General features: G+C 42.9%; 2 protein-coding genes across 4 annotated transcripts; both read left to right on the plus strand.

Annotated features, from left to right (window-relative positions):
• The first annotated feature begins 5,066 nt into the window (after positions 1–5,066).
• Positions 5,067–38,398, plus strand: URGCP (upregulator of cell proliferation). Of its 3 annotated transcripts, none has more exons than XM_052659145.1 (5): positions 5,067–5,125; positions 24,075–24,145; positions 31,787–31,837; positions 32,070–32,108; positions 35,198–38,398. In XM_052659145.1, exons 1-5 carry the CDS (start codon positions 5,112–5,114, stop codon positions 37,789–37,791), a joined length of 2,769 nt encoding a protein of 922 aa, XP_052515105.1. In that variant the 5' UTR covers positions 5,067–5,111; the 3' UTR covers positions 37,792–38,398. The 3 variants fall into 3 exon arrangements, with proteins under 3 accessions (XP_052515105.1, XP_052515176.1, XP_052515250.1); XM_052659216.1 differs by having other exon boundaries at positions 5,086–5,166; XM_052659290.1 differs by lacking the exon at positions 5,067–5,125 and adding an exon at positions 5,514–5,568.
• Positions 38,399–45,627: 7,229 nt separating this feature from the next.
• On the plus strand, positions 45,628–55,892 carry MRPS24 (mitochondrial ribosomal protein S24). Its single transcript, XM_052659371.1, has 4 exons — positions 45,628–45,695; positions 45,775–45,843; positions 45,960–46,071; positions 55,456–55,892. The coding sequence occupies exons 1-4, from the start codon at positions 45,657–45,659 to the stop codon at positions 55,737–55,739; spliced, it is 504 nt and encodes a 167-aa protein (XP_052515331.1). The 5' UTR covers positions 45,628–45,656; the 3' UTR covers positions 55,740–55,892.
• Positions 55,893–71,596: the final 15,704 nt, after the last annotated feature.

A 71,596-nucleotide genomic window follows, 5' to 3' on the forward strand; every position in this document is an offset into this window, starting at 1 on the left:
TGAATTGGTGATGCCATCCAACCATCTCATCCTCTGTACACTACTGGACGTAAAATAGACAGCCAATGGGAATTTGCTGTATGACTCAGGGAACTCAAATGGGGACTCTGTAACAAACGAGAGGGGTGGGATGGGGTGGGAGGCGCGAGGTGAGAGGGAGGTTCATGAGGGAGAGGATGTAGGTATACCTATGGCTGATTCTACAGAGTTTTCCAAATTTGCTGGCATATTGAGTGCAGCACTTTTAACAGCATCATCTTTCAGGATCTGAAATAGCTCTACTGGAATTCCATCACGTCTACTAGCTTTGTTCATAGTGATGCTTTTTAAGGCCCACTTGACTTCACATTCCAAGATGTCTGGCTCTAGATGAGTGATCACACCATCATGATTATCCGGGTCGTGAAGATCCTTTTTGTATAGTTCTTCTGTGTATTCTTGCCACCTCTTCTTAATATCTTCTGCTTCTGTTAGGTCCAGACCATTTCTGTCCTTTATCGAGCCCATCTTTGCATGAAATCTTGCCTTGATATCCCTAATTTTCTTGAAGACATCTCTAGTCTTTCCCATTCTGTTCTTTTCCTCTATTTCTTTGCATTGATCGCTGAAGAAGGCTTTCTTATCTCTTCTTGCTATTCTTTGGAGCTCTGCATTCAGATGCTTATATCTTTCCTTTTCTCGTTTGCTTTTTGCTTCTCTTCTTTTCACAGCTATTTGTAAGGCCTCCCCAGACAGCCATTTTGCTTTTTTGCATTTCTTTTCCATGGGAATGGTCTTGATCCCTGTCTCCTGTACAATGTCACAAACCTCATTCCATAGTTCATCAGGCACTTTATCTATCAGATCTAGGCCCTTCAATCTATTTCTCACTTCCACTGTATAATCATTAGGGATTTGATTTAGGTCATACCTGAGTGGTCTAGCAGTTTTCCCAGCTTTCTTCAATTTCAGTCTGAATTTGATAATAAGGGGTTCATGATCTGAGCCACAGTCAGCTCCTGGTCTTGTTTTTGTTGACTGTATAAAGCTTCTCCACCTTTTGCTGCAGAGAATATAATCAATCTGATTTCAGTGTTGGCCATCTGGTGATGTCCATGTGTAGAGTCTTCTCTTGTGTTGCTGGAAGATGGTGTTTGCTATGACCAGTGCATTTTCTTGGCAAAATCTATTAGTCTTTGCCCTGCTTCATTCCGTATTCCAAGGCCAAATTTGCCTGTTACTCCAGGTGTTTCTTGATTTCCTACTTTTGCATTCCAGTCCCCTAGAAGGAAAAGGACATCTTTTTTGGGTGTTAGTTCTAAAAGGTCTTGTAGGTCTTCATAAAACCGTTCAACTTCAGCTTCTTCAGCATTACTGGTTGGGGCATAGACTTGGACTACTGTGATATTGAATGGTTTGCCTTGGAAACGAACAGAGATCATTGTGTCATTTTTGAGATTGCATCCAAGTACTGCATTTCAAACTCTTCTGTTGACCATGAAGGCTACTCTATTTCTTCTGAGGGATTCCTGCCTGCAGTAGTAGATATAATGGTCATCTGAGTTAAATGCACCCATTTCAGTCCGTTTTAGTTCACTGATTCCTAGAATGTCAATGTTCACTCTTGCCATCTCCTGTTTGACCACTTCCAATTTGCCTTGATTCATAGACCTTACATTCCAGGTTCCTATGCAATATTGCTCTTTATAGCATCGGACCTTGCTTCTATCACCAGTCACATCCACAGCTGGGTATTGTTTTTGCTTTTGCTCCATCCCTTCATTCTTTCCAGATTTATTTCTCCACTGACCTCCAGTAGCATATTGGGCACCTACTGACCTGGGGAGTACCTCTTTCAGTATCCTATCATTTTGCCTTTTCATACTGTTCATGGGGTTCTCAAGGCAAGAATACTAAAGTGGTTTGCCATTCCCTTCTCCAGTGGACCACATTCTGTCAGATCTCTCCACCATGACCCGCCCATCTTGGGTTGCCCCGCGGGCATGGCTTAGTTTCATTTAGTTAAACAAAGCTGTGGTCCTAGTGTGATTAGATTGACTAAATTTCTGTGAGTATGGTTTCAGTGTGTCTGCCCTCTGATGCCCTCTTGCAATTCCAGTAGAGCTATTTCAAATCCTGAAAGATGATGCTGTGAAAGTGCTGCACTCAGTATGCCAGCAAATTTGGAAAACTCAGCAGTGGCCACAGGACTGGAAAAAGTCAGTTTTCATTCCAGTCCCAAAGAAAGGCAATGCCAAAGAATGCTCAAACTACCGCACAATTGCACTCATCTCACATGCTAGTAAAGTAATGCTCAAAATTCTCCAAGCTAGGCTTCAGCAATACATGGACCGTGAATTTCCCATGTTCAAGTTTGTTTTAGAAAGGCAGAGGAACCAGAGATCAAATTGCCAACATCTGTTGGATCATGGAAAAAGCAAGAGAGTTCCAGAAAAACATCTGTTTCTGCTTTATTGACTATGCCAAAGCCTTTGACTGTGTGGATCACAATAAACTGTGGAAAATTCTGAAAGAGATGGGAATACCAGACCACCTGACCTGCCTCTTGAGAAATCTGTATGCAGGCCAGGAAGCAACAGTTAGAACTGGACATGGAACAACAGACTGGTTCCAAATAGGAAAAGGAGTACGTCAAGGCTGTATATTGTCACCGTGCTGATTTAACTTATATGTAGAGTACATCATCAGAAATGTTGGACTGGAAGAAACACAAGCTGGAATCAAGATTGCCGGGAGAAATATCAATAACCTCAGATATGCAGATGACACCACCCTTATGGCAGAAAGTGAAGAGGAACTAAAAAGCCTCTTGATGAAAGTGAAAGAGGAGAGCGAAAAAGTTGGCTTAAAGCTCATCCTTCAGAAAACGAAGATCATGGCATCCAGTCCTATCACTTCATGGGAAATAGATGGGGAAACAGTGGAAACAGTGTCAGACTTTATTTTTGGGGGCTCCAAAATCACTGCAGATGGTGACTGCAGCCATGAAATTAAAAGACGCTTCCTCCTTGGAAGAAAAGTTATGACCAAGCTAGATAGCATATTGAAAAGCAGAGACATTACTTTTCCGACTAAGGTCCATCTAGTCAAGGCTATGGTTTTCCCTGTGGTCATGTATGGATGTGAGAGTTAGACTGTGAAGAAGGCTGAGCGCCGAAGAATTGATGCCTTTGAACAGTGGTGTTGGAGAAGACTCTTGAGAGTCCCTTGGACTGCAAGGAGATCCAACCAGTCCATTCTGAAGGAGATTTCTTTGGAGGGAATGATGCTAAAGCTGAAACTCCAGTACTTTGGCCACCTCATGCGAAGAGTTGACTCATTGTAAAAGACTTTGATGCTGGGAGGGATTGGGGGCAGGAGCAGAAGGCTACGACACAGGATGAGATGGCTGGATGGCATCACTGACTCATTGGATGCGAGTCTGTGTGAACTCCGGGATTTGATGGACAGGGAAGCCTAGCGTGCTGCGATTCATTTGAGTCGTGGAGAGTCGGACACGACTGAGTGACTGAATTGAACTGAACTGATGGCTGATTCATGATGATGTGTGTCAGAAGCCAACACACTATCATAAAGCTATTTTTCCTCAATTAAAAATAAATAAATACAATTTAAAAAAAGAGAGAGAATATATGCCATTTAGCAGCTTTCAGACTGCAGTTATTACCTACAGTGAGCCTCCAGGAAGGTCGCCCAGACTCTTGTATCTCTCCATACAGAGAAAAGTGCTAAATTCCTTAACTTGGGTTATCTAGTTTTCTTTAATGATAACGTTTTGATATTCAGACTACCTGTCCTTTGTTACAAAACTTCTATATAACTTGGCTCCTCCCCTCACCTTCTCCAAGCAGTTCTCTCAGGGTCACTTGAGATGCTGTCTCCAGGCTTAAAGTCCTAAAAATTCCCACTGAATAAAACATAACTCTCAGCTTTTAGGTTGTTAATCTTTAAGTCAACAAGGCCATCTACCAGGCAATGTATTAATCACTTTACAAATATTAACTCATTCAATCCTCATAGAAAGGAAGGGACCTGTCATTATCCTCGTTTTTCAACTGAAGAAACTGTAGCCCTGGAAAGGTTCTATCTTCCTATGGTTCCACAGATGGTAATTAGTAGAGGTAATTATCTAGGTATTTTGGCTCCAGAGCCAAGGCTTTCAGTCACAACTTTATTGTCTCTTAACTCTTATTATTAGTAAAAATAATGAAATAATGATTACTAATATTTAATATAACACAGAAGTGTAATCAACAATGATTTTCATTATCCAGAGCTTTTTACTAAGTGTTCTTACTTATAAGAGCTCATTTACCTCTGAAAACTCATTTTGCTGAGACAAGAACTTAGGTTCAAGTACCCATCATTGATGCTGTGAAACCCACTGCAGGAATTCCAGAGCCATCACTATGGATAAACAGTATAATGTAAAGAATAATTTTAAAAAGTGCCCTCACAGTCCTCAAGCCTTCACAATGTGATTTTGCACATCTTTTACAATGGATAACTGACTCCGAGGCTAACATTCATGCAACACAGTACACCAAGTAAGAAATAGCAGTTACTGTTTTAGTTCATAGCAACAACACATCTTCACACACCAGCGCTAAAGAAAAGGATTTTCGTAAGGAAATCAAACTCAAATCTGGGAGGTTCTGACTTCATCTGGGTCCTGAAGCTGTTTAGTGGCCCCAGGGCAGGTTCTCTCGCTGGTTTGGCACCGAGTCTTCCAACGACTGCTGGCCTCTAGGTAGCGGTGCACCTGAGCAGGTGGGAGGATCAGGCCTGCGGGTCGCGCACCGCCCTCGTCCTCGGTGCCACCCAGCGCCTTCAGAGCGCCCACGGCCCCCCGCCCCCCACTCTGGGCCGCTCGGAGCGGGCCCTGGACCCCCTCCCGAGGCCCCACCGCCCTAGACGCTCAGAACCGATGCCCGGCTTCAGCCTCATCTGGCCGCCGGCGCGCTCACACCGTTCTCCCGCTGACCCCGGGCCCTCCCCGCCGTCTCCGCCGCCTGCTGGTGGAGTCGGGCCGGCGAGAGGCCCCTCCCCGGCGGAGCGGCTCAGCGCGGAGGAAGCACAGGCGGCGACAGTACCGAAGCCTCGTCGCGCTCATGGCGTCGTCCGGGTGAGTGCGGCGCTCGCGGCCGCGCCGGTGCAGGCTGCGCGGTGGGTGCTCTGGCCCACCGCCGGCGGCCTTCCCCGGCTCGCGGCTCCGGACCCTCGCCCGCCCGGCCCTGCGGCCCTCTGCTGCCGACCTTGGTCGCGGGCGGCCGAGGCGGGGGCAGGGGCGGGCTGGGGGGGCGCGGGCTGAGGCTCTGAGCGTGGGGGGCGGGATCGGGGTCCCGGGCCGCGGAGGCGGGCAGCGCGGGGGGGACGAGGGCTTGGAGCGCGGGCGCGGCAGTCCCCCACCCCCACTGGCGCCCGGGGCCTGGAGCCGCAGCGCCCGGAGCTCGGCTGGGGTTTGCCACCCTGCCTTCCGCATCTGTTTTCTCCTCTTGTTTTCGTTAGAGTTGATGCTGGGCTCTCATCGCAGTCAGGACGCAGCGTGAATGTCCCCGAACGTCAGGGGTAAGGGCAGGGTCAGCCCTCGACTTGGCCAGGTCGGGGCCTCCTTCTTGATCTGGGCCGTGGACCTGGTTACAGTGGCTACCGCGATTCCGACATCACCTCCATTCTACCGTCTTGGTGTTAAAATGTTCTTTTAGGAAGTGATGGTGATACAGAGTTTGTAATTAAAAAAAAAATTTTATTGCAAAGTAAAACCTCAGCAATTCATTATGATCATGAAAGCTAGGACTGACAGAATTAATCAAACAGAGGAGGAAAATTAGTCTCAAGGTCATTGCTTTAGTTGTTACTAGTATTCATTTGACTATTGTCCACTGTTGAGAGTGTCATAGACCTAGTGGCTGTGATAACAATTCAAGTTGCACATCCTTTCACATCTCAAAGGGCTTTTACCTGTTCGTGGTGTGGGGGTGGGGTTGCTGGGAGGTAGAAATGATGGATATTACGACCCTTACAGGTGATGGGAGTTCACTCATGCCATGGCTTAATGAACTGACTCAGTGGAGTGGGTCTTAATGGAGCAAGCTGAATTTGACTCCAGCCAAGTCATGGGCATTTTCCATCTACCTGCCGTCTTTCTACGTTTGGGGAGGAGCAGTCAGAAGTACCCAGTACTTTGAGGTTGTAAATATAATAAACAGTCATTCCTCAGAAGGCCGGGTTGATTCACCCAAAGGTTCAAGGTCCCACTGTGTTGCTGGCCCTCTTGTCAGGAAAGGGTGAGGCAGGGCAGACTGGAAGCAGCAGGGCTGGCTGAGCCTGTGTGGGGCTTCCATGAGGCCTTTTAACAAGTGATGGTGCATTAGGTGTCCACTACTTTGTAGTCATAGGTCAGAGGTGGACTTAATATACTGGGCTGGTATGCCCTTCTGTGAGCCGATAGTCCCTAAACTGTGTCCCTGTGGTAGATCACATAAGTGCAGATTTGATATTTGCAGTTTGAAGTATTTTTGAGTGATCTCATAAGTCTGCAGTTGGTACTTATTTCTTAGAGGTACCCATTTGAAAACTGAGGTCACATTTTTTGTATACTTTATTTTCATTTCATGGAAAGAACTATGTACTTACTATGGTATGTACAAATTTGGAAACAGTCTGCATCTCCAGATGTCTGGAGGTTTTGCTGATAGACCAGTGTCTAGCCAGGCAGACCTGGTTTCTTAATCCTTTGGCCTTTCCAAGTCAGTCTACTAGACGAGGTGTTGCAGGAATAAGTCCAGAGATTCAGGGCAGGGATAGAGGGGAGCCATGATTTCTGCTGGGCTGTATATGGAAGAGCCTCCAAATCTAGTGTTCTTTTCTAAGTGTCAATTTCCATAAGAGAGTTGGTAAGGAAAGAAGAAATTCTGACAAGTTTTGAGGACCTTACCAATGTGCTAGACATTATACAAAAGAAAATGGCAAAATGAAGTCATGAAAGGGAAAAGATATATTTGAGATGACTCACAGCTCAGTGTGTTTGGAGCTACGTAGAGATAAGGCCAGAGTTGGAGGCAGGGTCAAACTGCAGGACCTAGCCTCCTTTTGTGGGTTTACTGCCCACTGTTCATGGAAGGATGTTTGTCATACAGTTCTTGGGCAATTCATGTGACAGCAGCTTGGAGGTGGCAGAGGGGACAGGAGAGATGGAGCTCATCAGCCTGCTACCGTCTACTCTCTTCTGCAGGCCTCCACTCCTTACAGCCTGCATCTCTTCTTTACTCTGCCTGCTGCTTCATTGTTGGGGGTTCTTTGGGTTCTACAGTCTATCTCTATTAATTCCTACGTAGCACATATTCTTTGCATGATTGCATCCATTTCTGCAGCTTTAAATGTCCAAATCAAAGGTTCTTAACCTGGGGTTCATAATTTATAGGTGGGCTTCCAAGGTCCTTCATTCCTCGAAATTGTGTGAAGTATTTGGATATACTTGAATTTGTATAAAATACTAATAAAGAATTAGTATTCTTTATTATATAAAGAAATTGTACAAAGTGTGTATTTTCCTGGGACCAAAGTCTGTGGCCTTCATCACCTGCAGCCCGTCTTGAAGGGGCTCCTACCCAGAGCAACTTTACAACCATCCATCCATACCTATCTAGAGGGATAGCAAACCTAGTTAACTGTATTTTTTAAATCAGGCCATTATTTTATCAGAGAGACATGCTCCACTCTCCACACCCCCTGCCCCCTCTGCCATCTTAGTTAGGCAGGTATCCTGACAGACATTTTCTATTGCATTTACATGTTTTATCCTTCCCCCCCCCTATTTTTTAATTTATTATTTTACACATAACATAAAATTTGCCATCTTAAACCTTTGCTCTCTCTTTTACATAAGTGGTCTCATACTGTTCTGTAGCTTGCTTTATTCATCCAGCAGTATGCTTTGAAATGCTTTCCATGTGAAAACAAAAACAGATCTACCTAAAATTTGACATGTATATAATATTCTGTCATGCTTATGTTATCTAGTTAAGAATGCTTTCAATTTTCTTCATAAGATAATGCTGTACAATTGGTGTCTCCCTATGGACATGCACAAGTGTTTTTCTAAAATAGATACAATGAATTGTGGTCAGAGGACCTGTCTGTTTTTTAGCTGATGCTACCAAATATCCTTATAAATGATTGTACCACATTCCCTTTCCACCACCACATTGTAAGGGTCCTCTACACCTTCCAACATGTGATGACATCAAACTTTAAAAGTTTTGCCTGTCTGATGGAATTATTGAATCAAGAAATAGTAAGCTAATGGTATCTCCATTCACCCTGTCTTCAAAATAGAAACTTCATCCCTGACTCCTTATATCTCCTTGGTAGCTTAGTTGCTCAGTAGTGTCCAGCTCTTGCGACCCCATGGACTGTAGCCCACCAGGCTCCTCTGTCCATGAGGATTCTCCAGGCAAGAATACTGGAGTGGGTTTCCATGCCTTCCTCCAGGGGATCTTCCCAACCTAGGGAGCATACCCAGGTCTCCCACATTGCAGGTGGATTCTTTACCATTAACGCCACAAGGAAAGCCCTTGGAAATAGTCCTAATTTCTTTGATCTGGTTTATAACATTGAACTCTAACCACTGATAATATCCCATAAGTAAACTCATACCCTCAGGTTTTTGTTTTAGAAAATGTGGTCATTGTAACACTTAAGTAGTCTCTATACAGGGCCTGGAGTGATGATGAGATCTGTCCTGGACTGAAAGTAGGGGAAGCAAGGAGAGCCACCGAACACCTCACCTGCCCTCCTGGCCACTCCCGCAGGATTCATCTCCCTTGGCAGCTGAAAGTAGCTCCCATTAACATCGACTGGACATTTAAAAGTACCCCAGACTTAACTGCAACCTTTTGTCTTTCCTGTCCAGGAAGATTCTCTCCAACACCAACATTTTGTGGGAAAGGAAAGGATCCTGGGCTTCCCCTCCTGGGAAGGACTCAGCTTTCCCACTGAAGCCTGTTCTGGTCCAAATGGACCACAAGAGCTTCAAGCTCTGCACACTGGGTGGAGAATGGGTCTTCTGGCCAGGCAAGGGGAGGAAGGAAAGGGCCCACAGATCACACCATGAAGATGAGACACTGAGGAACTCACGTGAGGTATATTTATCTGCTCCTGGGTGAGGTCCAAAAGAGCCCTGAGCCTCTGCTCAGGAGCTGCGGTGGCTTCCAAAGAATCCATGCATGTGGCTTTGGCAGCAGGATGCAGACTTCACTCTTCCTCTGTAGATCTGGGGTTGCCCAGTGAACCAGCAGCCACCCCAGTGGGTCCCCACTGGAGAAAACTAGAGAACTGGGAGGGTTGGTATAGCTGAAGCATCCCTGGATCTGCAAGAGCAGCTCACCAGACTCCACTTACATGCTCATGGGTGTCAGATGTGCCAGTGCTTCGTCAGATGGAGTGCCATGTGGTGACTTCTCTCTCAACTTAAAGGAGAGCCTCTTCTTACCCATAACCGTGAGTGTCAGGAGTTTTCCAGCCCAAGGGAATGTTCTTTTAAATTTAGATCCTGCCTGCTTCTAAGGAGTGTGTTTTTAGGCCCTCTTGAAGTGTTTTTGTATATGTTATTTAAGCTTCATAGTAACCCTATAGTAAGTACTATTATTACCTGTATTCTAAGGATAAAGAAGTTGAAGCCCAGCATGACTGACTTCACTTTCACTTTTCACTTTCATGCATTGGAGAAGGAAATGGCAACCCACTCCAGTATTCTTGCCTGGAGAATCCCAGGGAGAGAGGAGCCTAGTGGGCTGCTATCTATGGGGTCGCGCAGAGTTGGACACGACTGAAGCGACTTAGCAGTAAGAAGTTTAAGTTAAAACTTGATGCCTAACAGCCCCATTATGGATAACTGGTTTAAATTTATTTACTGTGGCACAACAAAAATGTTCGATTCAGTATTTTGTTCTGATCACAAAGCACATACAGCATCTCTGGCATGCTCGGAATGAAAGTGAAGTGAGGATGTGTTCACTTGGTTTATTGGAGCAAGAAGCTGTTTTAGTGGAGTGGTTATACCCTCAATTTTGCTTGTATGAACTATGGCTGAGTGTAGAATAACTTAGACACAGCTCTTTCTTTTAAAGAATTCCCTCTAGGAGGTTTTACATTCCTATTGAGATGACCTGCATGTCAGGAAAGCCTTTTTTCTGTTGTAGTTCAGACGTGGTTCTGTCTTAGATTCTCTGCATTGTAACTTTTTATAAAACTGTTAGTTGTCTTAATAACAATGCGCATGGTAAAATTTTCTTTTTTTTTTAAATTTTAATTTTTACTTTATTTTACTTTACAATACTGTATTGGTTTTGCCATACATTGACATGAATCCACCACGGGTGTACATGCGTTCCCAAACATGAACCCCCCTCCCACCTCCCTCCCCATAACATCTCTCTGGGTCATCCCCATGCACCAGCCCCAAGCATGCTGTGTCCTGCATCGGACATAGACTGGCGATTCTATTCTTACATGATAGTATACATGTTTCAGTGCCATTCTCCCAAATCATCCCACCCTCTCCCTCAATTTTCAAAATGAACATAAATGAAAACTCAGGCACCTTGCCTCCTGCTCCTGTCTGAGAAGCTGGCATCCTCATTAGAGAAGCATCTCCCTGGGAGGCAGGGCACAGTGTGGATTCCAGTCCTCCTTGTTCTGTTTTAAACCCAGAATGCTTTTTGGAGATATCTTTGTCACTTTGTTTCTATTTAGCTTAGTTCTTTCTCATGGATTTGTAGATCTTTGTACATTGAGAAAACTAACTTTCATCCTTTGTGTTACACATGCTTTTCTACTGTCTGGCCTTTCGACTTTATGAAGCCTTTCCTACTCTGAGATTTTTTTTTAAGTCTTAAATATTTATTTCAGTGCGTTTTTGTTTCATTTTCTAATTTAACTCTTTGATCCAGGTAGTTTTCATTTTGGTGAAAGGAGTAGTAAGAATTTACCTTCATTTTTTCCAAGTTGTTATAATTGAATAATCACCAGATACTTGGAGCTACCTGGATCAGGGACAAAATTCCCAACTATATTTGGGCCTACTCTGGGCTCCTCTTTTACTGAACTCTTTGTTTATTTGTGAACCAGCAGGAGAAGGGGACAACAGAGGATGAGATGGCTGGATGGCATCACCGACTTGATGGACATGAGTTTGAGTGAACTCCGGGAGTTGGTGATGGACAGGGAGGCCTGGCGTGGTGCAGTTCATGGAGTCGCAAAGAGTCGGACACGACTGAGCGACTGAACTGAACTAACTGAACTACAGCTTTAATTTATTGTGGTTTATACTGTGTTTTACTGTCTGGCAGGTTTTGTCCTCCTTCATTACTATTCTTTTTCAGAATTTTCCTGATTATTATTGTACAGATATTCCTGAATAGAGTCAGCTTATCTGTTTTTGAACCTAAATTCACTTACAGGTCAATTTAGTTAGAATTGACTTTAAAATTATGATAAGCCTTTCTTTCTCCAAAAAGGATATGGCTTTTCATTTGTTCAAGTCTTTTATATTCTTTAGTATTTAGAAATTCTTTTCATTTAGAGGTTGCACATTTTTATGTATATTAAATTTTTTTTTTCTTTTTTGATACTCTGCATGGGAGTCCTCCTTTCACATTGTTAAACTTGTTTGTATATAGGAAGGCAATTGGGTTATTACAATTTTTTTTTTGTATGTCCCCAGCTTACTGAGTTCTCTCATTGCTCACAGCAATTTTTCAGTTGATCTCTTCTATTTTCTTTCTGTTATCACAGATAAATAACAAGTTGATTCTTCCTTTGCTATGGGCAGACTGTGTATCTTTTGGGTCCATGGTGGAATGCTGTTTTTCCTAAGTGCCCCCATCCCCTGTGCTGCTCAGCATCTCCAAGGAGGTTGTTTGTGGGTCCTGGGCCAGAACATAAGCATTGGCTTGCTCATGGTGCCCTCCAGCCAGGCTCATCTATGGCCTTCCCATTTGAGACAGTAGCACCTCTATCGAGTCTTAACATTTGAGGTTTACCAGACTCTTTCCCACATGCTCTCCAGTCCTGCACAGAGTTCAGAGCCCAACCCTGTGTTGTTGCCTCTGGTGCTGCCACCCAGATCTGATCTTCCTCATCCCTAGTCTGTTCTCAATATGATATAGGCATATTGACTTACACTCAGACCACCTTCCAGAATAAAAGCCGGAGTCTTTTCTATGACCTGGAAAGTTTGGTCTTACCTGACCTCTTCTGTGCCTTCCTCCTACTCAGTCCATAACAGTTGCACCATGTTCCCACTGAACGTTGAGCACCTCCTGGTCTGTGTGGTGCCTGGAACACTCTCCTCATGGAGCCAGCCATGTGCCCCCACTTGCCAAACTCGCACTTGATGTCGCCTTCTCTAGGAGGCTCACCCTGACCTAATTACTGCAGTCTGTGCTGCCCGTTCACCACATGTCTGGAACCCTGATCCTAGCCTACATTTTCTTTCTTTCTTCCATGGTGTTTTAACACCTCCCAGTGTATCTTCAGGTATGACCTAAATCAAATCCCTAATGATTATACAGTGGAAGTGAGAAATAGATTGAAGGGCCTAGATCTGATAGATAGAGTGCCTGATGAACTATGGAATTAGGTTCGTGACATTGTACAGGAGACAGGGATCAAGACCATCCCCATGGAAAAGAAATGCAAAAAAGCAAAATGGCTGTCTGGGGAGGCCTTACAAATAGCTGTGAAAAGAAGAGAGGTGAAAAGCAAAGGAGAAAAGGAAAGATATAAGCATCTGAATGCAGAGTTCCAAAGAATAGCAAGGAGAGATAAGAAAGCCTTCTTCAGCGATCAATGCAAAGAAATAGAGGAAAAGAACAGAATGGGAAAGACTAGAGATCTCTTCAAGAAAATTAGAGATACCAAGGGAATATTTCATGCAAAGATGGGCTCAGTAAAGGACAGAAATAGTATGGGCCTAACAGAAGCAGAAGATATTAAGAAGAGGTGGCAAGAATACATGGAAGAACTGTGCAAAAAAGATCTTCATGACCCAGATAATCATGATGGTGTGATCACTCATCTAGAGCCAGACATCCTGGAATGTGAAGTCAAGTGGGCCTTAGAAAGCATCACTATGAACAAAGCTAGTGGAGGTGATGGAATTCCAGTTGAGCTGTTTCAATCCTGAACGATGACACTGTGAAAGTGCTGCACTCAATATGCCAGCAAATGTGGAAAACTCAGCAGTGGCCACAGGACTGGAAAAGGTCAGTTTTCATTCCAATCCCAAAGAAAGGTAATGTCAAAGAATGTTCAAACTTCCGCACAATTGCACTCATCTCACATGCTAGTAAAGTAATGCTCAAAATTCTCCAAGCCAGGCTTCAGCAAAATGTGAACCGTGAACTCCCTGATGTTCAAGCTGGTTTTAGAAAAGGCAGAGGAACCAGAGATCAAATTGCCAACATCCACTGGATCATGGAAAAAGCAAGAGAGTTCCAGAAAAACATCTGTTTCTGCTTTATTGACTATGCCAAAGCCTTTGACTGTGTGGATCACAATAAACTGTGGAAAATTCTGAGAGAGATGGGAATACCAGACCACCTGACCTGCCTCTTGAGAAATCTGTATGCAGGCCAGGAAGCAACAGTTAGAACTGGACATGGAACAAGAGACTGGTTCCAAATAAGAAAAGGAGTACATCAAGGCTGTATATTGTCACCCTGCTTATTTAACTTCTATGCAGAGTACATCATGAGAAACGCTGGACTGGAAGAAACACAAGCTGGAATCGAGATTGCCAGGAGAAATATCAATAACCTCAGCTATGCAGATGACACCACCCTTATGGCAGAAAGTGAAGAGGAGCTAAGAAACCTCTTGATGAAAGTGAAAGAGGAGAGTGAAAAATTTGGCTTAAAGCTCAACCTTCAGAAAATGAAGATCATGGCATCCGGTCCCATCACTTCATGGAAAATAGATGGGGAAACAGTGGAAACAGTATCAGACTTTATTTTTTTTGGGCTCCAAAATCACTGCAGATGGTGATTGCAGCCACGAAATTAAAAGACGCTTACTCCTTGGAAGAAAATTTATGACCAACCTAGATAGTATATTCAAAAGCAGAGACATTACTTTGCCAACAAAGGTCCGTCTAGTCAAGGCTATGGTTTTTCCTGTGGTCATGTATGGATGTGAGAGTTGGACTGTGAAGAAGGCTGAGCGCTGAAGAATTGATGCTTTTGAACTGTGGTATTGGAGAAGACTCTGGAGAATCCCTTTGACTGCAAGGAGATCCAAGCAGTCCATTCTGAAGGAGATCAGCCCTGGGTGTTCTTTGGAAGGAATGATGCTAAAGCTGAAACTCCAGGACTTTGGCCACCTCATGTGAAGAGTTGACTCATTGGAAAAGACTCTGATGCTGGGAGGGATTGGGGGCAGGAGGAGAAGGGGACGACCCAGGGTGAGATGGCTGGATGGCATCATGGACTCGATGTATGTGAGTCTGAGTGAACTCCGGGAGATGGTGATGGACAGGGAGGCCTGGCGTGCTGCGAATCATGGGGTCGCAAAGAGTTGGCCATGACTGAGCGACTGAACTAAACTGAACTGAACTGAGTGTATCTTCTATTTAAACTTTCAAAGATAGTTTAATGTCAATTTCTCTTACCTCCTTGAATGTAAGCTAAGAGCAGAGGTATTTATGTCCTTCCCAGATATATCCTGAACTCCTAGAAAAGTTCCTAGCAGTAAATAAATATGTGGATAAATGCAGGAGAACACTGCCTTATATAAACTTGCTTCACATATGTAAATCTCTCTGAATCCTTATAGCAACCTCATTAGGTGTGCAGAGCAGAGATGGCCAGCTTTCTTTTAAAGATTAACGTGCATGTATTCTGTAGGGTTTGTATAATGAGTGTTCACAGTATCTCTCCAACCCAACCCTAGTAGAAGCTCCTGGAGGACTGGGGCAGCATTAGAGCTATTTCCTTGTGTATGGTGATCCTACATGGCATGAACCTGGGATGAAGACCTGTTGCTCATTACACCTGTTCTCTCCTTGGGACCCTCTTAGGTTGGGCTGTTTCAGTGATTATTGCCCTAGGGCCTTGATTGAGAGGCGTCGGCTGAGGCCAGGACACATTTGCCTGACATATGACAGGTATGGTCTTTCTCAGTGTGCTGCCTTTGCTGCCATCAGGAAATTCTAGGTGTATAAAAGCAGGACAGCAGTGGGCTTCTCTGCCATGATTCCTGCACATGCTAGTGTGTTTCAGGGACTAAACTGCCAGGCTGCAGAGTGCTTGTCCATTACCTGTTTTATAATAACTTGTCCTCATGTGCTGTTTGATGGAACTTTTTCACGTATGTTTTCTCAGCCAGTCCTCACAGCTGCACAGTGAGTTTTAAACTTTTCAGTGGCTGGTCACCTTGCAAAGGTGGGATGGTCCCTAGTTTTGGCTCAATATTGTGGATCAGTTGTGTCTCCTCTGAAACATATATTGAAGTCCTAACCCCTAGTACTTGTGATTGTGATCATTTTTGAAAATAGGCTCTTTGCAGACAAATGTGATTAGTTAATTTGAGGTTGCACTGAGTTAGGGTGGACCCTAATCTCGTGACTGGTGCTCTTATAAGAAGCAGAGAAGAGAGACAGACACATACAGGCAAGAACCCATGTCAAGACAGAGGCAGAAGCTAATACAGCTGTCAAGAGCCATGTGTATATTGTCTTAGTTTGGTAGTGATTCTGTAACAAAGTACCACAAACTGGGAGGTTTAAAGAAATCAGAATATTTTTTTTCACACTTCTGAATGTCTAAAACTTAGGTGTCAGCAGTATTGGTTCCTTCTGGAGGCTCTTTCTGTCCTAAGCCTCTCTCCTACCCTTTGGTGGCTGCTGGCAGTCCCAGGTGTTCCTTGGATTGTAGACACATCACTCCAATCTCCACTTCTGTCGTCAAATTTTTTTTCCCTGTGTATTCAAATTTTCCTCTTATAAGGATACCAGTTCATTGCGCTAGGGGCTCACCTTACTCCAGTATAACATTGTGTTAATTTAACTAATTAGATCGGCTAAGATTCTATTTCCAAATAAGGTTACATTCATAGTAGGGAGGTAGGATCTGAACATAGCTATGGGAGACATAGTTCAACCCACCAAGAGGGTTTCAAAAGTTATTACTAATTTAGTGACACTTTCTGGGTAGAGCAAGTAGCCTCAGGTTAGGTTTTGTTTGGGGGGCTGTAATGGAGTAAGGGTCCCCAGCCAGCACCAAAGGAGGGAGACCTCAGACTCTCTTGTCTGTTGGCCTAGATGTTGGGCAGGGAGGAAAGTGGAAGATCTCGAAAGCTATTAGCATCAAACAGCAAAAAAAAAAAAAAAAAAAAAAAAAAAAAACCCAGGGTCAAACTCTCTATTATCCAAAGTTATCAACAATATACTGTTAACTGCATTATGGTAAGCAACACCCCTGTATTTTGTCTCCGTTTGTTTGATTTTCTATGCTATCTTATTTTATTGGAACCACTTAGTGAAGGAGCCAGGTTTGTTGCTAGGAATTAGCCCTGCTCACAAGGTTTGGACAGTTTATTCTTAGCCTTGAGGGACAAGGAATGTTTGACTCTGAGGTGGTAGCATGCTTCTCCATTTCAGAGGTGGGTCTCCTGAATCAGAATCTTTAGGTATATATAGAAAAGTTCCTCACGTAATTCTGTTGTGCAATGTAAAAGGAAAGAATGAAGGAGAAGCAAGTGTGCCTTGTTCTGTTTCCTAGGAGGGACAGCCAGTGCGGCAGACAGCTTGGGGTTGTCAGAGTCTTGATTCTGCCTGCCAGACTTGAAGGGAGCCTGGTGTACAGACCAGGATGTCTGCTTCCTAAACTTAGAATTGTTGGACACACTTGGTCCTCAGGATGGCATTCAGAGCACCTCTTGTCCTGGAGAGAAGCTTGTATGGGAGGTGCCTCCAGAAGGGAAGTTGAGTCATGGTGCCATGGTCCCGAGGCCACTGGCCTGGGCAGCACAGACCAGGAGCCAGGGACTGAGCTGAGTTCCACTCGTGGCGCTATGCTCTGGGGTCCTGAAAGGACCAGCGTGGGTCTCAGGAGAAGACCGAGAGCCTTTAGATAATCCTTCCTTTAAATAACCCTTAAAGGAAGCAAAACAGGACACATAGAATATAGTCCTATATATTCATTAATGCAGTAAACTACAGCAGCACAAATAGGTCAAAAGTGAGGGACAGGTGTAGGGGAGAATTGGTTAATTAATATATTGAGTAATTTTTCAAAAGAGCAAAGGCATTTTCTTGGTATTTTTCTGTATTATACATTTGTCTTATAGTAATTTTCAAAAATTGCTTTGTAGAAAGCCACCTCCCCCATGTCTGGGACCAATGGAAACACTGTTTGTTTTTACTCCCTTGGCCTGATCTACCTGTGCACAGGCAGCAGTAGGCTTGGCAAGACTTGGAATTGGCAGATGGGCTGGTTTTTATAATTTTTATAATTACCAGCTGTAATTATTAGTTACCTAAAACCTATCTGAGCCTTAAAAATTAATGAGCCAGAAGAGAACTAGAAGATTCATGTTTGGGTTCTGGCTTTGCACTCCTAGCTTGGTCATGTTGGGCAGCTTAGGCTGCCACAACAATGAACCACAGGTTAGGTGACTTAACATTTGTTAACATTTGTTCCTTGCAATTCTGGAGGTTGAAAGTCCCAGAGCACAGAGAAGGCAGATTCAGTTTTCCTAAGGCGTCTCTTCTTGGCCCGTGGATGCCACTGTCTTACTTCCCTACATCGCCTTTTTCTGCACACCTTCAGAGAGAGAGAGCAAGCTTTTGGGGGTCTCCTCCTCTCATAGGACACCAATCCCGTCAGATCAGTGCCTTACGCTGGTGACTTCATTCAACAGTAATTACTCCTCTAAAGGTCATATATTCAAATATAGTCTCACTATAGAAATTTGGGGGAATATAATTCAGGCTGTGCAATTATTGAAAGCAGAGTTGTAAACTAAAATGCATGGCACAAAGGTGAGATTCTGCTGCTGCTTTCTCTTGTAAGACTTGGCTCTGCTTCCAGTTGACAACACAGAGACTCAATTAGATGTGAAGTTCTTTGATGAGAAAAAAGAAGAGATTTATATGTATATTTTTAGAAATGAGCACAAATTCAGGGTTGTCCCTGTGGTAGTTACACTCTTGTCTTCTACCTCTTGCATGGAAAAGAAAGGGCTGAAGTTAAGTTCCTGTCTTGGGGACTTCTGACAAGTGTATCCTGAGAGCCTGTGTGCAGGGGGAAGAGGCCAGGGAACACCCTGGGTGGAACTCCCTGTCCTCTGCCCTTGTCCTCCCTGTATCTCAGCACAGGGCTCCATATCACCTCCAGGACAGGCCTGCTTCTTCCCCTCTGGAAAACTATTTTTAACCAGTCATGGTTAATTTTTTATTCTTTTTACAAAAGCAGTATATGTTCTTTTCAGAAAAATGAAGAGAAGACAATGAAAACTTCCATTTTTGTCAGCAGTAGGATCAGATTTAGTCAGAGCGTTGCCTAGTACCCTCCAATGATAACCTGGAGTAGGAAATAGCAACCCACTCCAGTATCCTTGCCTGAAAATTGCATGGACAGAGGAGCCTGGTAGACTATATAGTCCATGGGGTCGCAAAGAGTTGGACACAACTGAGCACACACACACTGCACTGTTAAAATGGCTACAACAGCTGTGAACACCATAACCACTGGGGTTACAAGAACTCTTTTCAGAGAGGGCTGAGGATGAGACCTTCAAGGAACATGCTGGAATAATAACCAATGGTCCTGAAATCCTTCTTTCCTCTAGGAGGATGAATTTCATTAACACAAAACATTTGTTTTGCTGACGAATTAAATGGAGCTAGATTGCTTGTCTCTAAGGGGGCCTGCCACAGTGTTCTACACTCTTGGAAAAACATTGGTTTGAAGGGGCAGCAGATTACAAGTTTTCTTGGGGCAGACACACATCCAGTTCTCACCCTGACCCTGACTAATAGCATTACTTTAATAGCTCATTTAGCTTTATTAAATCAATACAAGCCTCTTCTATTTAAAAAATTCAAATAAGACAAAATAAACTGGTACCATACTAGCCAGAAATGACTAACACTATTAACTTTAAGGCATTTTGTTTGGAAATAACTTCTACTTAAAGATAAGTTACAAAATTAAAAAGGCACCTCATACAGAGTCTCCTATTCTTAATCTTTTAGCTCATATTACCATTCCCATTTATCATTCTATGGGTATGCTTCACTTCACCATTCCCATTTATCATTCTATGGGTATGCATGTGAATACACACACACATAAATACATACATATATACTTTTTTCTCTTAACTAGAACTTAAGAAAAAGTTAGAAACTAACTTTTATATATCATTACCCTTTATCCCTAAATTCTTCAGTACTTTATTTCCTAAGAGTAGAGATATTCTCTTACATAACCATAGTACCAGTTATCAGTACTGGTATCAGTACTGGTATCCACGTCACATTTACAGTATCAGTAAATGTGACGTGGATAGCACCTATATTTCAATTAGTCAATAGATCACAAAATGTCTCCTTCTGGTTTAAGATCCAGTCTAGGGGTAGTTACTACATTTTCCCCTTGTCTCTTTAGCACCCTTAATCTGGAAAGCTCCTCAATATTTTTTTTCTTTTGAGACATTCATTGTTGTTGTTTAGTCATGTCCAACTCTTTGTGACCCTATGGACTGTAGAGAAGCCCCATTCTCCAGGGTCCTCTGTCCATGGAATTCTCCAGGCAAGAATACTGGAGTGGGTTGTATTCTCCAGGGGCTGTTCCCAACCCAGGGATCAAACCCGGGTCACCTTCATCACAAGCGGGTTCTTTACTGCAGAGCCACCAGGGAAGCCCAAGACATTCATACTTTGTGATAATATTGTTTTCCCCTGTCACAATACATTTCATTTTGGGTTTGTCTTTATGATTATATCAAGGTTCTACAGTCTCAGCCAGAGTGCTGCATAGGTGATGATGTGTACTTCCTCAAGGTACCACAGCTGGAGGCACATACAGCTATCTATCCCCATGTTCACTGGCTTTGCTTACCCCATCAAGTATAATTGCTAGTTTTTTTCTTTTTTCCTCCTGGCACCTAATAAGCAATCTGTAAGGAAACATTATGGGCCTGGGCAAATATCTTGCTCCCTGTCAACATTCTCTCGCCAGAACTGGCATTCATTGGTGTTTCTAGCTTGAACCATTCTTTATTAGGATGATTCTAAAAGTGATGCTGTGCTACCTGCAGCACCCTACACATTAGCATTCTATTATAAGCAACAGCCCTCATTTCCTCCCCCTGCCATTTGTTTATCTGTTTGTCATCTATACGGACTCACTAATATCTGTTTTTCAATGGTTTTAAATTGATTACTGTATTTAATTACATTCATGCTCAAACTGACTAACGCTTGGTAGTGGGAGCCCCTTCAAGGTAGCTTCTGTGTCCTGTGACGTGCCCCAGCATTTTCTTTTTTTGAGTACTTCCTAGTTTTCAGAGGGATTCCCTGGTGGCTCAGCTGGTAAAGAATTAGCCTGCAAGGCAGGAGTTCAGTTCAGTACAGTCACTCAGTCGTGTCCGACTCTTTGCGACCCCATGAATCGCAGCACGCCAGGCCTCCCTGTCCATCACCAACTCCCAGAGTTCACTCAGATTCATGTCCATCAAGTCAGTGATGCCATCCAGCCAACTCATCCTCTGTCGTCCCCTTCTCCTCCTGCCCCCAATCCCTCCCAGCATCAGAGTTTTTCCCAATGAGTCAACTCTTCGCATGAGGTGGCCGAAGTACTGGAGCTTCAGCTTTAGCATCATTCCCTCCAAAGAACACCCAGGGCTGATCTCCTTCAGAATGGACTCGTTGGATCTCCTTGCAGTCCAAGGGACTCTCAAGAGTCTTCTCCAACACCACAGTTCAAAAGCATCAATTCTTCAGCGCTCAGCCTTCTTCACAGTCCAACTCTCACATCCATACATGACTACTGGAAAAACCATAGCCTTGACTAGACGGACCTTAGTTGGCAAAGTAATGTCTCTGCTTTTGAATATACTATCTAGGTTGGTCATAACTTTTCTTCCAAGGAGTAAGTGTCTTTTAATTTCATGGTTGCAGCCACCATCTGCAGTGATTTTGGAGCCCCCAAAAATAAAGTTTGCAACTGTTTCCACTGTTTCCCCATCTATTTTCCATGAAGTGATGGGACCAGATGCCATGATCTTCGTTTTCTGAAGGTTGAGCTTTAGGCCAACTTTTTCACTTTCCACTTTCACTTTCATCAAGAGGCTTTTTAGTTCCTCTTCACTTTCTGCCATAAGGGTGGTGTCATCTGCATAGCTGAGATTATTGATATTTCTCCTGGCAATCTTGATTCCAGCTTGTGTTTCTTCCAGTCCAGCGTTTCTCATGATGTACTCTACATATAAGTTAAATAAGCAGGGTGACAATATACAGCCTTGATGTACTCCTTTCCCTATTTGGAACCAGTCTGTTGTTCCATGTTCAGTTCTAACTGTTGCTTCCTGACCTGCATACAGATTTCTCAAGAGGCAGGTAAGGTGGTCTGGTATTCCCATCTCAGAATTTTCCACAGTATATTGTGATCCACACAGTCAAAGGCTTTGGCATAGTCAATAAAGCAGAAATAGATGTTTTCTGGAACTCTCTTGCTCTTTCCATGATCCAGCGGATGTTGGCAATTTGATCTCTGGTTCCTCTGCCTTTTCTAAAACCAGCTTGAACATCAGGGAGTTCACGGTTCACATTTTGCTGAAGCCTGGCTTGGAGAATTTTGAGCATTACTTTACTAGCATGTGAGATGAGTGCAGTTGTGCGGTAGTTTGAGCATTCTTTGGCATTGCCTTTCTTTGGGATTGGAATGAAAACTGACCTTTTCCAGTCCTGCGGCCACTGCTGAGTTTTCCACATTTGCTGGCATATTGAGTGCAGCACTTTCACAGCATCATCGTTCAGGATTGAAACAGCTCAACTGGAATTCCATCACCTCCACTAGCTTTGTTCATAGTGATGCTTTCTAAGGCCCACTTGACTTCACATTCCAGGATGTCTGGCTCTAGATGAGTGATCACACCATCATGATTATCTGGGTCATGAAGATCTTTTTTGTACAATTCTTCTGTGTATTCTTGCCCCCTTTTCTTAATATCTTCTGCTTCTGTTAGGCCCATACTATTTCTGTCCTTTATTGAGCCCATCTTTGCATGAAATGTTCCCTTGATATCTCTAATTTTCTTGAAGAGATCTCTAGTCTTTCCCATTCTGTTCTTTTCCTCTCTTTCTTTGCATTGATCGCTGAAGAAGGCTTTCTTATCTCTTCTTGCTATTCTTTGGAACTCTGCATTCAGTTGCTTATGTCTTTCCTTTTCTCCTTTGCTTTTCACCTCTCTTCTTTTCACAGCTATATATAAGCCCTCCCCAGACAGCCATTTTGCTTTTTTGCATTTCTTTTCCATGTGGATGGTCTTGATCCCTGTCTCCTGTGCAATGTCACAAACCTCATTCCATAGTTCATCAGGCACTCTATCTATCAGATCTAGGCCCTTCAATCTATTTCTCACTTCTACTGTATAATCATAAGGGATTCGATTTAGGTCATACCTGTATGGTCTAGTGGTTTTCCCTACTTTCTTCAATTTAAGTCTAAATTTGGTAATAAAGAGTTCATGATCTGAGCCACAGTCAGCTCCTGGTCTTGTTTTTGTTGACTGTATAGAACTTCTCCATCTTTGGCTGCAAAGAATATAATCAAGCAGGAGACCCCCATTCAATTCCTGGTTCAGGAAGATCCACTGGAGAAGGGAATGGCTACCCACTCCAGTATTCTGACCTAGAGAATTCCATGGACTGTCTAATACATGTGGTCAGAAAAAGTCGGACACGACTCAGAGACTTTCACTTTCACTTTCAGTCTTCAGAAATGAAATGCTCAGGCTCATCTTGTTCTTTTGCTGCTACAGCTCTGGACTCTGTAATTTCTCCAGGGAGACCTAATACCTTTTAGTGTGGTGTGATATTGAAGGGTACTTGGTATGCTCACTGATACCGTAGTGTCTTTGCTTCGGGCCTTTTCAATGGACAGAGCTAGGAAACGTATGCACATGTACACAGATACACGAACATGCATGTAGAAATCATGAGTGCATACCTGTACCTCCAATCCCAGGGTACCTCTGTGAATTCTTTTTCTAACTTCCTCCTTTCCTTATTTGTGTGCCCTTTCTTCAACAATGGAATCCTGACTTCTGGCAAATGAACACATTTAATCATTCCCATAATATTACCTTAAATGATTTATTCTTAAATAGATTATACTTATCAAGGCTACTTAAATTAATTCAGGATCATCCCTCCCTGCCCACACTATTAACTTTTGATGAACACCCTTCTGGATCTCCCTGTATACACCTTTAGATAGAAAGACAGTTTTATTAAATAGTAACCACACTCTACATACTCTTCTCTAACCTGGCTTTTCCCCAACCAATGAAAATATCATTAACATCATTCCATATCATACAGCATCTTTTTTTTCCACAAAATGAGATCCACAGAATATTTTTTAATGATTATACAATAAGACTGTACCATAATTCCTGTTATTGGACTTTGATTTAAAAGATGTCCAATTTTTCACATAGTAGTATAAAACAATGAAAATCTATCTTTTATCCACTTGGCATCAGCATATTTGTAACTAAATTTTAATTGTTTCAGTAGGATAGAAGTGGAATTACTGGTCAAAGGGTATATATTTTTTTATGCTTTTCTGGATGGCTCTTTGCTCTGTTCCACAGTTTTTGAGTGCTGATTTTTTTAGACACGTGTGGGCCTGGCTTCAAGATTCTAGTTTTGAGGATCTGAAGTGTTACCAGGATTTGTAGTTTTTAAAGGCTTCTTAAGAGATTTTGATGTGCATCCAATTTGATAGGTGAAAGTGGTATTTCATTAATTTAATAATAATTTTCTTCTGAAATTGTTTCAGACACTCAGATTTGGGAGAAGTAGCATCAGGAATAAAAGCTTCTGAGAGACGAACAGCTGTGGCCATTGCAGGTAAAGTTGGGTTTGGGCCCACCTTGGAGCAAATCCATTTCTTCTGTCCCACTGGGATTCTGGATTCCAGCACCATACTGGGCACGATCATGGACCTCAAAAATAAATAAGCATAACGTTTTTTATTTTTCCTTTTACAAGAAGATCCATTTAAGGGTCTTTTAAGTTTCCCTCATATATTCAAAATAGGGTTCGCTTTTGAAAAGGTATTTACCACAGTTTTACCAGGAACACTGGTAAATCACTCCAATTTGAGCACATTGTTATTCCCACATCCTGAGCTGTGTTGAGGGTGACTGTCTAGTTTCTAAACCGGGCACACATGAGAATGAACAGTGTGTTTTGTTGGGACAAGAGGAATAGATTGCGACTGTCCTAGTAGACTGGAGCTTATAATCTTTCTGAATATGGTCCATATTAGCTGGTTTTCATTTCTCTGGGAATTTGGGGTATGGGGTGGGGCTGTAGCTGCCCCTCATGACTTCAACCAAAGTCTAGACATCTTAACTTCTTTTAATAACTTCATTTTGGATCTGAAAGTAAAGTGAAAGTGTTAGTCGCTCAGTCATGTCTGATTTTTTGCTACCCCATGGACTGTAGCCTGCCAGGCTCCTCTGTCCATGGAATTCTCCAGGCAAGAATATTGGAGTGGGTAGCCATTCCCTTTTCCAGGAGATTTCCCCAACCCAGGGAAGCCCCCATTTTGGACCTATCTTTTATTAATTTGGTGCTTCTCAAAATGAATGTGTCCTATTGGATATTAATAATGTTATGCAAAAATCACCCTACAAAAATATGCAAATAAGTTTGGGTTAATCAAATTATATTTTATCCATTCAAACAAATATTTGTTGACTATTTACCATGTGTTGGCTTTGTTGTAGGGATTGTGAATATAAGAAACAATAGTGAATGCAATAACCAAAAATCCTAGTCTTTTTGGAACTTAAGTTCTAGAAGGTAGGCACTGTGGGAATTCATGGTCAGTTGGTCAAGGCTAAGCAAAGTTGAGATCAAGCAATAATTGCTCAGAGCCCTTCAGTTTCTCAAGACCTTGAATTGTACTATTCAATACATTAGCCACTAGGCACACATTTAAAATTAAATAAAATTAAAAATTCAGTTCCTCATTCACACTAGCCATATGTCAAGTGCTCAGTAGCCATACAGCTAGTGACTGCATGTTTAACAGGGTAGATGTAGAACAAGGCAGTCTACTGGCAGGCAGTGCTGTAGAAAATCAGGAAGGAAAATTTCAGGGTGGACTGGGGAAAAGCAGTGGCCTTGCTGGCTTATTGTGAGCTAGGTTGCCCTATTTAGTTTTTTACAACAGCCTCATAAGATAGTCATTATCAGTTCTTTGTTTCATTTGAGGAAACTGAGGCTCAGGGATGTTCTGACCCTTCTCCAAAATTCTACCTTCCCACTGAATAAGGCTTTTGTAATTATTAAAAAAAATTTCTTCCTGAGGAATATGAATTCCTCTTAAGCATATTTTTAAGACCTAAAGCAAGTGTTTTAACCTATAAGATTTTAAAAAAGTTATATTGAAGTATAATATAAATATGGAAAAGTGCCCATATTGTAAGTGCATAGCTTGATAAAGTTTCACAAAGACTGACCTATGTTAGCCAGCATCCAGGAGAAGAAGCTAAACAAAAACATTACCTAAGAAGTCCACCTTCTAATCACTTCCTACGCTGCCTTTGCCAGACATAACCACTCTTTAGACTTCTAAAAGCTTAGATTAGTTTTGCCTGATTTGTACTTCATATAATTATCCTATAGAATATATTTGGTTTTGCTTTATCTCAAGTCTGAGGACTCTAATTACTTCATAACTTTTTCTTTAAAAAAAAAAAAATCATCTAAATCATTGAAGAGAATTCTGGAAGATGGCACAGCAAGATGCGCCAGGAATTTCTCTCCTCACCTGGACAGCAGTTGCACTGGCAGAATCTGTCTGATGTAATTACTCTGGAACTCTGCAGTCTGATGGAGGCTCCCAACTTCCAGGGGGAGAATTAGAGGGTAAACTACAGTTAATTGTGGTCCGTTTCAGCTCTTAATACAGTAGCAGCTACCCATCTCCACCCACAGCCAAGTGGCAGGCAACTGTGTACATGGTCTTGGAGTAACTTGACACAGCATGTGGGATCCAGGGTGAGCAAAAAAACCCCATCCTCTAAATATCCAGTATCAGTATCTGTGCTCTAATTGTGGATTGCTGTTTCTGATCACAGAACTGAAGGCAAAGAGGGGGGCAGCAATTGTCAGAACTCCAAACATTGTTGCAAGCCCCTCCCCCTCCAGCTGAAGGGCCTTAGAGAGGGAATCAAAAGATCAACACCTTCCTATCTATCATTATTTGCTTATTTCTATTTTGTAAGCCGCACATTAAAGAGTAGAACATTCAAAAACAACTGCATATATATGAAAAATTAGAAAATAACTGTGCATTCCCAGGAAAATGCTCAAAAAAAGATCAGAGAAGACTTAAAGTTTACATCTTAAGCTGAATCTCAGCACAGCAATAGCCAACAGGAATCAAAAACAAACAATAAAAAAATAACAGTAGCAAACCCTGAGTAAGGGAAAATAATCTGATTTCCATAGTTAGCACATTATTAGATTCAAAGGTGTTCAACAAAAACATCACAAAGCATAGAAAGAAACAGGAATATGTGGTCCATTCAAAAGGAAAAATATATCAACAAAATCTGTCCCTCAAAAGACTTTGTGGCAGATATATTAGATAGACTTTAAAACAACAATCCTAAAGATGCTAGAAGGACTAAAGGAGGATATGGAGAAAGTCAAGAGAATGGTGAGTGAACAAAAGGTGAATATCAATAAAGAAATAGAAAACCCAAAAATAAGCCAAAACAAATTCTAGAGCTGAAGAGTACAACAACTGAAATGAAAAATTCACTAGCAGGATTCAAAGGCAGACTTGGCAGGAGGAAGAATGAATTAGTGAACTTGAAGATCAGACTGTGGAAATTATCAAAGCTGAGGAACAGAAAGAGGAAATATTGAAGAAAAGCAGACAGAGCCTGTTGGACACCATCAAAAGGACCAAGATACTCATTGTAGGAGACCCAGAAGGAGAAGAGAAAGAAGCAGAGAAAATATTTGAAGAAATATGGCTGAAACTTCCTGACTCTAAAGAAAGATGTGTATGTAATCATCCAAAAGGCTCAATGAATTCCAAGTAAAATTAATTTGGAGAGACCTACACCAAGACACATAATACAAAGAAAAAGAAGAAATCTTGAAAGCAGCAAGTGATAAGTCACTACAAGTGATTTTCAAAGAGATTATCTGCAGATTTCTCATTAGAAACTTGGGAGGCCAGAAGATATAGTCAAAGTGTTTAAAAAACTGTCAACCAGGATTCATATATCCAGCAAAACTGTGCTTCAGAAATGAGAGAGAAATCAAGACATTCCCAGATGAACAAAAGCTGAGGGAGTTTGTGACCACTAGTTATCCCTAGAAGAAGTGCTTAAGGGAGTGCTGCAAAGAGAAAGGACATTAGACAGTAACCTTATGCTGTATGAGAAATAAAGATCTCAGTAAGGTAGATACATGGGCAATTATATAGCTAATATTACTGTAACAGTTGTTTGTAACTGCACTTTTTGTTTCCTATGTGATGTAAGAGACCAGTATATTTAAATTAAAAATTAATGTAATAGCTAGCATTACTGTAACATTGATTTGTAATTCCAAATCTTGTTCTGTGTGCGACTGAACTGAACTGAATTTAGGAGACTAATACATTTGAAGAGGTATTAGTTTATGTTTAGGGGCACACATTATATAAAGATGTAATTTTGTGATATCAAAAAACAAAAGGGGTTTTTGGCTTTACAGCATGTAAACAATTTTAGAGTATATGTTGTTGACATTAAACTAGTGTAAATTCAAGTTAGAATGTTATAAATTTAGGAGACTAAATGTAATCTCCATGGCAACCACAAAGGAAATTGTTATAGAATATACACAAAAGGGAATCAAGAAGGAATTTAAACATTTCACTACCAAAAAATAAATAGACACAAAAGAAGAAAGGAATGCAGGAAATGAGGGACAAAAATACATAGCACCATGACAGAAATAAGTGCCTCCTTATCAGTAATTACTTTAAATGTAAGTGGATTAAACTCTCCCATCAAAAAACAGAGATTGGCAGAATTGATAAAAACACATGACTGAATTATATGCTGTTTATAAGAGACTCACTTTTGAGATCCAAAGACAACTTGTAAAAGTAAAAAGATGGAGAAAGATATTATGTGCAAATAATTATCAAAAGAGAACTGCAGTGGCTATAATAATTTCAGATGAAATAGGCTTTAAGTAAAAAACAACTACAAGAGACAGAGAAGGACATTACATGTTAACAAACATTTCAATACAGCAAGAAGATACAATAATTATAAGCATTTATATAATGTCAGACCATCAAAATATAAAAAGCGAACCTGAGAGAACTGAAGGAGAAAATAGACAAGTTCTACAGTAATAGTTGTGGATTCCAATACTCCACTCAAAATAATGGATAGAACAACCAGACAGAAGATAAGTGAGGAAATAGAGGCCTTCAACAACACAATAAACCTACTAGATCTAAGAGACATATGCAAAACATCCCCCTCCCCCGGCCAGCAACAACAGCAGCATACACGTTCTTCTCAACTGGACATAGGATATTTTCCTGGGTAGACCATATATAGGGCCACAAAGTAAGTGTCAGTGGTTTCTAAAAGATGGATATCATACAAAATATCTTCTTTGACTGTAGTGAGATAAAGTTAGAAATCAATAACAATCTGGAGAATTCACAAAATTTTGGAGACCTAACAATGTCCTTTCAAACAACCAATGGCTCAAAGACAAAATCTCAAAGAAATTTAAAAAATAGTTAAGACATGAATGAAAATATAAACACATCATATTAACACTTATGGACTGCACCCAAAGTGGTACTAAGGGGAAATTTATAAATGCTCATGATAAAAACAAGAAACATCCCATATAAACAGACTAACTTTACAACTTTTAAGTTGTAACAGGAAAAGAAAAACAAGCTAAACGCAAAGCTCACACAAAGAAAGAAAGAATAAAAGATTAGAGCAGAGATCAATGAAATAGAGAATAGAAAACTAATAGATTCCAGTTCAAGATGGTGGAGTAGAAGGATGTGTGTGTATCTCCTCCCGTGAGAGCACCAAAATTGCAACTAGTTGTTGAACAACCATCAACAGGAGGATGCTGGAAACCACCAAAAAAAGATAGTGCACATCCAAAGACAAACAAGAAGCTGCAGTGAGACAGTAAGAGGGGCACGAAGAGAAAGAGAAAGGACCTGGGAAAATATTTGAAGAGATAATAGCTGAAAATGTCCCAAACATGGGAAAGGAAATAATCAGCCAAGTCCAGGAAGGACAGAGTCCTAGGAAGTAAAAACCCAAGGAGGAACACACCAGGACACAGACTAATCAAACTGACAAAAATTAAATACAAGACAAAATATTAAAAGCAACAAGGGAAAAACAGCAAATAACATACAGGGAACTCCCATCAGGCCATCAGCTGATTTCTAAACAGAAACTCTATGAGCCAGAAGAGAATGGCATGATTTATTTAAACTGATGAAAGGGAAGAACCTACAACCAAGAATACTTACTCTACCCAGCAAGACTCTCCTTCAGATTTGATGGAGAAATCAAAAGCTTTCTAGACAAGCAAAAATTAAGAGAATTCAGCACCACCAAACCAGCTTTACAACAAATGCTAAAGGCACTTCTCTAGGCAGGAAACACAAGAGTAGGAAAAGACCTACAGAAAATAAACCCAAAACAATTAAGAAAACAGTAATAGGATTATACATATCTATCAGTTCAGTTCAGTTCAGTCACTCAGTCGTGTCCGACTCTTTGCAACCCCAGGAACTGTAGCATTCCAGGCCTCCCTGTCCATCACCAACTCCCAGAGTCTACCCAAACCCATGTCCATTGAGTCAGTGATGCCATACAACCATCTCATTGTCATCCCATTCTCCTCCTGCCCTCAATTTTTCCCAGCATCAGGGTCTTTTCAAATGAGTCAGCTCTTTGCATCATGTGGCCAAAGTATTGGAGTTTCAGCTTCAATGTCAGTCCTACCAATGAACACCCAGAACTGATCTCTTTTAGGATGGACTGGTTGGATCTCCTTGTGGTCCAAGGAACTCTCAAGAGTCCCTGGTGGTCCAGTGGTTAGGACTTTGCACTTTGACTTCCCAGGGCCTGGGTTCACTCCATGATCCAGAAACTAAGATCCTATAAGCTGTGTGGCATGCCCCCCACCCCAAAATAGTAAATTTTATGTTACGTGTATTTTAACACAATTTTTAAAAATGGAAAAATACTGAAGGAAAAAAGTGTTTTATGGTGAACAATTCTATGACATTTAGTACATTCATAAACTTATGAAATCACCATTTCTTATTTATTGATTTCCAAAACATTTCCATCACTTGAAAGTAAAACTCTACCCCTTGAGCAGTTTCTCCCATCTCTCCTCCCAGTTTCCAGGCTGGACCACCAATCTATATTAAGTCTTTGTTTATATTTATGTTAAGTATTTTCCTATAAATGAAGTCATACAATATATGCCCCCTTTTTTTTTTTCACCTAGCATATTGTTTTGGAGTGCCTCCATATTGTTCCTTTTTAGAATTGAATTATATGCTATTGTATGGATAGACCACATTTTGTTTATCTATTTATCTGTCAGTGGACATTTTGCTCTTTGGTTCCACCTTTTGGCTATTGTGAATAATCATGCTATGAACATGCATGTACATGTACTTGTTTGAGTCCCTGTTTTAAGTTCTTCTAGGTATATACCTCAGAGTGGAATTACTGAGTCAAATGGCAATTCTGTGTTTAACTGTTTGAGGAACAGCCAAATTGTTTTCCCAACAGCTGCACCACTTAAATTCCTATCAGAAATGTACAAGGGTTCCGATTTCCCCTGATCCTGTCAGTGCTTGCTGCTTTCCATCCTTTTTTAAAATCACCATCCTGACAGATGTGCAGTGCTATCTCACTGTGGTTTTGATTTGATTTCACTAGTGACTGATGATGTTGAGCATCATTTTATGTGCTTGTGACCATTTGTATATTTTTTTGGAGAAATGTCTATTCAAGTTCTTTGAGTATTCCGCTTTTCAATTAAGTTTTTTTTTTTGTCTTTTTTGTTGTGAAGTTGTGCTTGTTTACATATTTCAGATACTAGATCCAATCACATATGGTTTGCACATATTTTCTACATTCATAGGTTGTCTTTCACTTTCTTGAGAATGTTCTTTGATGCATACAGAATTTTACTTTGATGAAGTCCAGTTTATGTATTTCTTGTGGCCTGTGCTTTTGGACTAGTAATCCTAGAGCAAATCATTATCTTGTGTGTGTGGTTATTACTACTTTGGGTCATATTTGGGGTTCTAAGCAACTGAAATTTACATAGGAAAAACTGAAACCAATAATAGTACTCAAAATAAACATTGTACCTTCACTTGAATTTTCTGGTAGAAAGGTCCTAACTTGATGATGAAACTAAATGTGTATATATGTTTTTTTCTTCCAGATTTGGAATGGAGAGAAATGGAAGGAGATGACTGCGAGTTTCATTATGGAGGTAGAAATTACAGGATTTGGCAACAGATTGGATTAGGGAAAGAGATAAGGAAGTGATAGGTAAAGATAGGCAAAGTGAAAAAAATAACTGGGATTTTAGATTTTGAACAATTGGGAGAAGTTACTACCTTAGTAAGAAAGAATGGGGGTTCTGAGTTTAGCCTAAATTAATTTGTGTCAATTCAAGCCCCCTGATTTGATTGATATTTCATTTTCCTTTGCTTCTTTTTTAGAGGGTCCGAATGAAGCTCAGGATAGTGACTTTCCAATAGGTATGTTTCATCTCTCTGCTCTGTCTGTGTTATTGATGGAAAACATCTGGGCTGGTATTTTCAACCTCTGACTGCATCAGAAGCACTGCTAGTGCATTAATCCTTTATGTGCCATTAATAATACTGCCAGGAAAATAACCCCTAGGGAGCTGTTACCATAAAGAGTAACATAATGAATTTACATATTTGGATGTAGAGCTCCAGTTCCCAAAGTGATTCTAAAGCTTATCCAAGTTTGGGAGTCATTCATCTGGTGCAGTGGTTTCATTTATAGATCTGCCAAGGGTCATGGACTGGGCATGGGTGTACACATTAATAGGTTTGTTTGCTCTGGCTTTCCCTGTCACATTTAGCTACCATGCTACTTAAAAAAGTTATTCTATGTCTGGATAAGAAAAACAATGTCCCTCGTTTCATTCAGGCAACAATCAGAAAACTAAGTTACTTATATGATGAATTTCTACTAAGGTGAGTCTCCCCATGTGGTTCTTTTGTTTCTGCAACAACTTTGCCAGCTCTTGACTCTCTGGGATGGTAGCATGGCCAGTTAGCCCCTGTGGAAGGCTGAGCTTCTGAAGAGAGACATTAGGCAGCAAGTGGATCCCTACAGGGGAATGAGTGCTTTGAGTCCTGCTCTTCACCCAGGCATGGTCCTGATCCCATCATATAACTTACTGGGAACAAGAAGAAGGCTGATCACCTGCACTTCCTCCTGTGGTTTCTGTCAGCACCTAAGGTAGCATCATAGGCGTAGCTTCCTCTTTTAAGAAAAGAATGGAGAGAATCCTAGAGCTCAGCAGGATTTGTGTTTGTTTTGTTAAAATATTTAACACTTAAAGTTTTCTAATTACATGCAGTGCTATCAAAGTGCTGCACTCGATATGTCAGCAAATTTGGAAAACCCAGCAATGGCCATAGGACTGGAAAAGGTAAATCCTCATCCCAGTCCCCAAGAAGGCAATACTAAAGAATGTTCAAGCCACTGGACAATTGCACTCATGTCCCCTGCTAGTAAGGTTATGTCCCAAGTCTTACATGCTAGACTTCAGCATTACATGAACAGAGAACTTCTAGATGTCCAGGCTGGGTTTAGAAAAGGCAGGAACCAGAGATCAAATTGCCAACATTCACTGGATCATAGAGAAAGCAAGGGAATTTCCAGAAAAACATCTACCTCTGTTTCACTGACTATGCTAAAGCCTTTAACTGTGTGGATCATAACAAACTGTGGAAAACTCTTAAAGAGATGGGAATACCAGACCATCTTACCTGTCTCCTGAGAAACCGGTATGTGTCAAGAAGCAACAGTTAGAACCAGACATGGAACAACTGACTGGTTCAGGATTGAGAAAAGAGTAAAACAAGGCTGTTTATTGTCACCGTGTTTATTTAACTTATACACAGGGCATATCATGTGAAATGCTGGGCTGGATGAATTACAAGCTGGAACCAAGATTGCTGGGAGAAACATGAACAACCTCAGATATGCAGATGATACCACTGGCAGAAAGTGAAGAACTCAAGAGCCTCTTAATGAGGGTGAAGGAGGAGAGTGAAAAATTTGGCTTAAAACTCAGTGTTAAAAGAACTAAGATCATGGCATCTGGCCCCATCACTTCATGGCAAATAGAAGGGGAAAAGGTGGAAGCAATGACAGATTTCCTCTTCTTGGGCTCTAAAATCACCGTGGATGGTGACTGCAGCCATAAAATTAGAAGACGACTGCTTCTTGGCAGGAAAGCTATGACAAACCTAGACAGTGTGTTAAAAAGCAAAAACATCACTTTGCCAATAAACGTCCGTATAGTCAAGGCTGTGGTCTTTCCGGTAGTCATGAATGGTTGTGAGAGCTGGACCATAAAGAAGGCAGAACACTGAAGAATTGATGCTTTTGAACTGTGGTGCTAGAGAAGACTCTTGAGAGTCCCCTGAACTCTCAAGCAAAGAGATCAAACCAGTCAGTCTTATAGGAAATCAACCACAAATACCCATTGGAAGGACTGATGTTGAAGTTGAAGCTCCAGTACTTTGGCCACCTGATACAAACAGCCAACTCATTGGAAAAGACCCTGATTTTGGGAAAGATTGAGGGCAGGAGGAGAAGAGGGTGACAGCGGATAAGATGGTTGTTTGACATCATTGATGCAATGGACATGAACTTGGGCAAACTCCAGGAGATGGTGAGGGACATAGATGCCTGGTGTGCTGCAGTCCATTCATGAAGAGTTGGACACAACTTGGAGACTAAATAAATTATATGAAGTAAATTATATGCAATGAAAATTGGTAAGATGCTGTGGCCAAGAACAGGGATGGTGGAGGAAACCTTTGCAGGTGGCATTACTGTTCTGAGCATCTAGTGCTTGTAAGAACTCATACTCTATTGGATGTTATGGCTGAAAATCTGAACAAATAAGTACAGACTTATGATCTCTACCAAGTATTTTAATACAGTAAAAATTTAGAACCATACTATTGGCTTCAGGTTTGGAGAAATGTTATTTAAAAGTGATTGCTATTACTCTGTACCAAGAGTAACTCCCTGTTTCCTTTACAAAATTTCCAACTTGTTTGTAGACAGAAAAGAATATCAACCAGAAAATCACAGTGAGTCAGTTATTGTGTCCACTGTGGAAAATTCCTGGTAACAGTGTGAGGGAATCCACTGCTGGGCCAGAAGCACAGGAGTATGTTGAAGGGAGGGGGGTGTGGCCAGAGAATGAGGCCCGTGTTCCACATCTAAAGTGCATAGCTGCTCACTCTAGCCAATTAAATTTGGGCTTGGCATTGCTAAATCTTGGAGGCTTCAAGAGAAACAAGATATTTTTTACATAAAATCTCCCAATTCTTAAATGTAGCCACTGGATGTCCCTTTCTTTTTCATCTCTAATGTCACATGTATCTGGCTGCTCTTGGATCTGGGGTGGGTGATGTTACCTTTGTCTTGTTCTCAGGTGGCCTAGGGGTGCCTGCATTTTGCTCTGAAGGAGGCCATCTCCTACCTGCTGAGTTGGGCTCTCCCTCCCCACCTCTAACCTGGGTCCCCTGACATGCTGAGTAATCAATTATATCTTCATTTCTCTCCACAGAGGAGAGGAGCAGACTACAAGAAATGCTGTTCCTTTTGGGACTAGAGACATACCACACACAGAAACTCAGCCTCCAGGACGCCTTACAGATCAGCAGTGACAGCATGAAGAACTGGGCTCCTCAGACTCCCAAAGACTTGCCCTGGAATTTCCTGAGGAAGCTGCAGGCCCTCAATGCTGAAGCCAGGAATACCACCATGGTCCTGGACCTTCCCCGGGACACCAGGCCTGTGGAGAAGGAGAGCCAAGTGGAAGAGGGGATCATCTACTGGGACATGGCTGAGGACATCTCAGCAGACATCTATTCCTTCTCCGAGCTGCCAACACCCGACACACCTGTGAATCCCTTGGACCTTCTCTGTGCCCTTCTGCTTTCCTCTGATAGTTTCCTGCAACAGGAAATTGTGTCAAAAATGTCTCTCTGCCAGTTTGCACTCCCTCTCATTTTGCCTGACCCAGAAAACCACTACCACACATTTCTGCTGTGGGCCATGAGGGGGACTGTGCGGACATGGGGGTCACAGCCCCCAAGGGTGGTGGGAAGCTTCAGAGAAGACAGCATCGTCCTGTCCCGAGCACCTGCCTTCGCCTTTGTGCGCATGGAGGTCAGCAGCAACTCCAAATCCCAGCTTCTCAACGACGTGCTCAGCCCCGGCCACAGGCAGCAGGACTGTTTCTGGCATCGGGATCTGAACTTGGGCACCAACCCTCGGGAGATAGCAGATGGGCTGGTAGAAATTTCCTGGTTTCTTCCCAGTGGCAGGGAGGACTTGGATATTTTCTCAGAGCCCATGGCCTTCCTAAACTTGAGAGGTGACATTGGGTCTCACTGGCTGCAGTTCAAGCTCTTGACAGAAATCTCCTCGGCCATATTCATCTTGACTGACAACATCAGTAAGAAGGAATACAAATTACTGTCTTCCATGAAGGGGTCAACCACAAAATACTACTTCATCCTGAGTCCCTACCGTGGGAAACGAAACACAAACCTGAGATTTCTGAACAGGTTAATTCCTGTGCTGAAGATGGACCACTCTCACGTCCTCGTGAAGGTCAGCAGCACAGACAGTGTGGGCTTTGTGCGTAGGGTCCGTGCCATTGTCACTCATGTGGCCCAGTCCCCCTGCAGGAGGGTATCCGTGGAGGACATGGCGAATGCGGCCCGCAAGCTGGGGCTGAAGGTCGATGAGGACTGCGAGGAGTGTCAGCGGGCAAAGGACCGGATGGAGCAGATCACCAGGAAAATCAAGGACTTGGAAACCTACTGCAGGGATGAGCTGAGGCTACAGGGGGAACCTTGGAGAAAGGTGGCCCAGGTAGAGAAGGAGCTCTGCCAGATCCAGTGGGCCAGTGACCCTCCGGAGAAGTACAGGGCTGAGCTGAGGCATCGGTTACTGGAACTTCGAATGCAGCAGAATGACCATGACCCTTCCTGGGGGGTCCAGGAGTTCATCTTGGGCATCAGCAGCCCCTCCCTGGGGGAGAAGCAGTATTTCCTGAAGTGGATGGAGTGGGGACTGGCCCGGGTTGCCCAGCCAAGGCCAAGACCATCTCCAGAGATGATTTTTACCCTGAGACCAAAGCACTGTGGGGCCATGGACTTCAGTGAGCCGTTCTGGCCTGAGCCCCTGGGAGTGGAGCATTTCCTGCGGGAGATGGGACAGTTTTACGAGGCCGAAAGCTGCCTTGTGGAGGCAGGGAAGCTGCCAGCAGGGCAGAGGCGGTTTGCCCACTTCCCAGGCTTGGCCTTGGAGCTGCTGCTGAAGGGGCTTCCCCTGGAGCTGATCGATGGGAACACCCTGAGCCCTGCCTTGCGCTGGGTCACAGGGCTCCTGAAGGAGCTACATGTCCGCCTGGAGAGGAGGTCACGCCTGGTAGTCCTTTCAGCACTTGGCATGCCAGGCACCGGCAAGTCCACCCTTCTCAATACCATGTTTGGGCTGCGGTTTGTCACAGGAAGGGGCCGTGGTCCTCGAGGGGCCTTCATGCAGCTCATTAAGGTGGCCGAGAGCTTTAGCCAGGACCTGGGCTGTGATCACATCCTGGTAATAGACTCTGGGGGCTTGATAGCTGGAGTCCGGACCGAGGCAGGGGAGAGGTTTGAGCGGGAGGCTTCCCTGGCCACTTTGATTATGGGGCTGAGCAATGTCACTGTGGTCAGTTTAGCTGAAACAAGGAACATTCCACCAGCTATTCTGCATGCATTTCTAAGGCTGGAAAAAACAGGGCACATGCCCAACTATCAGTTTGTATACCAGAACCTTCATGATGTGTCTGCCCTTGGCTCCAAGCCAAGAGAGCGGAGGCAGCTCCTGGACCAGCCCAGTGATGTGGGCAGAGCCACAGTGCAAGTGGAGAAACAGGGTGATGGGATCCAGACGCTGGCTGACCTGGCCTTTTGGGACCCTGAGAAGCAGCACATTTGGCACATCCCTGGCCTGTGGCATGGAGTGCCTCCCATGGCTGCTGTGAACTTGGCGTACAGTGAAGCCATTTTTGAACTGAAGAGATGCCTGCTAGAAAACATCAGGAATGGCCTGTCCAACCAAAATAAAAACATTCAGCAGCTCATTGAGCTGGTAAGACGGCTGTGAGTCATCAAAAGAATAAATCAGCTGCCAGAGGCCTCCTCTGGGCAACCTGTTCTGATGGGCGTGTCCACGTAGGGCTGTGCCCAGCTTCTGAGAGGAGAGAAAAGTGAAAATGGGGCTGGGTCTGGAGTTGCCTACACAGTGTTAGGAAAGGAAGTTACCGCACAGACCAGCTCAGAGATGCTTTCAGGAGTATAACAACCTGGGGCAGGAGCTATTGACACAAGCAGTAAAGTGTTCTTTGTGAACTTTGCAGCCCCTGGTGATTTGCCTTTTGTACAGCTACTACTCTCTGTCATTAGCCTCTGAAGCAGAGAGTAGCTCCTGACAACTGCAGCCCAGGCAGACAGTAATCAGGACAGGGCTGGGAAGGTGCCCTGAGGAAGCAGGTAGGCCTTCCCACTAGCAAACTTCAGCATCAGCATGGGTGACCCGGTTCTGCCCACTGAGGGAGTGCCCACTGTGTGCACACAATGTATGGACTGCTCGTGCCTCAGGAGGGCTCCTGCTGGTTCTGTTGCACCCACAGCACTTTGTTTACACCTCTGCCACAACACTCAACATGTACAGTGTCTTACCTGTGCATATGTTTGCCTCTCGCCTAGACCTGTGAGCTCCTTGAGAGTACATGACCCACATTTGTACCCCCAGAGCCTGACACACTGTAGCACTTAATAAATGTGTGTTGAATGAATGAAATTAGTGAATGCACAAATGGTAAGTAATGGGCAGGTTCCTCTCTATGCCTTTTCTTTTTATTCAAAGAGGATCACAGTGTCGTCTTAGGGGGTTGCTTACTAGAACATCTGAAATAGTGGACACCTGGGAGAGCATCTTTAAAAATGCCATCATGTCCCCTTTCTTTAAGCAGAGATCCAGTCTTCAGGCTATTAATAGAAAACTGAACTAAATATCTTCACACGAACTCTGTGATGGTGATGATCGCTCCATCATTACCCATTTTAGGAAAGGAGGCCTGGAGCAGTTCAGCAGCTCATCCAGCCTGCAAACCTGCATTGGTGGTGAGGAGCTGATGAGGAAGTGGGTACCTTCTGCCCTGCACCTCTGCTGGTGACCACTTATTGTCCCCAAACTTCCACAGCTTCCAGGCTGAACCTGAGCCTGGCCCCTGGGCGTCCCCAGTTTCATGCCTCCAGGGCCAGACCGCTGACATCATCCATGGCCCACTTGACACCATGAGCCAGAACATGGAGTTTCCCCTCTGGTGAGTCTCCAGCTGAAATCTGTCTGTGCTGGAACAGCTTGAATCAATTTTTAAAGGAACTGGTAGATTTTCAACCGTTGTAAGAAATTTCAAGTGCTTGAATTTGGGACCCAGGAATGTCCTGGGTGAAATTCCGATAAGTGCTAGAGAGGCAACTGGGTAGTTTTCATGACTCTAAGAGGGAAAAAGGAAGGACAGGTTTTGGTATTTCCAGGTAAACCAACATCTTACTATTTGTGTATATAATGATCCAGGAAGAAATGAATTTTTAGTGCCTGAGCGCTAGAAACTCTTTTGAGTTTCAGAAGTGATATGTGAAAGTCATATCATATGACTCTTTGTGACCCACCTACTGTAGAGTTCATGTAATTCTGCAGGCCAGAATACTGGAGTGGGTAGCCTATTCCTTCTCCAGGGGATCCTGCCAACCCAGGGATTGAACTCTGGTCTCCCATATTGCAGGTGGGTTCTTTACCATCTTAGCCACAAGAGAAGCCCTCAGAAGTGATAAGGTTTTCCTAAATTTGTTAGCAAAAGACTAGGTTCCCCGAGTTCCAGCACTTCTTCCAACCTCTGTTTCACATATCCAGAGCCAGGCTCCCAGAGCACGGGGACCACATTCTGAACATCAGGGGCAGTAGGCGGAACATCCTGGGGCTCTGGAACAGGGGCTGAGGAGCCTTCCATTAAAGAAAGGGTTCTAGTCTGGCGGGCTCCCTTTCCAAGTGTGGTAGGAGTTCAAGGAACAGACAGAAGTTCCTGGTCCCCACCTGGAGGCCTCATTTTCTTGAAATTGCAAAGTACAGAGGGGAGGAGGCCCTAGGGCCCAAGCAAGAGATTTCCAGAACTAGTGACACAGCTAGGGTTGGGGTCTGAGGCTCAGACAGGTGACCCTGGCCCTGGAGCTCAGAACACTAAACATCAGCCTACTGTAGCCATTCATGGGTGCATCACAGTCAGAAGGCCTCCCCCCATCAGACCTGAAGACATCTTTAGGGTCTGAGAGGTCATGGAACTTGCTGTGGGGCTACTGGGCAGTAACGTCTTTGGAGTCCAGCTTCGTGATGTGAGAGCCTCTCAGAGGAATGGGTGGGTGGACAGCTCACAGGGTATCAGGTACTTTGGTGAGAGCATAAACCATGTCAATGATCTTGGAGTAAATGGGCCTAGGAATCTTAAGACTGGGCACAGAGCGCTTGCCCCATTCCCTGGAGACAGAAAGTAGGATGTGGAAGTCAAGGCCTGGTTTTGAACTTGGCCTTACATCCTGCTAATTACATGGCCCTTAAACAGAGTCATTCAACATCTCTAAGCCTTATCTGTCACTACTAGCACCTCCTCTGTGGTGAGTGCACAAAAGCTGGTTTTGGAGGAGCCAGTCTGTGTGTACAAACAAGTAAGGCACCTGAAGATGTGTCTATACCAGTCTGCATACCCATGAGACTCATGCAAAGGAAGCTGCCTGCCTTCTCCATCAAGTTCATTTTAACAGGCCAAAAAGGATTTATCTTATCTTTATCTACAAACCTATCCTGAGTTCCTAAAATTTCAGCAAAATAACATCAGAATGCAGCCTTACAAGCACCAGTAAGTCAGAGCCGCAGAAGAGAGCTCCCAGGTGGTCTTGCTCCGGCTTCCGTGACTCTCCAGCCCGCATCCGCAGCACCCACATTCTGGGCTCCATGGCTGCATCTACGCTGTCTGCCTGGGGCCTCCGTCCACATGTCCTTGGTCCTGGCTGGGCCTTCAGGATGGCTTTGATGGCAGCCCCACCTCCACTCTACCACCTAAGGGGGTCATGGTCCTTATCTAAGCCCCTTTTACTTGTCTCCTTCTCTGCCCTCTCCATCAGAAGAAAGGATATCAAGCCCGTTTTTTTGTGTCCATGTCTAGCACAGTAGCTAAGAACCAGGGAGTGACACCTCAATGCGTTTCATACATGAGGCCCACTTCTATCCATCTACTTTAAGGGGTCCTGAAGTAGGACCCTTTTAGCTTAGGCTACCAGTGTAGCAAAGGGTGTTTCTAATTGGTTCCACCATCAGGAGACTGGACTTCCTCAGCATGCCAATGCTGGTCAGTAATGATAGTTTTGGATGTAACCCCTCTTCTTGTGCCTCCAACAGAAGAAGAGTTGATGGGTAGGAGTAGAGGCTCATGGGGAAACATGGGATTAGGGCCCCTTTAGCTTCCTATGCAAGAGAGAAGACAATTCAAGACTCTGCTTTAATTTTGTTTCAGTGGTTGGTTGCCGTAGTTCACAGAAGAGAGGTTGTGAGAACCTCTGGGATTCTCTTAGTGAATGGGTTGGTTATTAGCAGAAAATGACTTACCAAGAGTGACACAAAAACCATAGGGTTACAAAATTTAAAGTATCAGCAGTTCTGAATTATAACAAGTCCATTTTGTGAGGAGAACCAACATGAGTGGAGCTGTCTCCATGACCCCACAGCCAACAGGATTGTAGACGTCTCTGCATGAGACACCTCTCCCAGAGGCTGCACTCCTGTGAGTTCTAGGAAACAAACACTGTTCTAGGCTGTGCTGTGCTATGCAGTCTCCTCACACAGTGCCACCCCTCAGCCTAGCCACTGCTCTATCGTTTGATACAAGTCAGCCTTTGGGTTACACTGGACCCACTGAACGGGCCATCTTCAAAAATGTCCAGACCACACAGCAGCCCCCTCCTGTTTCTAGTCTCCTCAGAATAAGAACTGTGATGGTCTCACAAGACTGGTGGTAGGAAAGGGTTGTAAGGATCATCTAATATCCCCCTCCTGCAAAGGGGTCTCTACAGATCAGGTTCTGAGGATCTTTCACATAAACCTGGAGTTGAGGATGCTGTTTCTCAGCCTTGGCTGTAAAGGATTATCTAATCCCATTATCTAAGGAGTGTTGCAGGAGGACAGGTGCCACCCCTCTGCTCAGTACTGTCCTTGTGGTATGGGGTCCAATGGACTCTAATATGCAGTCAGGGTGGAGAATCGCTGCTCTGAGAGTAAACAGGGGAATCTGGATCCTCCTGGCTACCATGAGGAGAGCAAAGGAGCTCACCGGTGAGAATAAACAGCTGGACACCCTTGTCTCTCCAGGTTCTGGTCTGGATTCCCAGCAAGGGAGTCCCCCAGGGCCAGTCCTGAGCACTCTGTGCCCAACCATAGACACCTGGGCCATTCATCCATTCTCTATGGTTCTGAACACTCAGCCCCACTCAGTGATGCAGTGGAACCCCGGAATGAGCACATGCTTTGGAACAAGAAGGCTGCTTCCCTTTGCTAGTTCTGTAACCTCAGGGGAGTCTCTGAGCTTCCACCTTCTGATCTGCAAAACCAGGACAATACTGCCTCCTTTCTAGGATTGATGGGAGAAGCAAAGTACATAAAAACACCATTAGTGTTTTGTTAAATGGAAATTACAGAAAAGTAAATATCCTACTAAATTTTTTCTCTTGGTGATCTAAAACAATGTAAGTTCATGCTAATGTATTAAAATGTACTTTTACGTTGTTTAAATCATGCGAACACATTCATGTGATCCCCCCTCCCCCACCACCCCCTTTCAAGGAACCAGCTGAATCCCTTTTTGCAACAAGGCATAGTATAAAATAAAGATAATAAACAAAAGGTAGCAAATGATCTGGATCAGTTTGAAATTCCTTGGGTCAAGGTGGTGTTCCAGTGAATTCTCATGAACCCTCAATGGCTGGTTCATTTCTCTAAGAGGATATAGATATCAGGGACTTTATTATTTAAACAACAACAACTACAAAAAAAATTTATTAGCTGTTCACTCCATCAGGCATTTTACAATGTGAGTTTCTCAACAACCATCATTGTCCTCATTTTATAGATAAGAGGAACTGAGACTCAGGAAGGTCAAGTCACTTGCCCAAATTGACAAGCCAGGAAGTTGTAGTTCTACCTGCTCTCTATCTACCAGATCCCACGTTCCTCACCACTTTGGAGATTTAAAAATGCTTCTCTTGTGGCTCAGCTGGTAAATAATCCACCTGCAATGCGGGAGACCCAGGTTCGATCCCTGGGTTGGGAAGGTCCCCTGGAGAAGGGAAAGTCTACCCACTCCAGTATTATGGCCTGGAGAATTCCATGCTGCAGTTCATGGGGTCACAAAGAGTCAGACACAACTGAGCAACTTCCACTTTTCAAAAATTTACCAAAATATAAATTACCCAAACTTTATGGAAACTTAAAAAAAAAGTCCTTCAGTTAAAGTTGAAAGTTCTTATATTTGAAAAAATATTGTGATTGAAGAACATCTCAGTCCTATTCTGTCCCCTTATTCAATATGCAGAACAGCTGGAGGCCACAGTTAAAAATTTTAGAAATAAAATGTTCCTAGTAAATTGGGCATGAAAGACGCTGTCCCTTTTTGGAGAAGCCAGTGCCCAATGGTTAGAGGAAATGTGATCATGGAAAATGTACTGCACTGTAGCCAAGAGTCCCCTCCAAACCTCCCCTTGTCATCGGAGGCAGCTCACCATTTGCCTATGCCTCTGTTTCCCTTCCACACACATGATAATCTAGTCCTCCCTCCCATGGGAAACCACAGCAGTTTTAAGCAGCATAAGGGTGAATGATTTACGTCAAAATGGTCAAATGGTGGCAACTTCACGATTCACGCTCACAGTACCAATAATAGCTCTATGCTACTGCTACTGCTAAGTCACTTCAGTCGTGTTCGACTCTGTGCGACCCCATAGGCGGCAGCCCACCAGGCTCCCCCATCCCTGAGATTCTCCAAGCAAGAACATTGGAGTGGGCTGCCATTTCCTTCTCCAGTGTATCCAAGTGAAAAGTGAAAGTGAAGTTGCTCAGTCGAGTCCGACTCTTGGACCCCATGGACTGCAGCCTACCAGGCTCCTCTGTCCATGGGATTTTCCAGGCAAGAGTACTGGAGTGGGGTGCCATTGCCTTCTCCATGGGGTGGTATTATTAACAAAACCAATTATATAGATTATGGAACTGAGGCTCAATTGTACAAAGATTGTTATACCTGAATCCAGAGTCTGTGTTTTTTCCATTACTATGTTGAATTCTGAACTAACATATCCAGTGTTGATATCTTCTCCTCTGACAATAATTTCTGGATACAATTACAATGGCAATGCTTTGGTTTGAGTAGAGCAGGTTCTATAATATCTGCAATAATTTTCTGACCATCAGTCCTTTCTCCTTTAAAATTTCCCTTCAAGGACCAGATCCTGGGGTATGGTCAGATGTGAAAACCTACCCTCTGCATAACCCATCCTTGAAGACTTGGATGCTTTTTAGTTACAGCTAATTTATTAATATTAGTGTATAATATTATATTAGGTGTGCAACAATATTAATAATTCAATATTTTTATAGATTATACTTCATTTAAAGTTATTATAAAATTAAAAACTTTTCATATTCCCTGTATTGAACAATATTTCTTTTACCCTATTTATTTTTACATTGCAGTCTGTGTCCCTTAACCCTGTCAACTAAAAAATATTAGTTACAACCTGTAAATACAGTTATTTTATTTGGTGGGGATGTTTAGGACCCTGAGCCTGGGAGACAGCAGCTCAGTAGCTCTGAGAACACTCTCCAAGGAGGAGGGCGTGGGTGCCAGGTATGCAGTCAAGTTTGCAACAAAGGGAGGGGTGGGGGCAGGCAATCTAAACGTCGAAGATGACTGTTAAGTAAATAAGCCCAGCTATCAAGTTTAGGAATTTAGTATTCTTCTGTGTAATGGGAAGATGCAAGAGTGTGGTATTATTTAAGTCATTCCTTTCATATGCTTCTCAGCTTGAGGCCACCATCTTGCGTATTTACAGAGATAATTTCTCTTTCCTGAGTTCCCTTAGGGCCTTCTGGCTCACATTGGAGGCTTAACTGTGACTTTGGTCAATCACTGGTGACTGTGACATTCTTAAGTTCCTTATGTAGGGAGTGGTGCCGAGTGTCAGCATGGCTTAGGAATTCACATTTGGAAGGCTGGAATCATGCAGGAAGCTGTGACATCGCTTGCCCACCAATATGGCAGGAAATATTTCATTTCAGTTTCGTACCCCTATCTTGCCCCTCCCAAGAACTGTATAAAGTTTTAACCAAAAGATATTTCTTCTTTATTTGTGGATAAGTCAGTCACCTCCCCCCCCGCCTTTTTTTAAAAAGGATATTATTTGAAGACAGAGCTCAGCATTCTTATCTGTCAGACGTGGTAAAACGCTGTTTCCCTAGAGACCCTGGCAGGCGGTAGGGTTAGCACCAACCCTCCGAAACACTCGTCACCCCACCTGTGAGAACTCTCAAGACAGCAAATCCTCGCGTTCAGCATCCTTCAGTTTTCGCATCGATGACGCAAACCACGACTGTGGCACGGCGGAGGGGTGCGAGACGTGCACAGGGTTGCGGGGGGAGGCGCAGAGTCCAACTCCCCGCACCTCCTGGCCCCACACAGCCCGGCTCCTGAGCCCGGAGCCGGGGCCGCCACCGCCCACAGCAGGTCGGTGCCGATGGTGCGCGGCCCCGCCAGGCCGAGAGGCTTGCCCCCCTGCGCCAGCCCGCGGGTGGTCTCGCCCTGGTGGAAGCCTCGCGAGGTTTGTGTTTACCCGGCCCGTTCCGCTCCGCCCCGCCCCGCCCCCACGTCCAAGATGGTGGCCCTCCACGGCGGTTGCGGGCTCAGGCCTCTGGTGAGTGGGCGGTGCGGGCTGGACGGCCGGGTGGAAGTGAGGGCGCCTGTCTGGGTCTCACCCCTCACTGTCCCTACAGATGCTGTCCTGGAGCCGGGATCTGCCGTGCATCTGGCGCGCCCTGCATACCTCCGCGGTCTGCTCCAAGGTGAGCGCAGCATGGGGACTCGCGACCTGGGGGTCTGGCACCTGGGGTTGGGGACATGACCTGGGGCTCGCCCTTGGTCAGTGGTCGCGGAAAGTCATGGCCTCGTTTCTTTTCAGAACCGGGCGGCCCGAGTCCGAGTGGACAAGGGGAACAAGCCAGTGACCTACGAGGAAGCGCATGCGCCTCACTACATCGCCCACCGCAAGGGCTGGCTGTCACTGCACACAGGTAAGGGGACGGTGCGGGACAGAAGACGTGCTGTGTCGTGACTGTCACATAAAACACGAATTGAACACGTGTCAGAGATGTTATTTAACTCAGTAATAAATGGGTGGATCAGAAATCAGTTAAACAAAGTAAAGGAGAATTAATATAGATGAGAGGTATGTGATACAGAATGTCCAAATGTATTGAAGGGATGCAAAATTGATTTTTTCCATGGGGGGCGGCGGTAAGGACTTTGTTGAACTTCCACAGAAATTACTTGCATGCCTAAAGATAATTGTTTTGCATTGCTATCGGTTATTTGGGGCTTCCTGCATGGTTCAGCAGTGAAGAATCTGTCTGCAGTGCAGGAAACCTGGAGACGCTGGTTTGATCCCTGGGATGGGATGGCAACCCACTCCATTAATCTTGCTCGGAAAATCCCATGGACAGAGGAGCCTGGCCGGTGACACAGTTCATGGGGTTGCAAAAAAAGTCAGACATGACTAAATGACTAAAACAATAAAACTCGACTATAATTTAGAGATATGAAATAGCACAGAGGCAGTGAAAAAAGTGAAACCCTGTAGAATTTGAACAACTCAGGAAACTGTTCTAAATATTGCAGTTTTCCACCAGAGCACAAATCTACATACAGTTGACACCATTATTTGCAGATTCCATGTTTGTGAATTTGCCTGCTCAAGGTGCTTTTTGATTTCGAACTTGTGTAACACTAGGCGGTAGCTTGCAGCAAGTAGCAGTAAGTGGTAGCTGATAACAGGGCCTTAGTTTCCCAGACAGGGAGTCCTAACCACTGTAGCACAGGACCCAGCAATTAGGGCCACGTTCCCTAGTCTTGCCTGCCTAGTCAAGAATAAATTCAGGTAAGGAGGCAGAAGATAAAGAATAAAGTAGAAAGTTTATTGAAAGGAAAAATACATGCAGAAAGCTGCATGGACAAGCTCAGAGAGAGCTGCCTCTTTAGGAAGTTTAAATCCTTTGTAAAGGGGCAGTTTTCCAAGTCTGTGTCTTCCCTCAGGCCAGTCACCTTGCTTTGTTCCCTTTTGTTAATTTGTCTCAGGACCCTCCTCTAGGGTGCCCATGCACACCCTAGCCAAGATGGATCTTCAAGTGAAGGCTTCTGGGAGGAGCAAGACTCATTGTGGCCTGGAATTGTCCTCTGACTTTTGACCCCAAGGAGCCCTTTTGTGCATGTGTAGTGTTCCTCTTATCAGACAGGGTTTTTTTCCTTTCTCTGTCCTTGCCATGATTATTCCCTTGAGGTGTTAGCAAGAGACAAAGACTGGCTATATGCCCTGTTTTTGTTGCCTGTAAATCCCTTAACTGAAGCCCACCTGCCTCTTATCTCAAGAAATGCAAGCAGAAGAGTGGCTGTTCATAAATGTCCGACCTGAATTCCATCTATCTCCTACCTCACTTTGACATTCATCCTCATATGTGGGTGGAGCAACAACTCTTCGTGTGCCTTCCTAGCCAAGGTTGAAGAAGGCTCTCTGCCTTCTTGTTTCAGCTTTCATGCTGTAATCGAGTCCTCTTTTTGAGATCTGTTAGAAGGCAATGGCAACCCACTCGAGTACTCTTGCCTGGAAAATCCCATGGACGGAGGAGCCTGGTAGGCTGCAGTCCATGGGAGGCGAAGAGTCTGACACGACTGAGCGACTTCACTTTCAGTTTTCACTTTCATGCATTGGAGAAGGAAATGGCAACCCATTCCAGTGTTCTTGCCTGGAGAATCCCAGGGATGGAGGAGCCTGGTGGGCTGCCATCTGTGGGGTCACACAGAGTCGGACATGACTAAGCAACTTAGCCACAGTGCCATGTTTTCAAGTTTTGTGCTTTTTGTTGTTGATTCCCCTGACATGCTCTTATTACCAGCAAAATCTTGCTTTTCTCTGCCCACTGATGCCCCACCCCAAAAAATACAGGCAGAGTTTTGAGGGAATAGAAAGATGGCTTTAATCTTTAGCCAGCTGAGGGGAGAACACAGCAGGCTAGTGTCTAAAGAGCTGTGCCCCACTCCTAGGGGAATCGAGACTTTATATAGCCTGGGTCTTATGGTCTTAGGGTAAATGATAATGCTTAAAGTAATGAAGATTTTTAATTTTTTTTGAATTGTTTCAAAACAGTCATAGTTGGCATCAGGTAACCTGGTAATTGGGTCTTGCAATCTGGTAGCCCAGTAATTGGGTCCATTTATCTCTGGTTTATTGTACTGTGGCCTTCTGTCTGAAATGCAAAAAGCTACAAGGGTGGTCTGCAAAGGGAGTGCAGTGAAGGTAAGTAAGCACAGATCCAGGGTGTAATTAGCATAGAGTTATAGGGTAGTAGGTGCAGGATGTAACTCATGCAGAATTAGGGGGCAATAGGTACAGGATGTAGTTTATGTACAGTCAGGTTAGTTTTGGGAAAAGCAACCCTAGTTGCAGACTAAGATTAGGAATAGGTAAAGTAAAACTAGGTAAAAAACTAGTAAAACTAAAATTTGTTCTTTCAGGCCTGTTTATGTTTCTTCAGCCTGTTCAGTGTTCTCTTTATTTTCTTTATTCTCAGGAAAATGAAAGGAAAATAAAGAGAAACTCATTCCTCTTTTTTCCTTTTCACTGCAACAAATTCCCCAGTGTTAATTTATTTACTCTGTATCAGTGGTGGAAGGGAAATAGTGTCATTCTTGTCTGGCTGAGGATAAAACCTCAGTTTTGCTCCACTTGAGTATCACCAGCTGTCCAACCCAGGGGCTCACTTATGTCCTATTTCAAATCCCCTTTGAGAGACGTGAACCCCAAGAAATCTTTATTGGGAAGAAGAGGGACGATGGTCTGTCTTCTGTAGCTTGTTGAGGCTGACAAGGGACTCGTTGACCCTACCTGGTTGGGGTCGTGGAGTTCTCGCTGTGTTTCATTATGTTTTATTAAGGGGCCCTCAGGTGAATTCTCTTGTTATTCCTCTAGGATCTCTTCTTAGGAGTGCTTGATCTCTGTATCGTCATTATCTTGAGGTGAATCTTGTAATCTGGAGGAGGCAAAATTTGACAAGTAGTTTTTTGTTTTTCTTAAAAAAAAGCAGAGGCCAAAGATCAGTGAAAGAATTATTGTAACTAGGAATCAAAGCAAGAACAAGAACCAAGCTACATTTGATAACAATTTTAAGTGCGGTCCAGATAATAGTCACTGCTTGGGTTATCCTGTCCAAAGGATTGGAGCCATTTGCACTCAGTTAGAACTGGAGTCAAGATTGCTGGGAGAAATATCAATAATCTCAGATATGCAAATGATACCACCCTTATGGCAGAAAGTGAAGAACTAAAGAGCCTCTTGATGAAAGTGAAAGAGGAGAGTGAAAAGGTTGGCTTAAAGCTCAACATTCAGAAAACTAAGATCATGGCATCTGGTCCCATCACTTCATGGCAAATCGATGGGGAAACAGTGTCTGACTTTATTTTTCTTGGCTCCAAAATCACTGCAGATGGTGATTGTAGCCATGAAATTAAAAGATGCTTATTCCTTGGAAGGAAAGTTATGACCAACCTAGACAGCATATTAAAAAGCAGAGACATTACTTTGTCAGCAAAGCTCCCTCTCTCTAGTCAAGGCTATGGTCATGTATGGATGTGAGAGTTCGACTATAAAGAAAGCTGAGCGCCGAAGAATTGATGGTTTTGAACTGTGGTGTTGGAGAAGACTCTTGAGAATCCCTTGGACTGCAAGGATATCGAACCAGTCCATCCTAAAGGAGATCTGTCCTGGGTGTTCATTGGAGGGACTGATGCTGAAGCTGAAACTCCAGTACTTTGGCCACTTGATGTGAAAAGCTGACTCATTTGAAAAGACCCTGATGCTGGGAAAGATTGAGGGCAGGAGGAGAAGGGGACGACAGAGGATGAGATGGTTAGATGGCATCACCGACTCAATAGACTTGGGTTTGGGTGGACTCCAGGAGTTGGTGATGGACAGGGAGGCCTGGCATGCTGCGATTCATGGAGTCGCAAAGAGTTGGACATGACTGAGTGACTGAAAGGATGAGATGGTTAGATGGCATCACTGACTCAATAGACATGGGTTTGGGTGGACTCCGGGAGTTGATGATGGACAGGGAGGCCTGGCATGCTGCGATTCATGGAGTCGCAAAGAGTTGGACATGACTGAGTGACTGAACTGAACTGAGAACGTTAGTAAACAGAATAGAAATTATGTCTTTTTAGGAAAATACACCTGAATCCTAATCTAGACTTTACACTTCAAGGAGACTTGAAGCCAGGGTAGCCAGTTGTCTGGTTTTATCCAAGTAGGTTTTAGCCTTTAGTATGGCTATTGGTCACTGCACATGTGTTCTCTATTTTTGTTAACATGTGATCTGAGGCAGTTTCATTGTCTAAACATAAAATAATTACAAGTAGAGACCTTTAAAAAGTAACATTGTGTGACCAACTGCAAGCAGACATTGTTTTGAGAATGGCTAATGGCATCCTGGATGGCATCACCGACTAGATGGACATGAGTTTGGGTGAACTTCAGGAGTTGGTGATGAACAGGGAGGTCTGATGTGCTGCAATTCGTGGGGTCGCCAAGAATCGGACACAACTGAGTGACTGAACTGAACTGAACTGAATGGCATCCCAGGTTGGATACAACTTAGGAAACTCAAGTTTTTAACAATATAAGGACTTGTCTGAAATCATACCCCCTGTGCCATCTAGTTATTTCCTTGAATGTCTGAACCATAGCTACTCTATTTTGACTTTTGATTGTAGTTTTCTCCATAATAGCCAAAGCAAATGTCAGTCTCAATGGTGCTAGTGTTTCTCTAGGTATGAGAAGATGAGCTAGGTGTGAGCATATAGGTTTCTCAACAGGCAGGTCAGGTGGTCTGGTATTCCCATCTCTTTCAGAATTTTCCAAAGTTTATTGTGATCCACACAGTCAAAGGCTTTGGCATAGTCAATAAAGCAGAAATGGATGTTTTTCTGGAACTCTCTTGCTTTCTCCATGATCCAGCAGATGTTGGCAATTTGATCTCTGGTGGTTCTGCCTTTTCTAAAACCAGCTTGAACATCTGGGAGTTCACGGTTCATGTACTGCTGAAGCCTGGCTTGGAGAACTTTGAGCATTACTTTACTAGCGTGTGAGATGAATGCAATTCTGTGGTAGTTCGAGCATTCTTTGGCATTACCTTTCTTTGGGATTGTAATGAAAACTGACCTTTCCCAGTCCTGTGGCCACTGCTGAGTTTTCCACATTTGCTGGCATATTGAGTGCAGCACTTTCACAGCATCATCTTCCAGGATTTCCATCACCTCCACTAGCTTTGTTTGTAGTGATGCTTTCCAAGGCCCACTTGACTTCACATTCCAGGATGTCTGGCTCTAGGTGAGTGATCACACCATCGTGATTATCTGGGTCGTGAAGATATTTTTTTGTACAGTTCTTCTGTGTATTTCTGCCACCTCTTCTTAATATCTTCTGCTTCTGTTAGATCCGTACCATTTCTGTCCTTTATCAAGCCCTTCTTTGGATGAAATGTTCCCTTGGTGTATCTAATTTTCTTGAAGAGATCGCTAGTCTTTCCTGTTCTGTTGTTTTCCTCTACTTCTTTGCATTGATCTCTGAGGAAGGCCTTCTTATCTCTTCTTGCTATTCTTTGGAACTCTGCATTCAGATGCTTATATCTTTCCTTTTCTCCTTTGCTTTTTGCTTCTCTTCATTTCACAGCTATTTGTAAGGCCTCCTCAGAGAGCTATTTTGCTTTTTTGTATTTCTTTTTCTTCGGGATGGTCTTGTTCCCTGTCTCCTGTACAATGTCACGAACCTCATTCCATAGTTCATCAGGCACTCTGTGTATCAGATCTACTCCCTTAAATCTATTTCTCACTTCCACTGTATAATTGTTAGGGATTTGATTTAGGTCATAGCTGAATGGTCTAGTGATTTTCCCTGCTTTGTTCAATTTAAGTCTGAATTTGGCAAGCTCCTGGTCTTGTTATCTATAGGTCAACAATAACTTAGAATTTTTCCTAGGGGACTCTGTGATGGAACCTTAGAAGAAGTGCTTCCTATTCTAGCTTGAACAGTTAGAACTGGATGTTTGCATGCTCATAACAATATAAACAAACCAAACTGCAGGAGCAGGAAGTCACTAAAAACAAAGAATGGCAAAGACATGCCCAGAAATCAAAAACGAGGGAGCAGAAAAATGCCCCAAAAGGATGGCATGAAGATGTCCAAAAATCAAAAAGCCAAATGGCAAGAATGCCTCAAGTGTGACTTCCAAGTCCTGCTAAACCTGTGACATTTGTCCAAAGTAACACCTTGTGAAAGTAGCATCTCTTCATAGAATTTTCTAAACTGGGACTGAAGCTATTCCCCAAACAGGAAACATCAACTGTCTCTAGGGGGCTTACCAAACATAGCAGTTTGGGACATACCAAACTCCCTCTTTTTTATTCTCCATGAATTAATGTCTTCTCAGAGTAGAAATCTGTGCCCGAGAGGGCAGTGGAAGAGAAGGCGTTCTCAAGGCAGAAATAAAGCTTCTGCAGCTGTAGGGCATCTTCTCCCCTGTTCTCCACCATAGCCTTGGAATTCTGCAGCCAAGTTGGCCAGTTGGGTGTGTTTGGGGCACAGCCCTACAACAGGGAGTCCCAGGCCATCCTGCCTCAGAGAAAACCCCCAATGAGCCATTCTTCCTGAAAGAGCCTGGTGTGGAGAGAGATCCTTAAACTTCCAATCAAGCCAAGGGGCCCTGTAGGGTCACCTGCCCGCAAGGAGATTCTGCATGAGCTCCCATTTATTGCTGCCAAAATCTTGGCTTTCTCTGCCCACCCATGCCAAATAAAAATTATGGAGACAGAGTTTAGAGGAAGAAGTCAGCTGAGGGGAGAACACAACATGCTAGTGCCTCAGGAACTGTGAACCAAGAGATTTCATTTTGTGTGTGTGTTTGTTTCTTTAGACTTTATATAGCCTGGGTCTCCTGGTCTTAGGGTAAATGATAAGGCTCAAAGTAATGAAGGTCTTGCATTCTTGTTGTTTCAAAACGGTCATAGCAGGCATCAGGTAACCCAGTAATTGGGTTCATTTGTCTCTGGTTTATTAAATGTGGCCTTCTTTCTGAAATGAAAAAGCTACAAGGAGTGGTCTACAAAGAGAGTGTGATCAGAGTATGCACCAGGTACTGGATGTAATTAGCAAAGAGTTAAAGGGTAATAGGCTTCCCTAGTGGCTCAGACGGTAAAGTTTCTGCCCACAATGCGGGAGACCTGGATTCGATCTTTGGGTCGGGAAGATCCCCTGGAGAAGGAAATGGCAACTCACTTCAGTATTCTTGCCTAGAAAGTTCCATGGATGGAGGAGCTATGGTCCATGGGGTCACAAAGAGTTGGACATGACTGAGCAACTTCACTTAGGAAAGAGTAATAGGTTCTAGATGTAACTCATGCAGTTAGGGGCCGATAGGTGCAGGATGTAATTTACACAGTGTCAGATTAGTTTGGGGAAAAGTAAACCTAGATACTTGCCGGGAGAAATATCAAAAACCTCAGATATGCAGATGACACCACCCTTATGGCAGAAAGTGAAGAGGAACTAAGAGCCTCTTGATGAAAGTGAAAGAGGAGAGTGAAAAAGTTGGCTTAAAGCTCAACATTCAGAAAACGAAAATCATGGCATCTGGTCCCATCACTTCATGGAAAATAGATGGGTAAACAGTGGAAACAGTGTCAGACTTTATTTTTGGGGGCTCCAAAATCACGGCAGTTGGTGATTGCAGCCATGAAATTAAAAGATGTTTCCTCCTTGGAAGGAAAGTTATGACCAACCTAGATAGCATATTGAAAAGCAGAGACATTACTTTGCCAACCAAGATCTGTCTAGTCAAGGCTATGGTTTTTCCTGTGGTCACGTATGGATGTGAGAGTTGGACTGAAGAAAGCTGAGCGCTGAAGGATTGATGCTTTTGAACTGTGGTGTTGGAGAAGACTCTTGAGAGTCCCTTGGACTGCCAGGAGATCCAACCAGTCCATTCTAAAGGAGATCAATCCTGGGTGTTCTTTGGAAGGAATGATGCTGAAGCTGAAACTCCAGTACATTGGCCACCTCATGCAAAGAGTTGACTCATTGGAAAAGACTCTGATGCTGGGAGAGATTGGGGGCAGGAAGAGAATGGGATGACAGAGGATAAGATGGCTGGATGGCCTCACGGACTCGATGGACGTGAGTTTGAGTGAACTCTGGGAGTTGGTGATGGACAGGGAGGCCTGGTGTGCCGCAGTTCATGGGGTCACAAAGAGTCGGACACGACTGAGTGACTGAACTGAACTGAAACCTAGATGCAGACTACAGATTAGGAATTAATTAAAATTAGGAGTGATTATCTCTTTCAGGCCTGTTCGTGTTTGACATCCAACTTGTTTACTGGTCTCATTATTTCCTTTGTACTCAGGAAAGGGGAAGAAAAAAGAGAAACTCATTGCTTTTTTTTTCCTTTTCACTGCAACACCATCTAGTGTTCCTAAGCACAAGAAGACTGTTGTGCCTTACAGGGCAGGATTGTTAGAAAAGCTTCCTTCCGGCATGTATTACAGAGCTGTTGGGAGAGAGTTCAGTGTTAATCAGCCATTTGTAGGTGTATTTAACAGAGAAATAAAATAAGGCTTAATATCAATCTTTTGATAAAAATATTGTAACCAGAGACTTGCAGAATTTCCACCAGGAGCAGTGGTTTAGTTCAGTATTTACTAATTTGTCATTCATTTTTATTATATAGAACATAACTCTTAAGTTTACAAAGCATAACTACTGTGAATTAATGAGAATCAACAATATTTTGTTCATTATAAGGGTTCTCAACTTGAATGTTTGAGATACATCTGTCTAGATAACTTACTTAAAGTATGGATTTCTATCCCAAACCCTTTTCAAGTTCTTGTTCTGAGGTCTAGGGAGTGGGTGTGGAGACTCATAACAAATATTGTAAGAGGTGCAAAGGTTTATGGTCTACAGTGAGAATTTACTTGTTGAGGTCATGGCTCTAGCTAGTGAGAGAGCTCACATCTCAGAAGGAGCTGATGACTTCATCTCTCTGGCCCATAGAATGATCAGTGCTTCTGTATGGCAGTGAGGAGAAAGTGGGAAAGGGGTACTCTGTGTGTACATAAAGAAATCATCTCAGTTTTGTGCCCTTCTCTTTTGTGAGACAAGATAATGATAATACATACTTCACAGGATTTGTTTGGGGATTATTGAAATAATGTTCTTGAAGCTTCAGAGTATTATTCTTTTTCCACTATAGAAGAAAAGAGAAGAGGCTAAGGTGGGGAATTGAATGCTCGGTGCTTTTGGATGTTACCTCTGGAGTTTTGGCCAACTCACCTTGGTACCCTTCTCTCTTTAGGTAACCTGGATGGGGAGGACCATGCTGCCGAGCGAACAGTGGAAGATGTTTTCCTTCGCAAATTTATGCTGGGCACCTTCCCAGGCTGCCTGGCTGACCAGCTTATTCTAAAGCGCTGGGCTAACCAGGTGGAGATCTGTGCCCTGGTCCTGAGGCAGCTACCTCCACACAAGTTCTACTTCCTTGTGGGCTACAGTGAGACCCTGCTGTCCCACTTTTACAAGTGTCCTGTTCGTCTGCACCTCCAAACTGTTCCCTCAAAGGTTGTGTATAAGTATATCTAGGACATACATCAAGCTTTTTACATCAAGTTGTAGCCTGCAAAGGTCAGAAACTTGTGAAAATGGACTGAAGTAGAAATAGGGGAAATACATCCCCTCAGATTTCTGAGACTTTGTCTTCAGAGTTGCTATTGAATAAATAGACTCTACATGTTGTCTTTCTTCTTGGTCTGTCTAGAGAACTAGAATAGGGTCTTTGAGGATGCTCCAGGCTTCCCAAGAAGGCTGCCAGTTACCTGAGGTTTAGGTAATAGCTATGGTTCAGTGCATATCCTGTGCCAATCACTGTGTCAGGAACTTTACCTGAAGTTCTTTGTTTTCTCTTAAAATGGAAAGATCCATTTTTGGAGATTATAAAGCAGTTATTTTTTAAAAAACCTTTTTCAATTTAAGTCTGAATTTTGTAATAAGGAGTTCACAATCTGAGCCACAGTCAGCTCTTGGTTGTGTTTTTGCTGACTGTATAGAGCTTCTCCATCAGCTGCAAAGAATATAATCAGCCTGATTTTGGAATTGACCATTTGGTAATGTCCATGTGTAGTCATCTCTTGTGTTGCTGGGAAATTGTGTTTCCTATGACCAGTGCATTCTCTTGGCAAAACTTTGTTAGCCTTTGCCGTGCTTCATTTTGTACTCCAAAGCTAAACTTGCCTGTTTAGCCAGGTATCTCTTGACTTCCTGCTTTTGCATTCCACTTCCCTATGACATAAGGACATCCTTTTGTTTGGTTAGTTTTTTGGTTAGTTCTAGAAGGTCTTGTAGGTCTTCAAAGAACTGGGCAACTTCAGGTCCTTTGGCATCAGTGGTTGGGTCATAGACCTGGAGTGGTTTGCCCTGGAAATGAACCAAGATTATTCTCTTGTTTTTGAGATTGCACCAAAGTACTGCCTTTTGGACTCTTGTTGACTGTGAGAGCTACTTCATTTCTTCTAAGGGATTCTTGCCCACAATAGTAGATATAATGGTCATTTGAATTAAATTCTCCCATTCCCATCCTTTTTAGTTCACTAATTACTAAGATGTTGATGTTCACTCTTGCCATCTCCTACTTGATCAACTTAACTTGATTCATGGATCTAACATTCCAGGTTCCTATGCAATATTGTTGTTTACAACATCAGACTTTGACCACCAGACACATCCACAGCTGAGCATTGTTTCTGCTTTGGCCTAGCAGCTTCATTCTTTCTGGAGCTATTTGTAATTGCCCTGTGGTCTTTCCCAGTAACACACTGGAAACCATCCATCCTGGAGAGCTCATCTTCTTGTTTCATTTCTTTTTGTCTTTTCATACTGCTCATGGGGTTCTCGTGACAAGAATAATGGGGTGGTGTGCCATTTCCTCCTCCCATGGACCTTGTTTTTCAGAACTCTGCACTATGACCTGTCTTTCTTAGGTGGCTCTGCAAGATATAGCTGATAGCTTCATTAAGTTTTGCAAGCCTCATGATGACAAGGCTGATTTGTCATATATGGTGTTACTATGTTAGGTATGTTACTTCTCTACCCAATCTGTTGAGAGTGTTTTTGTTTTTTTTTTTCTTTAATCTTGAAATCTCTGCAGACAGTGACTACAGCCACAAAATTGTAAGGTGCTTGCCCCTTGGAGGAAAAGCTATGACAAACCTAGACAGTGTATGAAAAAGCTGAGACATTGCTGCTGACAAATATTCATATACACCAAGCTATGGTTTTTTCAGTAGCCATGTATGGATGTGAGAGTTGGACCATAAGAAAGGTTGAGCACTAGTGCCTTTGAATTATAGTGCTGGAGAAGACTTGAGAATTCCTTGAACTGCAAGGAGATGAAACCAATCAATCTTAAAGAAAATCAACCCTGAATATTCATTAGAAGGACTGATGCTGAAGCTTCAGTTTGGCCACCTGATGGGAATAGCCAACTCATTGGAAGAGACCCTGATGGCTGGGAAAGATTGAGGGCAAGAGGAGATGGGGGCGATAGAGGATGAGTTGGTTGGATGGCATCACTGACTCATCGAACAAGCTCTGGGAGATGGGCAAGGACAGGGAAGCCTAGCATGCTGCAGTTCATGGGGTCACAAAGAGTTGGACATGACTGAGCAACTGAACAACCACAACTTCTTATCCACTCAGTGTCGATGGACATCTAGGTTGCTTCCAGGTCCTGGCCATTGTAAATAGTGCTGCAGTGAACTTTGGGGTACATGTGTCCTTGTCAGTTCTGGTTTCCTCAGGGTATATGCCCATAGTAGGATTGCTGGGTTGTATGATAGTTTTATTCCTAGTTTTTTAAGGACTTTCCATGCTATTCTCCATAGTGGTTGTGTCAATTTACATTCTCACCAACATTGTAAGAGGGTTCCCTTTTCTCCACACCCTCTCTAGCATGTATTTGTAGATTTTTTTTATTATGGCCATTTTGACTGGTGTGAGATGATACCTCATTTTGGTTTTGATTTGCATTTCTTTAATAATAAGCGATATTGAGCATCTTTTCATGTGTTTATTAGCCCTCTGTATATCTTCTCTGGAGAAATATCTTTTTTTATTTTTTATTTTTCCTGCTACTGCAGGAACTGCTTGTATATTTTGGAAGTTAATCTTTTGTCGGTTGTCTTATTTGCTATTATTCTCTCCCATTCTGAGAGTTGTCTTTCACCTTGTTTATAGTTTCCTTTGTTCTGTAAAAGCTTTTAAGTTTAATTAGGTCCCATTTGTTTATTCTTATTTTTATTTCCATTACTCTAGGAGGAGAGTCATATAGGATCTTGGCTGTGATTTATATCAGTGTTTTGCCTCTGTTTTCCTCTTAAGAGTTTTATAGTTTCTGGTCTTAACATTTAGGTCTTTAATCCATTTTGAGTTTATTTTTATGTATAGTGTTAGGAAGTATTCTAACTTCATTCTTTTACATTTAGTTGACCAGTTTTCCCAGCACCACTTATTGAAAAGACTATCTTGTTTCCATGTATATCCTTCTTTGTAAAAAATAAGGTGTTCATAGGTGGGTAGACTTTTCTCTGGGCTTTCTGTTTTGTTTCATTGATCTATATTTTTGATTACAGTTTCAATTTCCATGTGTGTGCTTGGTCTGTTCATATTTTCTATTTCTTCCTGATTCAGTTTTGGAAGTTTTACTTTTCCAAGAATTTGTCAATTTCTTCCAAGTTGTCCATTTTATTGGCATATAGTTGCTCATAGTTGTCTCTTACGATCCTTTGTCTTTCTGTGTTGTCTTTTGTAACTTCTTTTTCATTTCTAGGTTTATTGATTTGAATCTTTTTCCCTTTTTCTCTTGATGAATGTTGCTAACGGTTTGTCAATGTTATCTTCTCAAAGACCCAGCTTTTATTTTTATTGATGTTTGCTATCTTTTGTTTCTTTTTCATTTATTTCTGCTGTGATCTTTATGATTTCTTCCCTTCTAACTTTTGTTTTTTTTGTTGTTGTTGTTCTTCTTTTTCTAGTTGCTTTAGGTGTAAGGTTAGGTTGTTGATTTGATGTCTCTTGTTTCTTGAGGTAGGCTTTTGTTACAAACTTCCCTCTTAGCACTGCTTTTACTATATCCCGTTGGTGTTGGTTTGTCTTGTTTTCATTGTCATTTTCTTCTAAGCTTGTTTTGATTTCCTTTTATATTTCTTCAGTGACCTATTGGTTATTCAGAAGTGCGTTGTTTAGCCTCCATGTTTCTTGTTATTTATAGTTTTTTATCCTGTTGTTGTTGTTCAGTCACCAAATTTTGCCTGACTCTGTCACCCTGTGGACTGCAGCATACCAGGCCTCCTGTCCTTCACTGTCTCCTGGAGTTTGCCCAAGTTTGTTTCCATTGAATTGGTCATGCCATTCAACTATCTCATCCCTTGTCATTCTCTTCTCCTTTTGCCTTAAATCTTTCTCACCATCGGGGTCTTTTCCAGTGAGTCAAATTTTGCATCAGGTGGCCAAAGTATTGAAGCTTCAGTTTCTGCATCAGTCCTTCCAGTGAACATTCCGGGTTAATTTCCTTTAGGATTGATTGAGCTCCTTGCTGTCCAGGGGACTCTCAGAGTGTTTTCCAGCACCACAATTCAAAAACATCAATTCTTTGGCACTCTGCCTTTATGGTCCAACTCCCACATTCATAGATGACTACTGGAAAGATCATAGTTTTGAGTATATGCACGTTTGTTGACAAAGTGATGTCTTTGCTTTTTAATACACCATCTGTAGTTAATATCTAAGCTTTTAGCATTGTGATCATAAAAGATGCTTGAAATGATTTCATTTTTAAATTTTTCCAAGGATTGATTTGTGGTCCAGGATTTGATCTCTTCTGGAGAATGTTCCATGTGCAATTAAGAAAAAAGTGAAATCTATTGTTTTGAAAAGGCGCTGATGCTGGGAGGGATTGGGGGCAGGAGGAGGAGGGGATGACAGGATGAAATGGTTGGATGGCATCACCGACTCAACGGACATGGGTTTGAGTGGATTCTGGGAATTGGTGACAGACAGGGAGGCCTGGCATGCTGTGATTCAGGGGGTCGCAAAGAGTTGGACATGACTGAGTGACTGAACTGAACTGAACTGTTTTGGGATCAGATGTACTGAAGATATTAATTAGGTCCAGCTGGTCCAATGTATTGTTTAAAACTTGTGTTTCCTGTTAATTTTCTGTCAGGATGATCTATGCATCCATAAGTGGATGGATTAAAGTCCCCCACTATTACTGTGTTGCTGTTGATTTCCCTTTTAATAGTTATTCCCATTTGCCTTATACATCTTGAGGTGCTCCTTTGTTGGGTTCATGTATGTTAATAATTACGTCTTGGATTGATCCCTTGATCATTATGTAGTGTCTTTGTCTCTTACAACCATCTTTATTTTAAAGTCTATTTTGCCTGATGCAAGCATCGCTACTTCTATTTTCTTTTGGTCTCCATTTGCATGGAATAGTGACTTCCCTGGTGGCTCAGATGGTAAAAACGTCTGCCTACAATGCAGGGGACCTGGGTTCGATCCCTGGGTTGGGAAGATCCTTTGGAGAAGGAAATGGCAACCCACTCCAGTATTCTTGCCTGGAGAATCCCATGGACAGAGGAGCCTGGTAGGCTACAGTCCATGGGGTCGCAAAGAGTTGGACACGACTGAGCGGCTTCATTTTCACCTTCACTTTGCATGGAATATCTTTTTTCACTCCCCACTTTCAGTCTGTATGTGTTCCTAGGTTTGAGGTGGGTCTCTTGTAGACAGAATATATAGGGGACTTGTTTTGTATCCATTCAGTTAGTCTGTGTCTTTAGTTGGATCATTTAACCCATTTATGTTTAAGGTAATTCTTGATAAATATTCCTGTTACCATTTACTTTATTGTTTTGTGTTTGTTTTCATAATCATTTTTTTGTATTTCCTGTCTAGAGATGTTCCTTTAGCATTTGTTGGAAGAGCTGGTTTGGTGGTGCAAAATTCTCTTAGCTTTTGCTTATCTGAAGCTTTTTTCTCTTTTGTATCTGAATGAGATCCTTGCTGGATAGAGTATTCTTGGTTGTAGGTTTTTCCCTTTCATCACTTTAAGTATATCCTGCCATTCCCTTCTGGCCTGCAGAGTTTCTGTTGAAAGCTCAGCTTTTAGCCTTATGAGAATTTCCTTGTATGTAATTTTTGCTTTTCCCTTGCTGCTTTTAAGATTTTTTTCTCTGTGGATAATTTTTGTTAGTTTGATTAATATATCTTTTGGCATGTTTCTCTGGTTTATCCTCTGTGGGACTCTCTGGGCTTCCTGGACTTGGTGGCTATTTCCTTCTCCATTTTACGGAAGTTTTCAACTGTTAGCTCCTCAAATATTTTCTCATGCCCTTTACTTCTGTGTCTTCTCTTGGAACTCCTATGATTCTAATGTTGGGGTGCTTAACATTGTCCCATAGGTCTCTAAGGCTGCCCTCATTTCTTTTTCTTCTTTTTTTCTGCTCTGCTTCAGTTATTTCCACCATTCTGTCTTCCAGCTCACTTATCTGTAACTGCCTCAGTTACTGTACTGTTGGTTCCCTCCAGAGTGTTTTCAATTTCAGTTATTGTGTTGTTCGTTGCTAATTGACTATTCTGTATTTTTTCTAGATCCTTGTTAAACATTTCTTACCTCTTCTCAATCTGTTCCTCCAGTGTATTTATCCGTGTCTCTGTTTTGTTTTCAAGATTTTGGATCATCTTTACTATCATTCTGAATTCTTTTTCAGATAGATTCCCTATCTCCTCTTTTGTTTGGTCTGATGGGTTTTTACCATGTTCCTTTACCTGCTAGATATTTCTCTGTTTTATCATTTTGTTTAGTTTGCTATGCTTAGGGTCTCCTTTCTGAAGGTTTTAGAGGCATAGTTCCTCTTAGTTGTGGAGTCTGCTCCCTGTGGGTGCACCGGTGCCTTGTGAAGGTTTCCTGGTTGGGGGGATTTTGCCTGTGTTCTGGTGGGTGGAGCTCCATCTCATCTTTCTGGAGGGCATTGCAGTGTGCAGTAGTGAGTTTGGGAGTGTCTGTGGGTTTGATGTGGTTCTGGGCCTCCTGTCTGTTAATATGCAGGGTTGTGTTCCTGCTGGAAGATTGGCATGTGGTGTCCTGCACTGGAGCTTGCTGACTCTTGGGTGGAGCTAAGTCTCTGTGTAGTTATGGAGCTTTTTGGGCGGGATCTCGTCTATTAATATTGCATGGGTGTGGGAGATCTCTGATGTTCCAAAGTCCTGGAGTTGAGTCTCGGGTTTAGTTCCAGCCTCTTACAGAAGCACCAAAACTTCTCAGGCCACACAGCACAGGAGACAAAACCCATAGGTTAATGGTGAAACAACTCAACAGCCAATAACACCCAAAGAGATTCACAGAGTTATGTAGAGAACAGAAGGTGAAAAGGAGAAAAGGGAGAGTCAGAAGAGAGCAACCAAGCCAACTTTCAAATCCTTAAGTGAAAATGGATACTAAAACTTAGATTCTCAAAGATTAACAAAGAAAAAAAATTAACAAAAGATCATAAAGCAAAAATTAAAAACCTAGAAAAAATTAGTCCTTCAAAAGTCCAATATAAAAAAAATATCAAACACAAAAGTAAAGTATGGAATTTATTTTTAAAATAAGTTTTTTTTTTTAAAGAAAGGTAAAAGGCTATAAAAATCAAAAAGTAATAAAGAACTGTATTAAGACAGTATAAGGGGGAAAAAAGGGGTTAAAAGAATATAAAAATTTTAAAATAATAAATTTATAGGAGGTAGATAGTATGTATATGGTGGTAGTGAGAGGAATGTTTGTGGGATTCCTCCCTTTTTCTGCTCCAGTTGCTTTGCCTTCTCAGAAGGTTCTCCAATCTATCTTGGAAGGTCTCTGGACTTGTGTGCAGTATGGAATCAGTTCAGTCTCAAGATCTTCCATTGTTCTGGCTTTTACTTGGCTCTGAAAGCCTACAGTTTCCCCTAAAGCACACAGTCTGAAGTTAACTGCAGGATTTTAATCTTGCATTTGCCTCTTCTGGTGCGATTCCCTCTTCTTTGCTTTGCTCACACTGCTGCTTTGTTTTTTGGCCTGCCTCTGCTTGCAAGTCTCTCTTCAGTGTCTGATCTACCCCTTGACATGAGGGGTTGAAAGGGGCCACTTATTTGGGCTCACTTGCTCAGTTATGCTGTGGAGAGGGAGGGACACTGTAAACACTGCTTCATGTATGGGGTCCAGGTGCTGTGGCTGAACCACATGGGAGGTTGCCACTGCCGTAGGTGGGCGTGCACCTCCCAGGAGAGTCGGTCTCAGTCTGTGGGACCCTTTGCCAAGCTGCATGGGCTCCTGGCTAGTCCATGAGGTCACAGTCCCAGGTGGGTTGTGCGCTTTCCCAGGGAAGCTGGTCTCGAGCTGTAACCACTGCTGGCGGATCTGAGCCGAGGATCACAGGAGAAAGTGGGTGGCACCTGGTGGTTGCTCACAGCTTGGCAGCAGATGTGGTCTCTGGGACTGAGATTGCAGCAGGCCCTTGCCTTCTGATTCTGGCAGTCATGTGCCTGCCTGCCTTCCTCTGGAGCTGTAGACTACAGCCAGCCCACCCCACTTTGGTATTTCCTAGGGTGCAGTCCTTTGTTCTGTGAATGCACTGAGTTAGAGTGTGGCATTAGAGCCTTCCTGTGGGAATAATCTTTTGTTTTTCTGGTGGTTCCAGGGTTTTCTCTGTCCTGCCTATACTGTGTCACATTAGCCTCCTCAGCATGTCTTCATGGCATTCAACCTCAGTCCTTTTCCTGAGTACCGACCCACGCAGCCTGTGCTTCCGCACCCAGCCCACACTCACTGCAGCTGGACACAAGTGTGGGAGCTGCTTCTTGGCTGGAAGTTGCATTTTGGTGCAATCTTCGTGGTGAATTTTTTCCATTTTGCCTAACTGTACTTCCCTCTGACATTCCTAAACTCATCCCTGACCCCACCTGTGAGAGGATTTCCTATTGTGTGGAAATTTCTCCTCCTTCATGACTCCCTCCTTAGGATGGGTCCCCCGTCCCAAAGTCCTTTGTCTCCCTTCTCATCTTCTTTTGCCCTACCTCATTCCGAGAAGATTGGTTTGCCTTTCTGCAAGTCTGGGATCCTCTGACAGTGTTTAGAAGTTGTTCTGTGGGAATTGTTCCACATGGAGATGATCTTTCGATGTATCTGTGGGGGAGAAGGTAGTCTCCCTGTCCTATTCTTCCACCATCTTGAAGCTCCTCATAAATCCTACTTAATCATGCTGTATAATCTTTTATGTGCTCTTGAATTCTGTTTGCTAAAATTTTGTTGAGAATTTTTGCATCTGTATTCATCAGGGATATTGGTTTAATTTTCTCATTGTGTCCTTATCTTGCTCTATTAGGGTAATTCTGGCTTCCTAGAATAAGTTTGGAAGTATTCCATCCTCAGTTTTTGAAAGTTTGACGACTGGTCTTAAATCTTTGAATGCTTGGTAGAATTTTTCATTGAAGATTTCTGGTTCTGCGGTTTTCTGTTGGGAGGTTTTTGGTTATTGATTAAATCTATTTACTTATTATTGGTCTGTTCAGATTTTCTATCTCTTCAGTCTTGGTAACTTGTATGTTTCTAGAAATTTATCCATTTATTCTAGGTTATTTAATTTTGGGGGCTTATAATTGTTCATAATAATTTCTTATGAACCTGTGTATTTCTGTCAGATCAGTTGTAATGTCTCCACCACCCCACCATTTTCAGTCCTAATTTAATTTATTTTATTTATTCTTTTTTTCTTAGTCTAGGTAAAGCTTTGTCAATTTTATCTTTGGGGAGTACCGTCTCTTAGTTTTGTTGATTCTTCCTATTGTTTTTCTGATCTCTCATTCATTTCCACTCTGATCTTTATTATTTCCTTCTTTGTGCTAACTCTGGGCATAATTTGTTCTTTTTCTAGTACATTGAGTTGTAAGTGTTTTTTTATGTCTTTCTGATGATGATATTTGTATTTATTGCTATAAACTTTCCAAACTGCTTTTGCTGCACTCCATAAGTTTTTATATGTTGTTTTTTCATTTTCAATTGTTGGAGATATTTTTTTATTTCCCCATTGACCCATTGGTTGTTCAGAAATGTGCAGTTTTGTTTCTATATATTTGTAGATTTTCAAGCTTTTTCTGTTATTGTTGATTTCTAGTTTTATACCATGTGGTCAGAAAACATAGTTGATAGGATTTCAGTCTTCTTAAATTTTCTGAGATTTGTTTTCTATCAAATTATCTGTCCTGGAGAATTTTCCATGTACCGCTGGGAAGAACTTATATTCTGCTGCTATTGAATGAAATTTAAAAATATATATATTTGTTAATTCCATTTGTTCTGGAGTATATTTCAATTCCACTGTTTCCTTGATGATTTTCCATCTGAATGATCTACTCATTGCTGGCAGTTGGGTGTTGAAGTCCCCTACTATTAATATGAGCTTCCCTGGTGGCTCAGTGGTAAAGAATCTGCCTTCCAGGCAGGAGATACGGATTTGATCCTTAGGTCAGAAAGATCCCCTGGAGGAGGAAATGGCAACCCAGCCCAGTATTCTTGCCTGGGAAATCCCACAGATAGAGAACCCTGGGAAGCAACAGTCCATGGGGTTGCAGAGTTGGATACAACTTAGTGACTGAGCACGCATGCACACACTATTAATGTATTGTCTGTTTCTCCTTTTGGATATGTTAGTATTTGTTTATATTGTGGTGCTCCAGTGTGATTTACAATTGACCTTTTTATCAATATATACTGTCCTTGTCTCTTATTATCATTTTTGGGCTAAAGTGTATTTTGTCTGATCGCTCTATGACTATGCATACTTTTGGTTTCTACTTGCATGGAATATCCTCTTCAATATTTCCACTTTAAACCTGTATATCTATAGAGCTGATATGAGTTCCCTGTAGGTAGCTTATAGTTGGGTCTTGTCTTTTAATCAATCCATCCATTTTTGTATCTTTTGACTGGTGACTTCAGACCATTTCTATTTAGAGTAATTACTGACATGTAAAGACTGCTGTCACCTTATTTATTGCAGGCTGTAGGCATGTGGGCTTCAGTAGTTGTGGCATGTGGGCTCAGTAGTTGCAGCTTATAGGCCCTAGAGTGTGGGCACAGTAGCTATGATACATGGGCCTAGCTGCTCCATGGCATGTGAAATCTTCGAGGGATTGAACCTATGTCCCCTGCACTGGCAGGTAGACTCCTATCTACTGTGCCACCAGGGAAGTCTTGCATCATTTCTTTTCCCCCATCTCTCTGTCTGGTTTTTCATGGAATTTTCTCAGCTTCCCTCTCTTTGTGTGTGTCTCGTGACTGTACTGTAGGTTTTTGCTTTGTGGTTACCATGTGATTTACGTGAAACATCTCAGGTGAAATAATCATTTTTATGCAGATAGCACCTTAATTTTATCCACCTATAAAGTTTCCACCATTTTACATCTCTTAATGTTGCAATTTACCTTTTTTATGCTGTGGATTTTTTGAGAAATTATCATAGCTGTAGTTGTGTGAATGCTGTGTCCCTTTAGCCTTTATATTAAGTGGTTAATGTACCATTGTAATATATGGAGTCACAGTTTTCTCTTTCTGTTTACTTTTCACATTTGTTAAGAATATTGTGTACTTGCATTAGCTTTTATGTCACTAGTTAGTGTCTTTATTTCAACTTGAAGGGCTCCTTTCAGTCTTTCTGAAAGGTACATCTAGTGGTGGTGAAATTTCTCAGCTTTATCTGAGAAAGCCTTTAATTTCCCTTCTGATCTGATGGCTAACTGCCAGATAAAGTATTCTTGCTGCTGCTAAGTCGCTTCAGTCGTGTCTGACTCTGTGCGACCCCAGAGACGGCAGCCCACCAGGCTCCCCTGTCCCTGGGATTCTCCAGGCAAGAACACTGGAGTGGGTTGCCATTTCCTTTCAGTTAAGTATTCACAACTGGCAGTTTTTATCTTTTAACACTTTGAGTATGTCATTCTACTTTTTCCTGGCCTGTAGAGTTTCTTCTGAGAACTTTGCTGATAGCCTAATGGGGGTTCCTTTGTGGATTACTTTCCTTTTCTCCTACCGGCTGCCTTTAAGATTTTTTTTTTTTTTTGTTACTGACTTTTGACAATTTTCATATGTCTTGGAGAAGGTTTTTGCATTGAAGTAGGTAGATATTCTCTTAGTTTCATGGACTTGTATATACAGCTTCTTCCCCAGGTTTGGGAAGTTCTCAGCTGTTATATAAAAGATGCTTGTTCCTTGGAAGGAAAGCTATGACAAACCTAGGCAATGTATTAAAAAACAGAAACCTCACTTTGCTGACAAAGGTCTGTATAATCAAAGCTATGGTTTTTCCAGTAGTCATGTACAGGTGTAGTTGGACCATAAAGAAGCCTAACTCCCAAAGAATTGATGCTTTTGAGGTGTGGTGCTAGAGAAGACTTTTCAGAGTCCCTTGGACACCAAAGAGATCAAACCAGTCAATCCTAAAGGAAATTAACCCTGAATATACATTGGAAGGACTGATGCTGAAGCTGAAGCTCTAAAACTTTGGCCACCTGATGTGAAGATCTGACTCAAGAGAAAAGACTCTGATGCTGGGAAAGATTGAGGGCAGGAGGAGAAGGGGACAACAGAGGATGAGATAGTTGGATGGCATCACTGACTCAATGGACATGAGTTTGAGGAAACTCTGAGAGATCGTGAAGGACAGGGAAATCTGGTGTGCTGCAGTCGATGGGGTCATAAAGAGTTGGACACAACTGAGCAACTGAACAACAACAAGATAGATGAGGGTGTGAAGTGAAAGAATGATAATCATTTACAGTATATACAAATATTCAGTCATCATGTTGTACACCCAAAACTAATATAATGGTATATGTCAATTATGCATCAATTAAAAACAAGAAAAAAGCCGGGGGAGAGGGCAATGAGTATTCTAACAATTCCAAACAAAGCCAAAACGATGAGCTCTCCTTCAGAGTTTGCAGTCTTCCCTTCTCATTAAGGTAAAGGATACATACGGCCTTTGATACAATGGGATGGGATGGGTCTGGGATACTGCATTTCTCACAAGTGCCCAGAAAATGCCAATGCTGCAGGTCCCTCGGTTGTACTTTGAATTTGTTGTTGTTTAGTCACTCAGTCATGTCTGACTCTTTTGCAAACCCATGGACTCTAGGCTGCCAGGCTCAGAATGCTCTAGAGAGGATTTCCCAGGCATGAATATTGGAGTGGGTTGCCATTTCCTTCTCTAGGGCATCTTCCCAACTCAGGGATCAAACTCATGTTTCCTGCCTTGGCAGGTGGATTCTTTGCCACTAAGCCACCAGAGAAGCCCACAGCAAGGTCTTAAAGCACCTGAGGGTGGAGATTAGCTGGGCTGGTTTCTAAGGGATCAGATTACAATTAGGATGAGTGGAGCACAAGGGCTATTTTGGCCTCCCTTCCTGACAACCTGAAATAGCTGTGGGATGAGCTGAGGTAGTGTTTCCTTGCTACAGAGAAAAATAAATCAGTGGTTTTCATAGACTGGGAATGCTATAACTCCTCAAGTGGTTTAACATTCTGGGCGTTTGTTTTAATTTTTCTTGGAGTGCTCATTAGGAACCCTTCTTAGTGTCTACAGTCACACTTTCCATGAGGACTTCACTCAGTTTGTCATCACTGTTTCAAGGCTCCAGTGGGAAATTAAAGATTTAAAGCAATATAAGGAGGAATCTTTGCTACAGTTGTTAAAAAATGAAATGGACTTGCTTGAGAAGCTTTAAATTTTATTTCGCTGTGAGGAGTAGAAAGTTGGGAAGGAAAGGAAACATCTGTGCCACACAGGAGCCAGGTGGGCTACTCCTAGCTCTCAGCTTCTGTGACTAAAGGTGATGTCCACGTCCCCAAGCCTCAGACACACCTCCTGATGGCCCGGTGGCCCTGAGTGGCCTGGTATGGACACAGGACTTTTATTTCTGATGTGGGAGAAGGCAGTGGGCTCAGGAGAGACCCTGGGCTCTAGCTCTGCCACACACTGGGTGACACCTCTGGGCTCAGCGTCCTCATGTGTAAAATGAGGCTGCTCTTAGAGTTCCTTGTGGTGACTTGATTTTCCAACAGTGTTTGGGCATCAACAAAGTTGGTAGGTGTCAGAAGTGTGAGGTCTCTGTGTGGCAGCTCCATAGTACCAGAGCCCCTGCAAACAGCTGGGGAGACTCTGGCCAAGTGGTGTCACTGCAGACACGAAAGGGACAACTGTGGTGCTGGGGCAGCTACAGGTGTTATCTGGTCCCCACTACATCCTGAAATGACGACCCTCTTCTTCCTTACCTTCTGATGCACACAGGCGAGCATCCTGGGAGTCAGTTGGGTAGCCAGTCCTCTCTCTGCACCCCATCTGGGCCACCCATGTGGTCTGTGCATGTTGCAGGAATGGGGACCCCTTCCTAACACTCAGGAATGAATTATCCAGCACGTGCTGACAAAGAAGAGACTTTATTGGGAACAGGGCACCCTGACGGAAAGCAGGAGGATGTAGTCTTGTTTAGGCTTCAGAGGCAAAGTAGAGCAGGCCTCTGACTTGTCCCTGACCTGCCTGGATGCCACCCTGGCTATATGTGTGCCTGCACTTGTTACCAGCCAGCTGAGTAGCATTATAGATACGATAGGTAGTGACTCGTGGAATTCTCACGACCCCTGGAGATCCAACCAATCTCCCAGACCTGGAGAATATCAACACTCACAAGATAAAACCAACAGCATTAACATTGAAACTGGAGCTGCAGTTTGCTCACAGACTGATGACGATATCACTTTGTGGCCCTAGGAGGATAAGCGGGAACACCAAAGTGCAACTTTTGAAGTCTTACCTATGGAGTGAACGTACTGCCTGGGACCTTTTCCCAATTGGGACCCCAGACTAGCTATGACACGGGATATCCCAGTGCTGTTAAAGTCTAAATGTTGATCGAAATCTGCTGATGAATCCTCTGCTGTTTCTCTTTTCCTTTACTGTTAGTGTCTTGAAAATAAGCTTGATAATTCTCTAATAAATATTAATATTGTTAATTTGTATATAACAAGTGGTCTATTTCGTTAACAAATAATTTGAACCTAAGATGCAAGTTAAAACTCAGCAGAACAGAGGGTAAGGGAACCCAGGAGAACTGCTGTCACATGGCTCACAGTCTCAGGTTTAATGACTATGAGGTTGGTTTCCACGTTGTCTCTGACCAATCATTCTCACTCAGGGTCCTTTCTAGTGTCACATATGTTGCTCAGCCAAGATGGATTCTGGGAGGTGGTAGGGGAAGTCTCCTTTTGACCTTTACCGAATTCTGGTTCAGTTCAATTCAGTTCAGTTGCTCAGTCGTGTCAGACTCTGTGACCCCATGAATCATAGCATGCCAGGCCTCCCTGTCCATCACCAACTCCTGGAATTCACTCACACTCATCCATCTCATACTCTGTCGTCCCCTTCTCCTGCCTCCAAACCCTCCCAGCATCAGGGTCTTTTCCAAAGAGTCAACTCTTTGCATGAGGTGGCCAAAGTACTGGAGTTTCAACTTCAGCATCGGTCCTTCCAATGAACACCCAGGGTTGATCTCCTTTAGGATGGACTGGTTGGATCTCCTTGGAATCCAAGGGACTCTAAAGAGTCTTCTCCAACACCACAGTTCAAAAGCATCAATTCTTCGGTGCTCAACCTTCTTCACAGTCCAACTCTCACATCCATAGCCTTGACTAGACGGAAAAATCACAGTCCAACTCTCACAACTATAGCCTTGACTAGACGGACCTTAGTCGGCAAAGTAATGTCTCTGCTTTTCAATATGCTATCTAGGTTGGTCATAACTTTCCTTCCAAGGAGTAAGCATCTTTTCATTTCATGGCTGCAATCATCTGCAGTGATTTTGGAGCCCCCCAAAATAGTCTGGCACTGTTTCCTCTGTTTCCCCATTTATTTCCCATGAAGTGATGCGACCAGATGCCATGATCTTTGTTTTCTGAATGTTGAGCTTTAAGCCCACTTTTTCACTCTCCTCTTTCACTTTCATCAAGAGGCTTTTTAGTTCCTCTTCACTTTCTGCCATAAGGGTGGTGTCATCTGCATATCTGAGGTTATTAATATTTCTCCTGGCAATCTTGATTCCAGCTTGTGCTTCTTCCAGCCCAGCTTTTCTCATGATGTACTCTGCATATAAATTAAATAAGCAGGGTGACAATATACAGCCTTGACGTACTGGTTTTCCTGTTTGGAACCAATCTGTTGTTCCATGTCCAGTTCTAACAGTTGCTTCCTGACCTGCATACAGGTTTCTCAAGAGGCAGGTCAGATGGTCTGGTATTCCCATCTCTTAGAATTTTCCACAGTTCATTGTGACCCATACAGTCAAATGCTTTGGCATAGTCAATAAAACAGAAATAG

This window comes from Budorcas taxicolor, chromosome 1 (genome assembly GCF_023091745.1).
Source record: "Budorcas taxicolor isolate Tak-1 chromosome 1, Takin1.1, whole genome shotgun sequence".
Taxonomy (NCBI): domain Eukaryota; kingdom Metazoa; phylum Chordata; class Mammalia; order Artiodactyla; family Bovidae; genus Budorcas; species Budorcas taxicolor.

Bases quoted from the DNA above. Each gene is read 5' to 3' on its own strand.
- MRPS24 (XM_052659371.1), top strand. From the start codon at position 45,657: ATGGTGGCCCTCCACGGCGGTTGCGGGCTCAGGCCTCTG. The intron at 45,844-45,959 runs GTGAGCGCAGCA...GTTTCTTTTCAG, and splicing joins CCTCCGCGGTCTGCTCCAAG to AACCGGGCGGCCCGAGTCCG. The intron at 46,072-55,455 runs GTAAGGGGACGG...TTCTCTCTTTAG, and splicing joins CTGGCTGTCACTGCACACAG to GTAACCTGGATGGGGAGGAC.
- URGCP (XM_052659145.1), top strand. The intron at 31,838-32,069 runs GTAGAAATTACA...CTTCTTTTTTAG, and splicing joins CTGCGAGTTTCATTATGGAG to AGGGTCCGAATGAAGCTCAG. The intron at 32,109-35,197 runs GTATGTTTCATC...TTCTCTCCACAG, and splicing joins GGATAGTGACTTTCCAATAG to AGGAGAGGAGCAGACTACAA.